General features: G+C 40.5%; 1 protein-coding gene across 1 annotated transcript; it reads left to right on the top strand.

The window, feature by feature from the left end:
- The first annotated feature begins 47,297 nt into the window (after positions 1 to 47,297).
- Positions 47,298 to 48,787, top strand: LOC138873383 (uncharacterized). The gene is made up of 2 exons (XM_070151852.1): positions 47,298 to 47,505; positions 48,033 to 48,787. The coding sequence occupies exons 1-2, from the start codon at positions 47,298 to 47,300 to the stop codon at positions 48,785 to 48,787; spliced, it is 963 nt and encodes a 320-aa protein (XP_070007953.1).
- Positions 48,788 to 72,089: the final 23,302 nt, after the last annotated feature.

The raw sequence follows: 72,089 nt of genomic DNA, 5'->3' as shown, positions 1-72,089 counted from the left end.
AGACTCGAGCTGTAATCGACCCTAAAATCTCATTGAGTTTTCGGCCAGCGATGGTGGCTTTTTTGTCATTTGGTCATTGAGCCCTTTTATTATATGGCCCGTAGGCTTGCATAGTTAACTATTTTGGATCCGGTCTCCGAATCGGGTTATGATTCGAGATCGCTTTAATCCTCAAGCTGTCAATTTTTAAGTTGCCAACAATGGCTCTTACGCTGCATGGTCGTAGAGTCCTTTTACGCTGTAGGGTCGTAGAGACCTTTTAATATGAGGCCTGTAGGCTTGCTTAGCTGGCGACAACGGCTCTTACATTGGTTTTGTCCGGGGGCTTTTTGTAGGATTTGTTTCTTCTCGTTAAGGTCTTTTTGTGTATTTTTGCTTGACCCGTCGTCGGTTCTGAAAGAACCGCGATTTCAAGTCTTAGTCGGCGATGTTTTGAGCACCTCGCAAGGTTCATAGCTCATAGGTCGACTAGATCGATGCTCTTGCAATTTTGGAACCGACGTGGTCGGGACTCGTCTTTTACCTGTTGAGGGAAGCCTGTTTTTTTAACCGATTCTTTCCAAAGTATATTCGGAGGATTTTTTAGTGATAGTCGGGTGTCCCTGAGTTGCATTATTTGGCCTGTATCAGCCATTTTGACCGTAGTCATATGTGTTTGGCCGTGGCCATTTTTGATCCCGAGCGGTAGTTTTAGGCATCTATACCGAGAGTATGCCCTTTAGGGATTCTTACAAATGCGACATATAGCCTAAACTTCGGGATTTTTCATGCTTGTTGAGATCTTACAATTTCCCATGCCTATTGAGGTCTTATAGTTTATGGAGAATAGATCTAGTTATACCGAGGCTGCCTACTAGGGTCTTACAATTTCGGATTTTCTAGTACGTAGAGATTGGCGGTAGTCTCTGAGTCATCAAGTTGTTTAAGCCTGAAGACCAGTTCTCATGAGCTCGAAGTTGCCTCATAAGGGCTTGATGAGTCCGGCGTCCCGACCCTGGGGTAATCCGGGCACCAAATTTTTTAAGTCTCCGAGTATCTCGAGATACATCTGGCGGAGAGGTTTTGCTGTGAATACGCCGAAATAGTCTTCTTCGAAGCGTGGAATTCCTAAAAAATATTCTATACTGCTTGGCGAAGATATATGCTGTAAATACATGTCGTCCCATTGTTGTAAGTTCGGCCCACATGGGTATGACTTCTCCGATTATCCGATGTGCTTATGTGATTTCGCATTGGAACTTAGAAGAGAGGATTGCGATCTCGTCAGATCCCCCTTCTTGGGGGTATGCAGCTCCGCTAATAATCTTGTTGGCGGAACCTTCTTCATGTTAAAAATCCGGTTGAGAAAGAATGCTCGGCGGGTCCCGTTAGGGCCACAGATCTCCGAGTGAGGTTCAGAGCTACCGAATGCCTCAGCTTATTGCCTGCATATAGGTTAGCGAAAAGAAAAGAAAGGAAATGACAAAAGGGGCGGAGTAGTTCTTCCTTTATGCGAAGTGCAAAGGCGGCATTTTGGGGAGCGAGTCCTGCCGCAACCCTCTGCCACGTTCGACCAGGCCTGACCGAAGATGTGGTTATGCTTACCCTTTGACCCCTTCGAGGGCAATGCCGACGATGGGTCATATGGTAAGGGATCTCTTCTCGTCGCTTGTAGCTAAATACATTAGCCCTGCATTTGTCGTGGGGTTTCACCCCTTTGGTGGAGTGGGGTCGGAGTCGCCTCTGGGAAACATATCCACTATTGTCTTTATAAAGCGTCTGCACCCTGTGCACTCGATGTATCAGCCCGAGCTCGGGCGGGTTGCACAGAGGGAGTGATCTGGTTGTTGTGGCGATTGCCATCAGGAACCTATCAGAGATTCAGCGCGAGAGCGATGTCGGTTCGGATTGTCCTATCGGCTTTGGCCTGACATTGTCGGTATAGTTGGCCGAACCACCTGTACTCGTAAACACATGCTTTATTTGAAATAAGCCGAATGAAAGATGTGATTACCAATACGTTAATGCGATGCCGAGGTGGAATCTCGGCGTCCCTTCCCTCGAGCGCGAGGGTGTCCTTTGGGAGCATTTTCCAGGACCATCCCTTTTCGGTAATGGGCACTTGCGCTCTACACTCTACGGTCTTTATGGGGTGCCTCCGTCTTTTTACAGCCGTGGCTCGCCGGCTCCATTTTTCCCGATCTCCTTCCTCTCGTGGAGCTGTATCTAGGTCTTCCCGCTCGATGATACTTTGTGGTGACCTTTGTTGAATGGCATAGTTGTTGCTCTTTTGGGCCTGTGACCCCGAGCGCCTCGTGGTTCCCATGGCGGGCCATGGTTTCTCTGGAGGGTTTCCGGTTGAATAGGTCCAAGTCGCCTGGCGTTCCTGGCTTTGCTTATGGCGATTACAATGCTTCGTATTGTAATGTTGAAGTTGTACTCCATCGGGCGAGGTTTCCTTGCCAGCTGTGTCCTGTTGAATCTGGTACCATTAGAGGTTCCTCGAGGGTGTTGTCCTCGGGCTATTGCCTTGTTATTGCGAGGCATGTTGTACCTAAAGTCATCTCTTCCATTCGCGGCACACGGATGATGCCTCCATTCGCTCGGTGTCAGCTTCTTTGCCGGGAATCTGCCTGGATATGCCGAACCCGAGAAGGTTCCCGGATGGTTGTCTATGGCCCTAATTCGGGACTGGTGTCGGTTGCGGGCATCCAACGAAGCCTTGGCCAGATATCTGACTAGGCTTTGCTTGAAATGCCCTGGAGTAGCCGGGTATGCTTCGTTTAGGGTTTGGATGAAGGCCTGTGCCGCCCAACTACTCGAAACCGGGAGCGGTCTTGTTCGTCCTATCGAGAAGCGAGGTGCGGCTTCCTGCGACACTTTATTTCTTCTTCGTTCGGCCTCAGGTGCATTGGGCCCTCTTGGTATTGCTTTGATGGCGCCGGCTTCCACAGACCGCGCTGGTACAGTGAGCTGGTCTATGAGGTCAGGTGCCGGGCAATGGCGTTGTGTCACGGTTTCTTTTGGGTGATTTTCTTCGAATCTCCTTATCGGGACGGGCTCGAGTTCATTATTTTGTAGATTGTTGTTCCTGGACGAGCATGCATAAGTGGTGATGTGTTCGTAAGGATTCGAGGTCCTGTCACACCTAGGGAGATTTGTCGTTTCTGATTTTTGTGAAATGAGTTCCGGGATCGTATCTTCGGGAGACGGTTGCTGTAGGAGTTTCTGCGAGCATGATTCGATCCTTTCGATGAGGTATTCTAACATCCTTACTACGACGAGGTAGGTTGCTGGTCCGTCGTTGCCTAATTTCTCGAGTAACGGCTCGACATAAGGAGATGTTTCTGGTGCTTCCGCGTTGGGAGTCTCTGGGCGACTCTGCAGCTGAGCGATAGCCAAATGTCGTTCCTGCAACATTTCAAAAATAATATGAAGATTAATTTCCTGTTCTACCCGGGTGGGATTTTTGGGGCTTCCTGTTGGTCAACGTGTTGTATGCCGTCATTGGTGTGCGAGACTTTGTTGCCCCATTGCGCGGCGTGCAGGCCCGCATCCGCTCGAACCGATCTAGATGCATTATCGGGGTCCGGTGGTGTCACACCAGCCGTTGGAACGACCATATTGTTGTCTTTGTGATTTTTGGGGTTATCGTTCTCGATTTCCCTTATCGAGCTGGACAATAACCTGAAATCGAAAGATCTTGGGCAAGATAAAGTGAGAAAGGTATCATGCGTTCGAGTGATGAAACTAACAAGAAAATAATCACTATTATTTTTAGCCTCATGGTGGGCGCCAAACTATTTACCGTGAAAATGGTAACAACAATTAAATTTGTAAATGAGATTCTAAAAATACGTGATCTATTCCCGAGCTAGTTTGTAAAAGTATTTAGTGCTAAAGCGTGAGGTAAAATGATAAAAAAGCGAGTTAGGCAAGGCAGTAATCGAACCAGTAGGGGGTTGTTGCCCTGGCATAAGATCAGCCAGCACACACCTCAGGGCCGAGGTTCGAGCCTATTTCGGGATATCGAGGGTAGTCGGGAAGGGGATAATAGGTAAAATATAGCTAAACAAGGCTCTATAATATCAATATTGAGCAAAGTAGCGAAGAACAAACGACAAAACGATAAAGTGCTAAGGCGACCTCGAGGTCGATGAAGATAGACAATTTAGAAGAAAGAGAGAGAGAGAGAGAGATATTATTACATTTGTGGATAAGTGGAGCAACATCAGTCCCTTACAAGGTAGGGTAAGTCCCCCTTATATAGGTGAGGGGACTCGGTATAGTACAGGGCGCATTAAATGTAAAGATATGGGGATGGGATGTCTGGACAATACACTAGAACCTATTGATTCTGGCTATCTCCTCGGGAGTTTCTCGTCTTCGTGACTTCTGCTAAGTCGTGGACAGATCCTCTGACACTCGAGCCACTGCAGATCTGTGGATGATACTCGAGATAAGGAGATCGATCATGATCCTATGGCCTCGATATGTTGTTAGGGTACTTCAAACATACCTCAATGGCGGGAAATGGATTTCCCCAGTTTGATATATTGTGGGGGGGGGGATAGGTTTGCACGTTGCAACAGTATTATATACTCTCTCCATTTCAATTTATGTGAACTTACTTTCTTTTTAGTCCTTGCCAAACAGAATAATCTCTTTTCATATTTGGAAACAATTTACCTTTATGGAATTATATATAGCCACACAAAATATGTGTGCCTTATTTTCCAGCACAAGTTTAGAAGTCTTATCTTTTTTCTTAAATTTCGTGCACAATCAAATATGTTCATATAAATTAAAATTAGGGGGGGTATATAGGTGGATCAAGTTGCATGTCACACCGATATTGATATTGATATGTAGATCGGGTATTGCTCAGCAACAAAGAGGATATATTGTAGTTATTCTTAGTTGTTAGATTCCACTACTGTGTTGTGTTGAAGGATTGTGAAGTGATGCCATTATAGGGCCTTTTGTCATTTAATTTCTTGTTCCGTTAATTATGTAGTTAGTCTCTTCTCTATCTCATTGTTGTTTCTCTGCCGATTACTCGTACATGTTCTAGTAGGTGTCTTGTCATAGCCTTGTCACTACTTCGTCGATGTTAGGCTCAGCACTTTCGGAGTACATGAGGTTGTTTATACTCATACTATGCTTCTGCACTTCTTGGGTAGATCCCGGTGTTGGTCCCAACGGCGTACAATGGTGAGGTATTGTTGCACGACGTTCGCAAACCCCCTTCCTATCTTTATTGTTGTTTACTTTGTATCAGACAATTTTGTATTTCGTTTCAGACTTTATTTGTAGTATTTTAGTAGCTCATGTACTTGTGACACCAGTCTCTGAGAATAGTCATAGACCATTGTTTATGGAGTTATTATATATTTCAGTATATTTCAATCTTAATTTCTCATTATTATGTTATTAAATTGTTAAACTGCTTGATTGTTTAGCTAATGTTGGCTTGTCTAGCAAGCAGATACTAGGCGTCATCATGGTCCCGTGGTTGGAATTTCGGGTCATGACACCTTTCAACAAAAATATTACACATTAATCTCAAATAAGCTAGGGTTAATATATTAATCCTTATTGATAATATTACTTCTAGAGTTTAAGCTTAATAAGCTACACTACTTAACACATATAGGTCAAAACACAAAGACCTCGTTCCAAATCAATTGCAATCAATTATATTACTTAATAATTTAAATAATATTTGGTTGAACTTTAAAAAGGGTATTTGAAAGTTCAGCTATATTTTAGGTCGGGTGCCAGTTCTTTTCTAGCCAAGCATCCAAACTACTAGTGGGCATATCTCGGGCCAAACATGAACAGAACTATACTATTGTAAGTAAAATATGTAGTGACAATATCTTCAAGGGATGAGCTTGTGTCGAGGGAAGACTACAGGGCTATTACTGAGTTGTACTCAGAACATAAATAAAAGACTACACAAATATGTTACCTAAAAAACGTATGCGTTTGCAGTAACATCCGCTGATACAAATATGTATAAGATGGTAGAAATTAGAATTACTATCAAAGACATTATATATAGAATTATCTTTCAACTGGTCCAAAAGAATACCAAAAGAATCAATTTGTGCCTCAGATAAGCATTCGAAGGAATTCCAGAACCCTTGGCTTTTCCCGGGATTTCAATACACTTGCAAAGGCAATAGATTTATAAGGAGCTCCTCAAGACTTTCAGGTCGGACTTTAGCCGTTTCATTTTTACTCGAATGTAGAGAGCATTTCAAATAATTATCCTTCTAGATGTCCTAATTGTGGGGTCCATCCCCATAATGAAAAAAAAGGAATGCCAGATTCCATAACAGGTTTTACCAAAATCGATTTTGGATACAATTTGCATTCTTGCAAATTGGCAAATTGCAACAGGAACTTGCTAAAGCCAGTCAATTTGATTGGTTGAAGAGGTCGGCTATTTCTCCTATAAAAGGGAGCTATCTGCTTCTCATTTTACAACACACAGAAAGAGAGGCAACACAGTAGTTGCAGAGAGTATTTCTCAAGCATTGAAATAGATTGTGTAGAGGAAAAATAGAGTATTTTACTCAGGACTACAAGGTGTAAAATTTCTCATTATAGTGGATTACTTTGCTCCTCTCGGGCTCGTGATTTTTTTCCTAATTCAGAAGGATTTTCCACGTTAAAAATCATTGTGTCCTTGATGTTCTTTTTATTCATGTTGATTACCGTATCTCGGTAATTGTTCCATTGTTATTACAGGAAATATTATTTATGTTGGGGCTTTATTCCCAATAACTGGTATCAGAGCACATGTTTTGTTCGTTCACAGGAATACTATTCACTGTCAGTAGTACTATACTTGATGGAAAAAATATCCGGAGTAAAGTATGTGGTAGAAAAATTCAACGGAGATAGCGGTTTCTCAATATGGAAAAGAAGGATAAGGGATCTGCTAGTCCAACAAGGATTACACAAGGTACTAGATGTTGATCATGAAAGCTGAGGATTCAGCTGACTTGGATGAAAGGGCTGCTAGTGCAATCAGGTTGCACTTATCACATGATGCGGTAAATAACATAATTGATAAAGACACCGTATATGGCATTTGGACGAAGTTAGAAAGCCTATACATGTCCAAAAATGCTGACAAATAAATTATACCTGAAGAAACAGTTATGCGCCCTATACATAGGTGAAGGTACATATTTTTTATCATATTTAAAAGTGTTTAACAGACTTATCACACGGCTCGCCAACCTTGGAGTGAAAATCGAGGAAGAAGATAAATTCATCTTGTTATTGAACTTGTTTCCATCTTTGTACGATAATTTGGCAACAATCACCCTGCACGGCGAGACTCCATTGAGTTGAAAGACGTTACACAGACTCTTCTACTCAATGAGAAGGTGAGAAAGAAGCTTGAAAATCAGGGATAAGCCCTCATCACAAAATGTAGAGGCAGGAGTTACCAAAAGAGTCAAGCAATTATTGTAGATCTGAATGTCATGGGAAGTCCAAGAACCGATCCAAATAAAAATACAGAAATTGCTACAATTGCGATCAACTAGCTCACTTCAGAAGAGATTGCCCAAATCCAAGGAAGGGCAAAGGTGAAACTAGTGGTCATAAGAATGATGATAACACAACTGCCATAGTGCAAAATAATGATAATGTTGTTCTTTTCATAAATGAGGAAGAGGAATGCATGCACCTGGCAGGTTCAGAGTCGGAATAGATGGTTGACACAGTAGAATCTTAACACGCCACACCGGTAAGAATTTTTTTGTAGATATATAGTAGGTAATTTTGGCACTGTGAGAATGGGTAACACAAGTTACTCAAATATTGCGGGGATTGATGACATTTGTATCAAGACAAATGTCGGATGCACATTGGTTCTAAAGGACGTGTGCATGTACATGATTCGCGGATGAACTTAATCTTGGGAATTGCTTTAGACCGAGATAGATACGAGAACTATTTTGCAAATCAAAAGTGGAGATTCACCAAGAGATCAATGGTGATTGGAAAGGGAGTTGCTCGTGGCACATTCTATAGGACAAATGCAGAAATATGCTGAGGTGAATTGAACGCGACACAAGATGATATTTATGCAGATTTGTGACACAAAAGAATTGGTCGTATGAGCAAGAAGGGATTGCACAATCTTGTCACAACCCCAGTTCGCCCTCCGTGAACTATCGTGACGGCACCTAGTCTCTACGACTAGGTAAGCCTAACAATCGCGAAAAACAGGTAAAAACAATAGATAAAACAAATAAAAACTTGCGGAATAAACATAGTGAAGGCTTAAAGATGCCGCTCGGCATATACAATGTAACTCTCAAAACTAAACAAATTCCCAAAACCTGGAATCTCATGAAATCACAAGTTGTTGAATAACTACAAGTGTCTAACTCTGGAATGTCTAAATAAAAGTAAATACATAAGGGCTAATACTATAAGAGAGAATGGAAAGGGACTCCTTGGTTTGTGGACGCGGTAGATATACCTCATAGTATCTGGAGAATCACCTCACCTCAAGGGTAGTAGGGTTAAGTCGAAGTACCTGGATCTGCACATGAAAAACATGCGCAGAAAGGGCATGAGTACACCATAACGGTACTCAGTAAGTGCCAAGCCTAACCTCAGTCGAGTAGTGATGAGTAAGGTCAGGGCCCTACTGATTATAGCTGACAAATGAGATAAAACAATATAGAATACAACAATATAATTAAATGCTAACAGTATGAAATAAAGTAGGATAATAAGAATAACAACAACTATTACAGAGACAGAAGTAATCATGGAAAGAATACAGCTCAGCATAGGGATACCAATCGGGGATCTCCTAGGATACCGTCATGTAGTCCTAAATATAAATATCCAGTGGATCTCCCAGGATACCGTCCCGTATTCCAACTCATAGTGCACGGGGATCTACTAGAATCCCAATCTGTAGTCCCAAACGTAAATACCCAGTACTGGGGGAATCTACCGGGTGCAGTCCTGTAGTTCCAATATAAAAGTGCAGGGGGGATCTCCCGGAATACAAATCCGTAGTCCCAAAGTAAACATACCGGGGGATCTCCTGGGATACTGTCCCGTTGTCCCAAGGTAAACACACAACAACAATACGAAAAATACTCAATTTAATTCAAATTTCACACAAAGGTAAAACATGTATTTCTAACCTAGTTGTTAGAGCAGTTGATGTTAGGAATATGAAATATAATGATGATGTACAATCTAAAACGGGGCAGTAATCAAACCAAGGGGCTTGCTACCCGATCTTCGGACTGATCGATGAAAGGCCTCGAGGTCGATACCCGGATCAAGCTCGAGCTATCGGGGGTAACCGGGAACGGGATAACAATTAGGATATAATTAAAGGAGTCTCTTAATGGCCAGTATCAAGAAATAAATGAAGAACAAGTATGTAAGCAATAAATGGAAAGAGTAGCCTCGAGCAAATAAGTTAGAGAGAAAAGAGAGAGAATTGTTATTGATCTTTTGAAGAATAGTTCGAGTGACAGCCGCCCTTTACAAAGTGGTGAGGATTCCCTTTATATTGGAGGGGAATCCTGTTATAGTACAATGTATACTAATTGTAAAAGCATAGAGATAGAACGGATAGACTCGACGCCTTGATACAGGCTCTAGTAGGCCGACTCTGTCAGACTTAGTCATGTGCCTTGGGAATTCCCCCTTTTGCTCTAGCCTTGATCTTTGTCTTCTTTGAGTCGGGCCTTGATGAGCCCCAAGAGAGGGAACTCGGTCGCAACTCCGTGTCCTCGGGGTCTCGAGACATTCTTCTGAAGTGACTTGATAGAAAGAAACTAGGCCCTCTGATTTAGCCACATACATATAGTCTCCATGTTTCTTAGAACGAAGCGATGGGAAATGACTCTAATACCCGACTCCTCAGGCCTCTCGTGATGACGTTATACCAATGATGCAACCTATGGCACGAGTTTTTGCAATAATCGGGACATCCCATGGACTTGTGTTTTCGATATCATTCAATGCACTGTCGATTCCCGTTCTCCGAGGTGAAAGTACCGCTATCGATTTGGTTCTTCAAGAACATAGTAATTGCATCCGCCGGTCAGTATTCCAAAGGCATTGATGGTTGTGTCATTATCCCCTATAAATGGGGCGTTTTGGCATCAATTTTCTATCCAGGTGTCTTTCTCCACTCACTCGCTTATCCCTTTCTTCTTGCCATCCTTCTCTATTGTCGATCATCCTGTTTGGAGTTCACGGCATTAAGGTCATTTGGCATTGTCCCGATAGGCCGTGTCACAGCCTTTTGCCTAAGCTCCTCTTTGTTGAGCTCGACTATGCTGTCTTGTCGCTGTTGTAGTTGTTGTTACGTCTGCTGCCGTTGTCCCTATCTGCTCGAGATGACGACAGGCGGGGAATCGATTCTCCCATTTTTTAGAAAATCATTCTGACTATGCCTCGCTGCTCACTCTCCTACCCTGGCCTGGTGTGGCACTTCATCCCTTGGGTTTTTCTTTTCCTGCAAGGTAAAATGGCACCACCGATCGTCGAGGCTGGGGCCCACCAAGTCTTCAACTTTTGGCTTCGGCGGGCTATGTCTCTTTTCTCTGCCTCCGCTGCATCCCCTCCTTTTCCTCTTCTTCATATTTTCTCTCGGTGAGGATTTCCCACAGGATTGATCTGGTAACCTAGAGAAGATGGCAGTCGAAGTAATTGCCTTCGAGGATGCGAGCTTGAGGGGGCGACGCTCGAGGATGCTGATACCAGAGATGGACCTTCGAGGATGGACTAGGTTCTTAGGTTTTCACCATAGGTGTGTACCCTTTTGTTTCTTTGTTTCTGCATACGGATCTTCTGTAGGCTTTTGTAATCATATGAAAGGGCCCATCGAGGGCCGTTGTACCTTCTTGATTTCATGAATGTAGAGATACCTTCTTGATTTCTATCTTTGATACTTGCCCTATTATTGTATGTTCTTGTGCACTTAGAGGCTTTTGAATGTTTTCCTTTGTTGTTGACTGTTGATATCTAACTCGGGTGTGAGCATTCTTTATGATCTTCTGCCAATTGACATGGCTCTTTTCCGAGCACATTGTCGTACCTCGGACCAAGCCTAAATTGGTTCGCTAGATTTGGGCCGTCGGGCCCTTCGAGTTTCATGGAGATAGTACGCCAAGTTTTGAAGTTTTTGAGAATGGTATCTTGAGTGGAGGTCGGCTTCGGGTACCTGGGGGTTTACTTTGAACTCGATATAGATAGTCTTTTAAGGCGTAGTGGATAGACTTCCATTGAGGGGTTGCCTATATTTGGGCGATGCCTCGAGCCCTCATAGGCAGAGCTCAAAGTGCTTCTTTTCTCTCTAGAGAGGAAAACTACGAGATCGGATATCACCTCGAGTTTTATAACGGCACTGAAGGCTTTCTGAAGCCTGACTTCTCGTTGATAGAGGTCCTCAAGGTCGGGTACCACCTCGGGGCCAGAGATGATGTTGTTGGCTTGTTGAAGCCTGTCTTCTTGTTGATGGAGGTCCTCGTGATCGGATACTACCTCGAGACCGGAGATGATGTTGTTGGCTTCTTGAAGCTTGTCTTCTTATTAATAGAAAAGGTATCAGGTACTACATCGGGACTGGAGATGCTGTTGTTAGCTCCTCGAAGCCTAACTTCTTGTTGATGGAGGTGTTCGATGTTGGATACTACCTCGGGATTGGCAGTTAAGTCATCAACCTCCTGGGGCCTAACTTGGGTAGATGGACCGTTGTCGTTTCCTCGCATATATACGGGGTTACTTCCTCTTCTTGGGAGATCCCATTATTCTAGATAGCCATCTTCCCGTTTCGGCATTACCTTAGCAACAGAGTTCTTGTATAGGTTCCTGCTTCAGTTTGTTAGTCTTGCCGTAGATATGACTGTGACTCCGGGGTCTGTCCAGTAGAGAGGGGAAAGTTCCACTCCTAGTGCTTAGAATCAGTGAGAGTTTATCTTGAAGGCTACGTCTTTGATAAGAGAGAATCATCTCGAGTCAGTGAGGAGAGATTGCAGATGGGAGAAGGAAATAGTGCTACATGTGCTTCCCCTGGATGAGGGTATCACAGACCAAGCTAAGGGATTCCTGAATGTGCTCATGTATCCCTTCACACTAGGCCCCCTTGATAGGGTCGTGCTTGACCTTTTCTTGCAATATCGGGTTACCTTAGCACAGATACACCCGTCGTTTTGGCAGATAATGTTGATGATGAGGTTTTTTGCAGAGAAAGCGGGGCTTGAATTCACGCTCAATCACCTAGTTAGGTTGTACCAGCCCTTTCATGAACAAGGTTTGCTAACCTTGTGGTGTTGTTCATCCACCCCTATTGTTGTTCATGATGAGGAAGATGGGGATCTAGAGTGGGTCAGTCTATTTGTCCAGGTCCGGACGACTGACATTATCCTCGTGGAGCTCATGCCATTTCCCAAGGGATGGAATTATGCGCGTGAGAGGAGTGTCTCGTGCTTTCTTAGATTCTCTTATAGCGAAAACCAGTTTAGTCATTGTGTTTCTTCCTTTCCTACAGCGATTTCATGGGCATCGAGCGACGTTCCTGACCTGCCTGATTGGGTTTGGAAGTTGGCGACCCACTCGACGTGCGATGAGCGTTGGTGGCGAGCCATATCCCGAGGCACATGGGAGGCGAAACTTCATGGAGCGTGCATATACTACTTCTTCCTTGTCCCTTAATAATTTGGAGAGACATTCTCTCCCTTTTCATGTTTCAATCTTGCTATCGTAGGTATCGAAGAGCCTCCAAAGGCGAGACCGTGCTCTTTCGAAAGGGGGAAGGTATTTCTATTTTCCGAGCTGAAAGATGACAATAATATGTGGGGTGCATACTCACAGGGCGATGGCGATCATGTCAAGGCAGAGCGGGGCCAAGCCCCTGAGGCGGAGATATAATCTGAGTCTACTGCACCCGAAGCTTCTAGTTCCAGAAAGATGGCCCCTCAGAATGATTGCGCTTCGACCGGGGTTGATCCTTCCATGGTTGAGGGGACTGGACCAACAGATGTGCGCTCGGCCTTCGAGGAAGTCTACCAACTTCATTTTGCGGTGAGCTTTGTTGTAGGTCTTTCGAAACCCGTGCTTTCTCTTTTTTATCGAATGTTTCGTGTATAGGCCTTTGGCAAGCTTAGGCCCGAGCTCTAAAAGCTCTGGATAATTGTAAATCGCTAAGGATCCTTTGCGAGGAGAAGGAAGTTGAGTTGGTATACCGGTAACATGAGGCGTACCAAAGCTCGAATTACGAGAGTTATTTGACGGAGAAGGTAACTTCCCATTCTAGTTCAGTATGTGCTTCGCCTTTTAACCTTTCGGGTTAACTTTTTCCTATCCTAGTTGCAGAAAAGGATGGAGGCCATGGAATGCCTAAAGGGTGAAGTTGAATGTATCAGGAATGATTGCACCGAGCTAAGAGCTCGGGCATAGGTTCAAGCTTCAGAAGAGAAACGTGCCTTGGCTAGAGTTCCTACCTTCGAGGTACAACTCCGCTTAGCTCATGACAACGCTTTAGTTCAAGGGGATATGATCACGAAGCTTGAGTCCACACTTTTGAAGGTCAAGTCTAAGATCATTGATGCTCGGGCTGAAGCAGCATTGGGTTAGACCAAGGCCGATCAGGAGATGTCGATATATTTGAGGGATGCGACCGGTGCCCAAGTAGAGTTAGAGAGGGTCCTTGATCGTTAGGAGAAGACCGAGGAGTATGTTTCTTGTAGATACCAAAGAAGGGTACTTGAGGAGATCGCCGCCAGGGGTTTCGTTCTTCCGAAAGAGCCTGCACGAGCGAGGGCAGACGAGCGTGGAGCTCGGTTACTTTTGTCCGACACCGAGGAAAGTGAAGATGAGGCCGATAGGCTGTAGCCCCTAGGGACGAGGCGTAGATTTTTCCATTTTGTATGTGATATCTTCATAGCGCATTTGTAGGCGGAGAATGCACCTTCTTTTGTATGTAAAAGGGGAAGCTTGAAGCTTTATTTTTAACGTACCTCTCTTTGCTTTGCTTTTGACCAGGCGTGCTGGTTTCGGAGTTGGCGAAAATCCTTTGATTCGGAATATGGCTCCGGGGCTCATCAGGCATGCCTAGGGGCTCTTACGCGTTTGGTCGACGCGACCTTTAGTGTAAGATGGCGTGGGAGCCTTACATTTTTGCTTGACTATCTTGGGTTCAGTCTCCGAGTCAAATGGCGACTCGAGCTCAATTGACCCTCAAGTTTCATATTTTCGTGGGCTGGCGACAACGGCTCTTACGCCTTGCCCTTGGGCATTTTTACTTCCACTATTTTGGGTTTAGTCTCCGAGTCGGGTTGCGACTCGAGGTCAATCAACCCTCAAGTTTTTATTTTCCTGGCTGGCAATAGTGGCTCTTATGCCTTGGGTCGAAACGACCTTTTATATATGTGCCCCTGAGGCTTGTGAAGCTGGCGACGATGGCTCTTACTCTATGCCCTTAGGCATGTATAGTTAACTATTTTGGATCTGGTCTCTGAATTGGGTGCTCATTTTAATCATTAGGTTTTCAAATTTTAAGCTGGCGACAGTGGCTCTTACACTTTTGGTCGTTGCGAACTTTTAATGTGTAGCCCTAAGGCTCTTTTGGCTGGCGACAATGGCTCTTACGCTTTTGCTCGTGGGCATATGTAGGCTTTGTTTTCCTCTCGTTAAGGACTTTTTGAAATGATTTTGTCTGACCCATCATCGGTTCGAGAAGAACCTCGATTTCAAGTTGTTAGCGCGATGTTCGAGCACCTCGGAAGGTTTAGCTTGCAAGCTAAGTAGCTCGAAGCCTTATGATATGGAGATGACATGGTCGAAGCTCGTTTTCCTGTTGAGGGTATCCTGTTTTAATCGGTTCTTTTCGAAGTAGATTTGGAGTAATGGCCTGTGATTTTGTTAGCGACGGTCGGGCGTCCCCGATTCACATTAATTTGGCTAGTGCAGCCATTTTGACCGTAGTCATATGTGTTTGGCCGGAGTCGTTTTGATCCCGAGTGTAATAGTTTAGGAATCTACATCGAGGGTATGCCCTTTAGGGAGTCTTTCAAATGCGACACATAGCCTAAACTTAGGGTTTGAGTTTTATGCCTGTAGTAAGGTCTTACAAAATTTTCATGGATGTTGAGGTACTACGGGTTTTCATGCCTGTTGAGGTCTTACAGTTTTTCATGCTTGTTGAGGTCTTATACTTTTTCATGCCTTTTGAGGTCTTATAGTTTTTTCATGCCTATTAAGGTCTTACAGTGTTTTATTGTTATGTAAAATAGATCTGGCTAGACCGAGTTTGCCCGCTCGAGATCTTACGGCCTCGGGTTTTTTAGTGAATGGCGATTGACGACAGTCTTTGAGTCATCGAGTTTTCTTAGGCTCGAATACCATTACTCGTGAGCTCGGAATTTCCTCGTTAGGGCCTTGTGAGCACGGATTTCTGACCCAGAGGTTGTATGGGTGCCAAATTGTTGTGCTAAGTCTCTGAGTATTTAACGTACCCTCGATGTTTGGAGATGATTAGAGATTTCCCCATTGCCTTACCTGAAGGTTTTATGATTTCAAAGTTTCGACCCGGAGGTCGTCTGAGTGTTGAATTGTCGACATTAGTCCCCGAGTGTTCGGGACATTTCCGGCGGAGGAACTGTTGCATTATCTTGTGAAGGTGTTTTTGACAAAGATATTCTTTGATTATTCAGTACAATAGTACATGTATTCGTCGATGGGAGCCTGTTTATATGGACACAGTTCGTTTGATCGTTTGGTACATTACTTTCCTATAGGGACCCCATTTGGCGTTTCATGACCTTTCCAAGCGGGTGGCTTCATGGAGGAATGCCCCCAGCGTTCAAAGTTGTCTGCAAAAGAAGTTTTGAGCATTTGTTGAGATTCTTTTAGGTAGCATGCAGACATTGCCTTGTTAAAAACCTTGCCAGTAAAACCCTTGTTTTGGGATAAAAACTCGATCGAAGGAAAAGAGTGCAACGGGTGATTTTAGAACCTTATGGTCTTCTGGCGGGGTTGGCGTTCTGACCGCTCCGTGTCTGCATAAGGGTTAGTCCTTAATTCGAAATAAAAAAGGGAGATAGTCGTACCTTGAAGTGAGATATGCTAGCGATGCCTCGGGGATTGATACGCTACAATCGTGAGGGCTAATTTGTTTCAATTGCCCGAGGTAAGGACACGATACGGTCCTTTACTTCATTTCATCAAGTTTGATCGAGGGTGAGGCCTGATTTTCCCTTTGGTTCATTCAGGGGCGGAGGTACGAGCGTTGGTGCCACATCGCATATTGCGAACATTTCCCTTGACGCATGTTGTTCCCCGTAGACGGTTTTAATTCTGTCCTTTGTTGGAAACTTTATCATTTGGTGAAGGGTGGACGGTACCGCTCTCATGCAGTGTATCCACGGCCGCCCGAATAAGGCATTATACCTCATGTCTCCTTCGATGACATGGAATTTGGCGTCTTGGGTCGTGCTAGCCACGGTGACCAGAAGGATGATTTCTCCTTTCGTTGTTTCACTTGCCATGTTGAATCTGTTGAGGACTCGAGTGGCGGGTACGATTTGGTTGAGCAATCTGAGCAGCTCTACTACCCTCGACCTGACAATATTGGCCGAGCTACCTGGATCCACGAGTACACATCTTATTTGAAAAGAATTTACAAGGAAGGAGATTACCAGTGCATCATTGTGATGTTGAGACATGGTCTCAGTGTCCTTTTTGCTGAATGTGAGGGCGTCCTCGACAATATATCCCCAAGTCTGCTTTTCTCTGGTGATGGATATTATCGTTCTTCTCATTATGGGTTTCTGCAGGGCATCTCCCCCCCTCCCATGATCATAAGGATGATGTGTTGCGGCTCGTTTTCCTTATGCTTCTTTGTTGCCTCCCTTTCTCAGAACTGATTTTTAGCTCGATCACTAAGGAATTCCCGGAGATGTCCTTTTGTTAAGCAGTCGAGCTACTCTTCTCGTAGTTGATGACAATCCTCGGTTCTGTGGCCGTGCGTGTTATGAAATTCGCTTACCAAGTTGTAATTCCTTTGCTAAGGATCTGATTGTATAGGTTTGGGCCATTTGTCATCTATGATTTTACTGATGGCTAACACTATATCTGATACATTGACGTTGAAGTTGTATTCTGACAAGTGGGGCGCACCCGTTATCACTACGTTGTGATCGAACCTGGCTCTGTTGATGAGCCCTCGAGGATCCTTTCCTCGATCCACTCTCCGATCATTACGAGGTAGGTTGCGCCTCGGGGTGTTGCTCCTATCTTTGAGGTATGTCTGATACTTTTCTTTGTTTAGTTTTGGTTCCTTTGCAAGGAGCCTGCTCGGTTATACTAATCCCTAAGGGGATCCCAGCTGGTCATCCTCGGCCTTGATCTTTGACTGGCACCGGTTATGGACGTCTGACCAGGTCACAGCCGGGTACTCGATCAGGTTCTATTTCAGCTATTTTGAAGCCACCGAGCTTCGTTTGTTCAGACCTTGAGTAAAGGACTGCACTGCCCATTCATTAGAGACTGGCGGTAGCTCTATCCATTCTATCTGAAAGCGAGACATGAATTCCCGTAACATCTCGTTCTCCCTTTGCTTGATTTTTAAAATGTCGGACTTTCTCTTCGCTACTTTGATGGCACCGGCATGTGCCTTTACGAAGAGGTCTGCTACCATGGCAAATGAATCTACGGAGTTAGGAGCCAAGTTGTGATACCACATCATGGACCTCTTCTAGAGTGTTTCCCCAAATGTTTTCAACAATACGGACTCGATCTCGTCATTCTTTTATCGTTGTCTTTTACCGCATTTGTGTAGGTTGTAACGTGCTCATTAGGGTCAGTGGTCCCGTTGTACTTAGGGAGTTCCGACATTCTAAACTTCTTTGGAATGGGTTTCGGGGCCGCCTCATCGGGGAAGGCCTTTGTATGAACTTCTTCGAATCCACTCCTTTGAGAATCAGAGGTGCACCCGAGATCTGGTCGACCCTAGAGTTGTAGGTCTCGACCTTCCTATAGTTGGCTGCTATCATTTTCTTGCCCGATTCGATCCTTTTGGTGAGATCCTCAAGCATTTTTTACTATGGCCGGGTCGGCTATCGATCCGTTATTACTCGATCTCTCGGGTACCTGTTCGGCCAGGGGAGCTGTTTCCAGTGTTGTTGTACTGGGAGTCTTCAGATGGCTTTGTAACTAAGCGATAGCCAACTGTTGTGCCTGCAACATTTCAAAAATAACATGAAGGATAACTTCCTATTCTTCCCGGGCCAGGGATTTTTGGGCTTCCTATTGGTCGTCATGACGTATGCTCCTGTCGGTGTGTGAGGTTTTGTTGACCTGCTGTGTGTCCTGTTAATCCGCATCCGTTAAAATCTATCCGGGCGCATTATCGAGATTCTGCGGTGGCGAGCCGACAACTGGAACAACCACACCGTTTTCCCCATGGTTTTCGAGGTTGTCGTTCTCGACTCTGTTTACTAAGCCAGACATTTTGTCCTGAAATCAAAAAATCTTGGACAAGAAAAAGTGTGAAAGATAACTTGCGTTTTTGTAATGAAACCAGCAAGAAAATAATCACTATTATTTTTAGTCCCACGGTGGGCGCCAAACTATTTACCGTGAAAATGGTAATAACAATTAAATTTGTAAATTGGACTTTAAAAATATATGATCTATTTTTTTGCTAGTTGTTAGAGCAGTTGATGCTAGGCGTATGAAATTTAATGACGAAGTACAAGCTAAAACGGGGAAGTAATCAAACCGAGAGGCTTGCTACCCGGGCTTCGGACTGATCGATGAAAGGCCTCGAGGTCGATACTCGACTCGATCTCGAGCTATCGGGGGTAATCGGGAAGGGGATAACAGTTAGGATACAATTAAAGGAGGCTCTTTATGGCCAATACAAGCAATAAATGAAGAACAAGTATGAAAGCAATAAATGGAAAGAGTAGCCTCGAGCAAATAAGTTAGAGAGAAAAGAGAGAGAATTGTTATTGATCTTTTGAAGAATAGTTCGAGTGACAGCCGCCCTTTACAAAGTGGTGAGGATTCCCTTTATATTGGAGGGGAATCCTGTTATAGTACAATGTATACTAATTGTAAAAGCATAGAGATGGAACGGATAGACTCGACGCCTTGATACAGGCTCTAGTAGGCCGACTCTGTCAGACTTAGTCATGTGCCTTGGGAATTCCCCCTTTTGCTCTAGCCTCGATCTTCGTCTTCTTTGAGTCGGTCCTCGACGAGCCCCGAGGGAGGGAACTCGGTCGCAACTGTGCATCTTCGGGGTCTCGAGACATTCTTCTGAAGTGATTTGATAGCAAGAAATTAGGCCTTCTGATTTCGCCGCATACAAAAATGCTCCCCAAAGCTTCTTCCCGTTTGAAAAGAGATGAAAAATAACTCAAATTCGCGAAGGCATATATTTATATGTTTTGCCCCGCGATACTGCATCTGCGGTCCAAATTTACGCTTCTGCGGTCAAGGGAACCACTTCTGTGGTTTTCACTAAAGCCTCTTTCTCCGCATCTGTGACCCAGATTCCGCATCTGCGGTCCCTCATGTGCGGTACACCTCCCGCTTCTGTGATTTCTACTGCCTTCACTTGTGGCCACATCTGTGGCTCCTTGTCCGCTTCTGCGAGTCTGCACCTGCGGTCCCCTAGCTGCATGTGTGGTTATGACAGCAATAGAAAAACTTCAGCTGCCAAACCCAACTCAAAATCTCGCGTTAACCATCCGAAACCACCTCGAGGCCCCCGGGACCTCAACCAAAAGCACGAACAAGTCATATATCACTATCCAACTTATACAAATCATCAAAACACCTCAAACAACATCAAATCAACCAATTAAGATCGGATTCAAGCCTAAGAACTTCAAAAACTCTTGAATTACGCTTTCGATCAAAAAGTTTATCAAACCTCATCCGAATGACCTGAAATTTTGCACACACGTGACATTCAACACTACAAAGCTACTCCAACTTCTGTAATTCCATTCCGACCCTGATATCAAAATCTCACTATCGAACCAAAAACTTCAAAAATTTAACTTTTGGTATTTGAAGCTTAATTAAGCTACGGACCTTCAAAACACAATCTGAACACGCCCCTAAGCCCGAAATCACCCAATGGAGCTAACGAAATTAACGGAATTCCATTCCAAGGCCATCTTCACACTACTCCGACTGCAGTCCAAATTCTAAGGCTTGAACTCTCATTTAGTGACTAAGTATCCCAAAACACTCCGAAACTCAAAATAAATCCTCCCGGCAACTCACTATAGCAGAAACAAACACGGGGAATGCAGTTAATAGGGGATCGGGGTGTTAATTCTTAAAACGACCGGTCGGGTCGTTACATCCTCCTACACTTAAATATTCGTTCATCCTCGAACGATCATAGTGACATACCTGAAGTAGTGAAAAGATGAGGGTAACGGCTGCGCATATCCTGCCCGATCTCCCAGGTCGCCTCCTCGACCGGCTGATCCCGCCACTGAACCTTCACTGATGCAATATTCTTTGTCCTCTGCTTTCGAACATGCCTATCCAATATTTCCACCAGCTCCTCAACATAAGATAGATCCTTGTCCAACTAGACTGAACTGATGTTACGTCTCACGTTTTCATATGTTAAAAGTTTCGTCTTCAGTTAATTGTTGTAGACTCGGGAATGAGCTATTTTGACGTTAACGTATTTACATTATTTATAAAAAGAAATAAATAAGTGTCCTAAAGGATAAATGGTACACGGATTAAAGAAACGAGTTTTGTTGAAAGTGGCCAACTTGGAATAAAATACGGGTTAAGCGATAATACTCGATAATTATGAACTAGTACCATGCAAGGTACCATATGACCATGGTAGTATAATATATAAAGTATATATGAAGTATTTTAAAAATAAATAGAATTTTAAGTATATATATATTTAAAAATAAATAGAATTTTAAGTAATTTGGGATAATTTTAAAATTATGCGAGTAATTGATTAATTACCGGGCAACGAGACATTACCCAATTAATTAATAATGAGTAAAGATTAATAATCTTCACCCACCCTTCCACGTGGCATAAAGCCACAAAGGCAAAAGCTCACTCTTGGTCACTTTGCCAGATGGCTACTATGTAATAACCAAAATCATGACTTACGTCTTGATAAGATTTATCCGTGACATTTAGTAGGAATGCCTTGTAATGACATTGAAGCAGAAACATTCCATTTCAAAACAAAGCTTTAATTGAAGCGATTTTGTCCAAACTTCAACAAATCAAAGCAGGATTTCGTTCCTCAATTTCAAAGGTCAGAAGCTTAATCTGATTTTTAGGTTCTAAGTTAAATCCACGAAGGTTTCCAATGGAATATTATATAGAGTTTTTTCTACTCCAAGTATGTTAAGGCTATCCCCTCTTTCTTTTGGCATGGTCCAAATTATACCAAAGAAATGAGAAAACGCACAGTTTCTATAAATTACTCTATTCATAGAAATATTAGGGGTGTCTATATTCTTGATTTCCCATGTAAATTATTACTATCTTATGTTTATCCGGAAGGAATATTGAGGTTATTACTATTTTGCATGCATTTTACCCATTTATACATGGGCATTGACCCACGACTATATAGAGTTATATACGCGTATATATGTAAATATATGTATATGAGATATGTAAAAAGGTTACGGCGTTATATACGCACCACCACCTGATCGGCTGGTATATGTGGATGATGTTGCCCACAGTGGCCGAGACGATATGATGGAATGCCCTAAGTGGCTTGATGATATAATGTACACACATACCTATGCATGACAAGACATTTATACGCACGTGAATGACATTATAAATGTTTTAGAATTTATAAAATTATTCAGATTTAAAGATGTGTTTCTATATTCCATGTTTTATCTATGTGTTTTATGTACTAATTTCCATGCCTTACATACTCAGTACATTTTTCGTACTGACGCCCTATTTCATAGGGGCATGCATTTTATGCCAGCAAATGCAGTTAGGCAAGCTGATGGTCCCCCTTCTTAGGATCCCTGATAAGCGAGAGTTGGCGTAATCCACTTTATTCAGAGCTGCTTTTGATTTTGGTACGATACATTTGTGTATATATATATATATATATATATATATATATATATATATATATATATATATATGGGTATGATGTGGTTCAGTCCCGTCTTTACACAATTATATTTCTATTAGAGGTCTGTAGATAGTATGTGTAGTTGGATAGTATGTGGCCTTGCCGGCTTCCAGTTTTGAGATGTATAGTTGTCTATAGCAACCTTGCCGGCTCACCCTACGTATGTTGTACGTATATGTATGCATGCCTTTTTTGGGAAGATTTCCTTCATGTACATTATTCTCGTAACTCAGCAGATATTATACAGGTTCATATCTTAGATGCATGCTTTGGGGTGTTTGACAGGTAGGACTCAGGCACCCATCGCGGCCCATCGGTTTGAGTCGTGACAAAAGTGGTATCAAAGCAGTTCAGTCCTAGGGTTGTCTACAGACCGTGTCTAGTAGAGTCTTGTTTATAGGTGTGTTGTGAACCACAGTTATAGACAATAGGCTATAGGACATATAGGATGTTGTCCTCTCTTCTTATCTTAGATCGTGTGATATAAGTATTTATGTTCCTAATGATGTTTTACGTTTTTAGTGATGCCTCCGAAGACTACAACCGCTAGCACGGGTCAGAAGGCTACGAAGGTGTTAGAAAGGGAGAAAAGTTATGCTATGGATTCAGACCCATCGGAGATCATGGGTTCTATTGAGGAGGATCCATATGAGTCATCCGTTCGAGCTATTTCGACCACTCCGATAGTAGATGGGGTGAGAGGAGTTCCGACCTCACCAAGGCCCTTAGTTTTAGAGCCCATTGATCAGGGTATGAGGGGAGTAGTGCATGGATTGGAACATCCGGTATTCCCTCAGGTTCAAAACTATGTCAAGGTGGACACCAGCTCTTATGAGGTTCCGGATAGTCCACAGTCTTGGGAGTCCGTCAATCAAAGTTCGTCGGTGTATGTTATGAGATATGTAGAGGAAGAAGATAGCAGTCGGGCAAAGAGGAGAAAGGTAACTGATAAGGACATGAAGATTCCGCTTCGAAGTGTGTCCGATCGAGGTTGTTATATAGGACGAGGCAATGACCCTCTACTATAGACTTCCTCCAAGTGTCAGTTTTTGGTTGGTGAGTTCCACCTTTTCTTGGAATATTACCAAATTAGGGTTCTAAATGTGTTAGGTTGTTTTATGAGGATGTAGGGAGCCCCGTCCCGACTTGTATTTATTATGGTTATGCATACTTAGAGGTTTTGCAGATAGTATCATGTATATAGTTTTGGGTATGATATATCTACGGCCTAGTCGACCCCTATGTATATAAACCTTTTTCTAAATTAGTTATGTGAGTTAAGTCTTAATATTGTTACTTATATATATGGATGTCGCCGTAATGGCCTGTGATAGATTTGATAATAAACAAGGATAAGGTATATGGTGTTCAGTTGGGTAGAACTTAATATTATAATAGGTATGGATTGGTTGGCTTTTTGCTATGCTAACATCAAGTATAGGTCAAGGATGGTTTAATTTCAGCCTCCAGAATAGCTTGTTTCAGAATGGGAAGGTAATATAGCATCACCAAGAGGTAAATTTATCTCCTATCTCAAGGCAAGGAAGATGATCATAAAAGACTATATTATCACTTAGTTTGGGTTTGGGATGTGGAATTAGAATTACCAACCATTCAGTCCTTCCCTGGGGTTAATGTTTCCTGATGTTTTTCCTAATGAACATTAGGGTCTCCCGCCAATGCGATAAATTGAGTTTGCTATTGACCTACTACTAGATGCTCACCCAATATCTATTCCTCCCTATAGAATGCCCCCCCCCCCCCACAAAGCTGAAAAGAGTTAAAAGAATAATTAAGGGACTTACTTAAAAAAGGCTTTATCAGGCCTAGTACGTCACCATGGGGAGCACCTGTGTTTTTTAAGAAAGATGATTCCTTACGAATGTGTATTGATTATAAACAATTGAACAATGTGACGATCAAGAATAAGTACCCACTCCTGAGAATTGATGATTTATTTGATCAGTTGCAAGGTGCCAAGTGTTTTTCAAGGATAGACCTAAGGTTCGGGTACATCAGGTAAGGGTTAAGGATAAAGATATTCCAAAAACAGCATTCAGGACTAGATATGGTCACTTTGAGTTTCGGGTTATGTTATTCAGCCAGGCCAATGCCCCAGCAGTATTCATGGACTTTTTTTTTGGCACTCCAGTAGGCAAGTGTCTAGGGCTAGTTTTATATATAAATGGAAAGTCAAAAATCAAATACATTGTTAGGAGGTCGTAGACGATGAAAGAAATAAACATTGTTGATTACATAGCTCCTATTACCAATATTGAGCAATGAACTCAACATTGATATTACATTATTTAATCTAATAAGAAAAAATAAATGAGATATAAAAAATAGCCATGATATGTTTTCCCACATAAATGCTTTAGAAAGTATCGCTTTGCCGCATCTTTAGTCTCCTTCCTAATGGTGTATTAATTGAGAGTGTAAAGTATCCTGTAGAAAACCTTTCACACCTGCTGCGGCATCCAAATTGAGTATCAACAGTCCTTGTTCTTTACTGACATGATAAAAAATTTCCTTCGCAGTATGTAATTTTCCTTGCTTTGTGCCGCATGCGACTTCAAATTCATCTTTCCATTTCCACGCCATTTGTGCTTCCTCTTGATCCATATGATCAAATAATTCAGTTATGCTATATATCCTTCTTGAACAGATGTCAAACTTCCTCAGTAGAAATGTGATCTCCAGATACAAGTATAAAAAATGGGCAGTCTTCGGTTGCACATGTTCTTTTCGATCTTTAAATTTTGGTATGAATTCACAGTTCTTTAATTCTTCAGAATTCCAACCATGGTTATCTGCTACAAGCAATGCCTAGTTCTTATTTGCTGTGATAGTTATACAACATTTTTCTTCCATAATTCCATGTGTTAACTGCTGCCGCGACATTGGTACTCTAGACATTGTGTGACATTGCACACTGACTTGAGTTCCTCTGCACTTTGTTGCCTCACCTCAGACGTGCTGTAGAAATGTCGACTATTCATGTTTGCTAGAACATGGTGATAATCGTGTTCATAATCTCGCAACATGTGGTGATTAATGTACAGTGTCATGCTTGTGCCTTCCACAACTTCACTCTCATTGGAATGAGTACTTAGTACTAATACCACCAAAAGAGAGAGTTTCGCACCTGGAAAGGCATGCCTTGGTTCCATGCTTGTACCTACGCTCGATTTCCTTTCTGCGGACTGAGTACAATGTACTAATACCACCACAAGAAATTTCCTGAAATGGTTGGGCATGGACACAGTAGCTTCTTCTTTCCTCTTGTGTTCATTGTATATCCTGCTATCTGAATGTGTTGATTTCCTTCCTCTAACCTGAAGTACCACCCCCCCTAAATCCAACTAAAAACAACTACATTTTCCATGTTTTGCACATTGTATGCTATTTATAATTGAATTTTCCAGCTGTTTCCACGTCTTCCTTGTGACTCAAATGACTCTTCAGTTGTATTCCTGTTGGCTGATTCCCTGTATGTGCAAATGGATTCCAATTAAAAATTGAAGTGATCCATCTGCAGACCTGATCATCAGCTTTGTGCTTGCTGTGATCATATTTGCTACTGTCCCTTTTGACACCAATGTCGTGTGTTGTCCCTTTATATGTTGTTGAAGTCTTATTTGATTCCTCATATGCTAAATTATGATGTAGCACTGAGTATTTATGACTAAAAGTCTGCATTTTTTCCAGAATTATCTACCAATTCAAGTTCTTTGTCATGCCAAAACTAATGTATTTCCAGCAATGTCTCCTCCTTCTTGTGCATGTCACTTTTCCTTCTTCAAGGGAATGAGCACATAGTGCTAATACCACCCATAGAAGTCATATTAGGTGACGATGCATGAGCTCAGTATCGTTTCCTGTAAAAAAGAACACAAGGTTAGTGAAAAAATAGATCAACATCATCTCCTCCACAATGATTTGAGTATATTGATCCTGATTTATTTCCATCTCCGTCACCAATTCCTTTGGCCTTTTCTTCACCTCTCCTTCTACTGTCTCGACACCTTGACTCTCAAATATGGGTATTGCAATTTATCCCCATTAACCAGTCTCCTGCCTTGTGTGTCAAGATGATGGAAAGAGTGGCATTCAATGAGCCCTTGATCGAGTGCATAGTTTGCCAACTGATCAGCTAACTTGATCCCCTCTCGATGTATATGTGATATTCTGCCATTGCACATGCCTAACATATACCTTATCTCATTTACTTCTTTTTCAATAACCCAAGGTGGCTTCCAAACTCCTTCAATCACATTCTTTAGCATCATTGAATCTGTTTGCACCCAGATATTGAATATATCATTGGCCATGCTATATTTCAAAGTCTCCAGAATGGCCATAGCTTATGTTTGTGTATTTTTCACCTCTTGAATTTCCTTTCCACACACATACAGCAGGTCACCCTGTTCATTTCTCAAACAATAGCCAATTGCACTTCTTCCTGGATTACCCCTCGAGGCTCCATCAGTGTTGATCTTTGTCCGCCTTTGCATTGGTAATTCCCATAACACTTTATTAAACTTTAGCTTAGGAGTGTGTTTTTCCATCATTTTAAGTATATCAGGCCATTTGAAAGGTACATGAACAATCCCAGGCTTCCTCAACTTAATGAGTGACTACACAGTTGTGCACACTTAGTAGACCACCCTGTTAACAGACACCGGTTCCCCATGTTTGTTGCTATTCCTCCTTTTCCATAGTTCCCAAACAATGATACAAGGTAGAGCTAGAAAATGGGCTTTAGTCTAGGCATCACCCTCAATGTCCAGCACTTCACTATAGCTTGCTGCAAGTTTAACTCCTCCAGTGATAGCCCAGCATATGAGAAAAAATATGACCAAACTCTTGTGGCTGTGTAAGATCGGATAAACACATGGCCTACTGTCTCTTCATTTGGCATTACACAGCACCAACATTTTGAAGGCATGAAGTACCCCATTCTTTTTAGTGCATCATCCAGTGGTAGTTTGCCTTTCCATAAATTCCACATAAAGAAAGATATTTTAAAAGGTAGCCCCTTAATCCACATATTAGAGTATGAAATAGCTGGATCTTTCCTCCTCCTTATGTAGTGCCAGGCAAACTTAACTGTGAATTGCCCTCTGGTTTCTAGGCTCCAAATAGGCTTGTCCAGTTCTTCTAAGATTGCTGGACATGGTATGCTTTCCAGAATGTGCAATGCTAAATCATCAGGCAAAGGTTCTCTGAGCTTCTCTGCATTCCACTATCCTTCGAACATCACCTCATTCACATTGTTAATTGATTCATCAACAATGAATTCCGGAGGCGTTACAAAGTAAAGAGCTCCGAAGCATGTCCAATTGTCGAACCAAAAAAGGGATGATCCCATTTTTAATTTCCAGAAAATCTGATGCTCCACAAAATCTCTACAGTCCAACATCTTCCTCCATATACGTGATCCATTCCTCCAAGGAACCACAATGGCATTCAACTTCTTGCAATAATTTTGGCTCATAAAAGAACTCCACAAGGATGGCTTAGTCCTAAAATTCCACCATAATTTGCAAAATAAGGCTTTGGACATATCATGTAGTGATCTAAATCCTACTCCTCCTTCATCATAAGGTAGGCATAAAGTGTCCCACAATGCCCAGTGTCTTGCTCTACCATCAATAGAATTACTCCGGTAAAACCTAGTATAACTTGTGCAGCTTGTTGATCACATAATTAGGTGGATTTACTGCTGAAAGCAAGTGAATAGGCATGCTCTGCAGTACACTATTTATTAGTACTGCCCTCCCTCCAATAGACAACAGTCTGCCTTTCCAAGCTTGTAGTTTATCAAGTACCTTTGTGATTAATCCTTCATAGTAGTCCATCCTTCTCCTTTTGTAGAAAATAGGACAACCAACATAGATGAATGGGAAGTCTTGCCTTTCAATTCCAGTAACTCTTTCTATTTTTTCTCACAACTTCCTCACTTGTTGAATGATGAACATATACTGCAGATTTGGATTTGTTAATTAGTTGCCCAGAAGCTGCTTCATAAGAGTTCAGAGTCTCCACAATCAGTCTCAGAGAAGTGGTATGTGCCGATGAAAATATAATTGTGTCATCTGCATATGCAAGGTGGTTGATCTTGGGACTCCATTTGGGCAATCCATAGCCACAGAAGTACATATTTTGATGCAATGCATTCAGCCCCCTTGAAAGTGCTTCTGCAGCGAAGATAAACAAAGCAGGTGACAAAGGATCACCTTGCTTTACCCCTCTAGTCGACTTAAAAAACCATATGGTTGTCCATTCACAAGTACTGAGTACCAGTTGTTAGATACAATACCAAAAATCAATCCAATAAACCTTTCTGAGAACCCCATCTTCCTCACAACTTTAGTGAGAAACAACCAAGACCGTCTATCATATGCCTTCATCATGTCGAGCTTAATAACTACATTAGGACCTGCTTTTGTTCTTAATCTGATATCAGTTATTATTTCCTGAGTAAGTAAAACATTTTCAACAATATTCCTTCCCTTCACAAAGCCTGGTTTCTCATCTGAGATAATATTAGGAAGTATATCCACTAACCTTTCATGAATGACCCTCGATATGATTTTATTTGTGAAATTGCTCAAGCTAATTGGCCTTAGATCTGAGAAAGTTTGCACATCTTTCTTCTTTGGTAACAAGACTAAATTTGTGTGAGTCACAAATTTAGGAAGTTCATGTCCATTGAGAAAAGCCTTCACCATCTGTACTATATCTTCCCCAATGATTTCCCAACAAGCATGGAAAAAATTGCCATTGAAGTCATCCGGTCCACCTGCATTGTCTCCATTCAATCCAAATACTGCCCTCTTCACTTCTTCTCGTGTAGGCTGCCTTGTGAGATCACTGTTCTGTTCCTCTGTCATCATTGAGGGTACATGATCCAGTATTGAAAAGTCAGTAGGAATACTGTCTTGCTATTGGAAAAGATGCACAACATCATTGGCTATACTTTCAGAATCTTCCAGCCAAATCCCATTCCTGTCTTGTATCCTTTTGAGCTGCAGTTTCCTTCTTTTACCATTCACATGAGCGTGAAAAAGCTTAGTATTTCTATCACCATCTTTAAACCAAGCCATACCTGCTTTTTGCTTCCAGAAATCTTCTTCTATAGCCCACACACGAATCAGATCAGCTTGAACTCTTTGGAGCCTTTCACGATTTTGAATTGTTGGATTCAGTTCGAATTGAGTTTCATGCACCTTAACTACTTCCTCCAAACTGGCTAGATTTTGAAATATATCACCAAAGGTTGCCTTACTCCATAAAGATAGAGCCTTCTTCATTTTTTTCAACTTGTGATTGAACATTATAAAAGGACTCGCCTGAAAGTCTGCATGCCAGCTCTCCTTAACAACATCTAGGAATGTGTCGTGTTTGATCCAGAAATTTAAAAATTTAAAAGCTTTCTTGATTGGACCAGCATTGGGGTTATAACTAAGGTGCATAGGGCTGTGATCTGAGCCTATATTAGATAAGTGATTAATCTCCAAACCTGGCCAGAATTGCTGCAGTTCCACATTTCCCAAACACCTATCTAATCTTTTAAAAATGCAGTCCTCCTCAGCTCTCCCATTCCACCAAGTGTAGATGTTTCCCTTGAATCCAAGATCAAACAAATTGCACGTATTAATACAATGCCTAAAGTCATCTATCTCATTGAAATGAACTGGAAGTCCTCCAAATTTTTCTTCTTCATCGCATATCATTAAAGTCTCCACCAACGAGCTATGGCAAAGTCATATCACTGGCTAAAGAGTACAAAGTATCCCAAAGCTCAATTCTTTCAATTGCATCGCATTTAACATAAACCATCGTAATGATAAATTCCTTATGATCATCAGTGTCAGTCATTTTCAAAGTGATCTGTTGCCCCACGTTGACAAGAATGTCAAAATCAAATTTTTGATCTTTCAAAACCCATATCTTGTTGGATACATTAACCACAACTTGCTCAAAACCAAGCCTTCTCCTATATTGATCCACGGTCCTGGTGTGTTGCTTAGGTTCCATCAGAGCAATAAAATCAAAATGGAATTGTCTATCTATTGTAATAACCCTTTCAAAGGCTTGCATAGTGTTAAATGACCTAATATTCCAAATCAGAGCATTCATCGTCAATTAATTGATTTGGATAAGGTTCTTCTTGTTTGAACTCCTGGAAATTGCACTGTAGTAGTATCCCTTGCTTGTTTTTTCTTCCCTCTACCAGCTGATTTCCCAATCTCCATCTGTCTAGGAGAGATGTCACCTTGTCTGGCTACATTTATAAACTTCTGAGTAGTAGATTCTGCATCCATATCTCTCCCTTTGGCCCCCTGCATTTGCTCCTCTTTTTCATTATTTTCCTGACTAATCAACTGATTCTTGGTAGGTTTAGGAAACAGACTCTTGAGACTATTCTTCTTCTTCATTGTTTCAGTTGGAACCTTTGGATTAGGACAACTTATAGTCTCCTACATCTGTGTGGAAGCTACTGATCCATCACCTTGTGCATCATGTCCTGTATTCTGCTGCATATCTAATTCCACACCCTTTTGAATTCCTTCATATTGTTGTTGTTGTACTGCTGCACTGTTATCACCTGGATCTCTTGTATCTCCTAGATCCTTGGGTTGAGCTATAGGGTCTTGCATCTCCACAGGGCTAGAGTCATGGTTAGGTATTGAGAGTGGATTTGGATTGTTATGGTGGTGATCAAGTTGAGGGGGTTGATCAGTTGCACCCTTATCATTGGTGCCATCATCTGCTCCTTTTACTTCACTTCTATCCCTCTTGCCATTAAAACTTTGTTCCTCCACATCTGGATCTTCTACCTGTACCTCTTCCACATCCTCATGTCCTTCAAGAAATTCTCCTTCATCTGATTCTTCTTCATATTGCTGACACCACAGCCTACCTCCAATAAGGTTGACACGATCCTTTAAATTTTCTTGTTCTGGTATAACACTTGTATCTAAAGATTGAGAGGGGATTTCTTGGCATGACTGATTTGTAATAACATTGGGGACTGGGAAGGTTCTATTCACCCATTGAGTTGTAGGTTCTTTGTTCATATTCCTTGAAGGATTAGAGCTAACTCCTTCTTTTGTAGCTCTCATTCCCGTTTTAGTAGGATCAAACACCGTTGCTGCTGCATTTAGTCTCCCAAAATTCCTAGGACTATTTCTAGGACTTCTCATCACTTGGTTATGGACTGTACCCTTACCTCCATGGTTCGACTTAGCTGTTGCTTGATTCAAGGATTTCCCACCCTTACTTGAAGTACCCTTATCTACTTGAATTATTTCCTGGACTTCTTCTACTATTGCAAGTTGATTGTTCTACATATCACCACTGTCATCACCCTCAAGGATTGCAAATTGATTCGAAGTTTGCACATGACCAGTATCCCTGACTGGAACTAATTCTTTATTAAACTGTAACTGACCAATACCACCATTAGCTGTTTGTACCTGTTTTGCAGCATCATTATCAACAAGAGCAATTTCTTTCCCATCTGCACAATTACCTTCAGCTTGTTTACCTTTATTTTGTCCCTTATTATCTCGAACGTCCTTCCATTGAGGGCCAACATTTTCAACCACCTTACCACTACTAAGGATCATCAATGGAGCAGCTTGTTTTGCAGATTCCATGTTGCCTTGACCCACAGTCCCTCTAATTTCTTGTTGCTGGACAGTGTTACTTTCCATTAACTCGGGATGAATTCTCCAACATTCCATCATATCATGCCCTTGCAACTTGCACTCTTTACAGTATTTTGGTAGGTAATCATATCTAATCGTAACCCACTCAGTTCTCACTTCCTCTGTTTCTGAATTAACAATATCCATACGCACCTTTTTAGGAAGCTCAGCTATTAAATCAACTAAAACCTTCACTCATGCACAACTTGGCCTTGTCTTGTTAATAGTAGCCAAGTCAAGATGCAGTGGCTTTCCTATAGTAGATGCCAATGAAAAGAGACATTTTTTCACAAAATATGTTGGTAGCAAATTTGGAAACGAAATCCACGCCATCATCTTAGGTGTTTCCTCCCCGGCTTTGAATTTAGCATCATATATCAAAGTTCGCAATTGGTATTCATGGCCAGCCTTATCTTTCACATAATACACATTCTTCGATGAGAAATCAATAAAATCTTGCCATAACGTCAATCGTATTAACACATTCCTATCACGAAGGTATCCAATATTACACTCGCATTTAATTCCACATTGAATCGGGACAATTCGACGTAGTTCATTAAGCTCAGGACATCCATACGAAAATTTGCACACTACTGCATATTGCAAACCTTCGAGCTCGTTCATTCGATCCACCTCAGATTCAGTGAACTTCACCATAGGCTGTCCTTGAAAGAACACTGGTCGATGAAATGAAATTGTATCGCCAGAACATTGTTTTGACGTGTTTCCTTTAACTGGTGCATTGATCGTGGCTGGTTTCAGAATGTTTGAATAATCTAAAGGCTTGGGTATTGTTGTGGTGTTGTTAGGGATGGAGGGGGATGCTTGGGGGGGCTGACCAGCCATTGGAGGAGGCTGGTCGCGGCCTTAGAGGCCAGGAACGACTTCTATGTAGTTGTTCGTGTTTCTTCTCCTAGAGCAGCCAAGATTCTTTTACACTACAGTGACCTTCGAACCCAACTGTGAATCAAGAGCTAAACTATGCATCCATGGATTTCTTCAACACTCCATAGAGAGAACAACTTCACACTACAAAATAGTAATGTTGAAGTTTGGTGAAGAAAAACTGGATGCTACAGTACTTCGGAAAATAAATTTAAGATCTGTTGCGTATGGCTATAGAATTTAGGATAAAACCAAAAGGAGATTATTCACAATGAGAATGAGGCTCTTTTGATACCAATCTTGTAATGTTACCTTGCCAGACGCCGGAGTTATGAGTCGTGAATAGTGATGGTGTTATTATTCACAACATAGCAACCGGAAATTAACTTCCCCTGTTATGTGTTCAGGCTTTTTTTAGATCTATTCGTAATTGTATTTATCGATGATATATTGGTGTATTCTCGTTCAGAGGCTGAGCATGCCGGTCACTTGTGTATTGTACCCAGAGTTCTACAAAAAGGGAAGTTGTATGCAGAATTCTCTAAATGTGAATTCTGGTTGAACTCTGTAGCTTTCCTTGGGCATATTATTTTGGGTGAAGATATCCGAGTTGATACACATGAGACTGAAGCAGTGAAGACTTTGACTAGACCCACAACACCGAAGAAGGTTCGTAGCTTCTCCATTTGGAAGGTTATTACAAAAAACTTGTAATGAAATTTTCTTCTTTTCTAAGCACCATTGACCAAAGTGGTATGTGGTATCTCGCTTGATGTACTGGAATAACATAAGGAAATCTATGGGGCAAGCAAGTTGAAGAAAGGTTGTGAATAAGTATAAATAGATATGTGTAGGTCGCAAGCTAAAGTATGGTAGAACGACAAGGTTTTAGGAAGAAGGAGGATGGATAAGAAAAGATGAGTGAAAAAGGTAACGAGAATGGATAAGTCCTTGGGAATAAGTTCATAAGAAAGCTGATGATTTCTCTAAGTTACAGAAGACTCAGTATAGCGTGAAAGAACTTAAAGGAGTCTAAGACTAGTAACATTTAGAATAGGTGAAATACTACCCTAATGGTGGGATAAGGGCGTAATTATGATGGATAAAGGATGAAGTTTGGGCCTTCGAAGAGGGGAATTTCCTGAATTATAAAAAAATTAGGATACCCATGTAAGTTAACCCAGAAGGGAACTAAGTTTCAATGGACCAATCCTTGCGAACGGAGTTTCCGGGCATTAAAGGACAGGTTAACTTTAGCACCGGTTCTACTGCTCCCAGAAAGGACCGATGGTTATGTTATTTGTTGTGATTCTTCAAGCGTTGGATTGGATCGCGTGCTGATGTAGCTTAGTAAGGTTATAACTTATGCTTCTGGACAACTAAGTAAGCATGAGAAGAACTACCTGACCTACGATTTAGAGTTAGCCTTAGTGATTCATGCACTAAAGATGTGGAGGCACTACTTGTATGGCAGTCATGTTGGTATCTATGCAGATCATAAGAGCCTTCAGTAAATCTTCAAGAAGAAGAAAAGAATTGAATGTACGTCAAAAAAGATGGTTGTAGTTACTTAAAGATTATGACGTTGATATTTCATGCCATCCGGGGAAAGCGAACGTAGTAGCTGACGCCCTCAACCGTAGATCTATGGGTAGCCTGTCATATTTATAGCTAGAAAAAGGGGGAGAATAGCCCATGAGGTTCACCAGCTAGCTAGTCTTAGAGTTCGGTTACAAGACTTAGGCGATATTAGAATTACTATTCAGGATACGACAACATCCTCCTTAGTAACTAAAGTAATGGAATGCCAGTACGAGGATCCTATGTTAGTTCATTATAGGGATACCACCCCTCATAAAGATAAGACACCGTTTGAGATTACAGAAGATGGAGTCCTTAGATATCAAGAACGAGTATGTGTCATAATGTTGCGGAGCTGCGTCAGCAGGTTATGTGAGAAACTCACTATTCTCATCATTCTATCCATCTAGGAGCGATAAAGATGTATCATGATATCAGGGGTGTTTATTGGTGGGATGGAATGAAAAAGGATATAGTGGAGTTCGTTGCTCAGCGTCCTACGTCAGCAGGATAAGATTGAGCATCAAAAACCCGGGGGATTATTGTAGGCTATGGAGATTCCGACTTGGAAATGGGAAGTAATCAATATGGATTTTATCTTAGGCTTACCTCGTACCCAGCGTAAGTTCGATTCGATATGGGTGATTGTTTATAGGCTTACAAAGTCAGTCCATTTTCTGCCCGTTAGGACTACATATTCCTCAGAGGATTATGCAAGGTTTTATATTAAGAAAATAGTACAACTGCATGGTGTCCCTGTATCTACTATCTCGGATAGAGGAGCTCAATTTACAACTAACTTCTGGAGGTCCTTCCAAAAAGGGATTGGGGACTCAAGTAAGTCTTAGTACAGCATTTCATCCTCAGACAGACGGACAGGCTTAGCGTACTATTCAAACACTGGAGGATATGTTACGAGCTTGTGTGATAGACTTCAAAGGTAGCTGGGATGATCAACTGCCGCCTAATAATACTTACCATTCTAGTATTCAGATGGCTCCATACGAAGCCCTTTACGGACGAAAGTGCAGGTCACCTATAGGGTGGTTCGATGTTGGGAAACTACGTTAGTAGGACCAGAATTGGTACAACAGGAAATCGAGAAAATTAAGCTTATACAGGAAAGTCTATTGGCAGCTGAAGACTGTCAGAAGACTTATGCGGATAATCGACGACAAGACTTGGAGTTTCAGGTGGACGATTGGGTATTCCAAAAAGGTATCACCGATGAAAGGTGTTATGAGGTTTGGAAAGAAAGGAAAACTTAGCCCTCGGTACATGGGACCATAAAAGAGCATACGCAAAGTAAGCCAGGTAGTATATGAATTAGACTTGCCTTTGGACTTGGAGTTTGTACATCTAGTCTTTCATGTGTCTATGCTCCGTAAATGTATCGGAGATCCTTCTAGAATTGTGTTAGTTGACGAAGTTCATGTCATACAGCAGCTATCATACGAAGAAACTCCCATTGCTATATTAGACGGACAAATTCGGATATCGAGAACTAAAGACGTAGCTTCGGTGAAAGTACTTTGAAGAAACAACAATGTGGAAGAAGTGACTTAGGAGGCCGAGGAAGACATGAAGTCTAGGTATTCCTATTTATTTCCTCCTCAATAGAAGGATCCGACTGAGACGTCATAACCTTAAGTTTCTATAGGAAGAATTAGTTGTAGTATTGTTACCAAGGGCGACTCTGCCAAGGTTATATAGATCCCAGAAGGTTAAACATCCGAGGACGAATATTTCTAAGGGGGGAAGGATGCTACATCTTGCGTCGGGTCTGTTTGCTCAAAATGTTGACCAAAGTCAAACTTAGCATTTTAAGAAAATCCTAAGGAATCAAATGAGCATATATCAACCCAAACTCTTCCAAATCCCGAACAAACCATCTCCACAGGTCATAAATTAGTTAAAGCAAGCGTGAGAAGTTTTATTTAAGGTGACAGGGTTCTAAAAAGCAAAACAACCAGACGGGTCGTTATAGAATGCTTCTCACCTTCTCAACAATAGTGCGGTTCATTCTCTCAGCTACACCATTGTGTTGTGGGGGTCCAGGAACTTTCTTTTCATGTCTGATCCCATGTATCAAACTGTACTCTTCAAATTCCCTTGAAGTGTTCTCACCTCCATTTTCCCTTCGGAGACGCTTTACCTTTTCTCTTGTCTCCCTTTCCACCAGAGCATGAAACTTCTGGAAAGCTTGAAACACATGATCTTTGGTTTTCAAAATATGAACACACAATTTTTGTGAAGCTTCATCAATAAAAATAACAAAATATGTGTTACCGCCCATCGACTCAATTTCCATTAGACCACAAATATCAAAATATACCGAATCAAATAAACATCAAAATATATTGAATCAAGTATATTCAATTTTCTTTTGGACGATGTCTAAAATGAGACTATATGTTGCATACCAAATAAACAGTAGTCACATGGCTTTACCGTTGTACCTTTGGCATAAGAATTTAGTGATTTCCTGGAAAGAATCTTGTCACAACCCCAGTTCGCTCTCCATGAACTATCGTGATAGCACCTAGTCTCTATGACTAGGTAAGCCTAACAATTGTGGAAAACAAGGAAAAACAACAGATAAAACAAATAAAAACTTGCGAAATAAACATAGTGAAGGTTTAAAGATGTCGCACGGCATATACAATATAACTCTCAAAACTAAAAAAAATCCCAAAATCCGGAATCTCAAGAAATCAGAAGTTGTTGAATAACTACAAGTGTCTAACTCCGGAATGTCTAAATAAAAGTAAATACAGAAGGGCAAATACTATAAGAGAGAATGGAAAGGCACTCCTCGGTCTGCGGACGCAGCAGATATACGTCGAGGTCTCTGGAGAATCACCTCACCTCAAGGGTAGTAGGGCTGAGTCGAAGTACCTGGATCTACACATGAAAAACATGCACAGAAAGGGCATGAGTACACCACAACGGTACTCAGTAAGTGTCAAGCCTAACCTCGGTCGAGTTATGACGAGGAAGGTCAGAGCCCTACTGATTATAACTGACAGCTGAGATAAACCAGTATAGAATACGAAAATATAATTAAATGTTAACGGTATGAAATAATGCAGGATAATAAGAATAACAACTATTACATAGACAGAATTAATCATAGAAAGAATATAGCTCAGCATAGGGATACCAACCGGGGATCTCCCAAGATACCGTTTTGTAGTCCCAAATATAAATATCCAGTGGATCTACCGGGATACCATCCTGTAGTTAAACTCATAGTGCGCGGGGATCTACCGGAATCCCGATCTGTAGTCCCAAATATTAATACCCAGTACTGGGGGAATCTACCGGGTGCAGTGCCGTAGTTCCAATATAAAAGTATAGGGGGATCTCCTGGAATACAAATACGTAGTCTCAAAGTAAACATACAGGGGTATCTCCCGGGATACCGTACCGTAGTTCCAAAGTAAACACACAGCAGCAACAGGAAGAATACTCAATTCAATTCAAATTTCACACCAAGGTAAAACAGGTTTTCTAACCTAGCATGATGCGCATAATCCAAATAAGGCAGTTGAGAAAATAAGCAATTAAGTCAATTAGACATGCTTCCCTAAGCTAACAGCAGGCTTAAATTGCAAGTAGTATAAACAGGAAAGGAAACACAATTTTAGTTACTTAATGAAAACAGGATTTTCAACAATTATCACAAGTGCGTACTCGTCACCTCACGTACAAGACATTTCAAATATCAACAATACAAAATTCTATGGAGAGTTCCCCCACACAAGGTTAGGCAAGCCACTTACCTCGAACCGGCTCAAATCAACCTGAAACCACGCTCTTGCCACGAGTACTCAACTCCAAATGACCCAAATCTATTCAAATCAATTGAATAATGTAAATAAACTTCAAGTAACTGATTCCACTAATTAATTCTAATCTAATATGCAAAATTAGGAAAAATGACCAAAACGCCACCGGGCCCACGTCTCAGAATTGGGTAAAATTTAAAAATTCAAAATCCTCACACTCTCACGTGTTCATTCATACCAAAAGTACCAAAATCGAACTTCAGATGGTCCCTCAAATCACCACTTAAAGCTCTCCAATTAATCAAGCCCTAACCCCCAATTTACCACTGATTTTCCTTCAAATTTCATGCTTAGAATGATAAAATCACCATAATAACGAGCTTTGAATCCCTCTAAAATCATCCCTTGAAAATGCTCCCGAAAGCTTCTTCCCGTTTAAAAAGAGATGAAAAATAACTCAAATTCGTGAATGCATCTATTTATATGTTCTGGCCAGCGATACCGCATCTGCGGTCCAAATTTCCGCTTCTGCGCTACCGCTTCTGCAGTCAAGGGAACCATTTCTGCGGTTTTCACTAAAGCCTCCTTCTCCGCACCTGTGACCCCCTGGCCACAGGTGCGATTATAACAGCAATAGAAAAACTCCAACTGCCAAACCCAACTCAAAATTTCCCGTTAACCATCCGAAACCAACCCGAAGCCCCCGAGACCTCAACCAAAAGCACGAACAAGTCATATACCACTATCCAACTTATACAAATCTTTAAAACACCTCAAACAACATCGAATCAACTAATTAACATCGGATTCAAGCCTAAGAACTTCAAAAAATCTCGAATTACGCTTTCGATCAAAAAGTTTATCAAACCTCATCCGAATGACCTGAAATTTTGCACACACATCACATTCAACACTACGAAGCTAATCCAAATTCCGCAATTTCATTCCAACCCCGATATTAAAATCTCACTATCGAACCAAACACTTCAAATTTTAACTTTCAGCATTTCAAGCTTAATTAAACTATGGACCTCCAAAACATAATCCGAATATGCCCCTAAGCCCGAAATCACCCAACGGAGCTAACGGAACCAATGGAGTTCCATTCCGAGGCTGAATAAAACTCTTATCAAGCAATTCCTATAACTGATCCTTTAATTCCTTCAACTCAGGAGGAGCTATACTATACAGAGGAATATAATGGGTTGAGTGCCCCGCAATAGATCAATGTCTTTATCGAGCGGCATGCCCGGAAGATCACTTGGAAACACATCAGAGAAATCTCGTAGTACTGGGACTGAATCAACTGTAGGGGTGCTCCTGTCTTATTTGTGAAAAAAAAATATGGTTCTAAGCGTATATGCATTGATTATCGCCAGTTGAACAAAGTTACAGTGAAGAACCGTTATCCTTTGCCTCGTATTGATGATTTTTTTTACCAACTATAGGGTGCACAAGTGTTTTCTAAGATTGACTTGCGTTCAGGTTACCACCAGTTGAAGATTCGGGAGCAGATATCCCGAAGACTACTTTCAGGACTCGGTATGGTCATTACAAGTTCATTGTTATGTCATTAGGGCTAACCAATGCACAGTAGCCTTCATGCATTTGATATACAGTGTGTTCTGACCAAATCTTGACTCGTTCTTTGGTATACTCCCGGAGTTGGGAAGATCATGAGCAACACCTGAGGACAATGCTCCAGACTTTCAAAGAAAAGAAGTTATATGCAAAGTTCTCGAAATGTGAGTTTGGTTGGATTCCGTGGCATTCTTGGGTCACGTGGTATCTAGTGAGGAGATAAAGGTGGGTCCAAAGAAAGTGGAAGCAATTCAGAGTTGGTCCAAACCATTCTCAGCTATAGAGATCCGCAGTTTTCTTGGCTTGGCGGGTTACTACCGTCGATTTGTTGAGGGGTTTTCATCTATTGCAGCACCTATGACCAGACTGACCTAGAAGGGTGCTCCATTTTAGTGGACGGAAGAGTGTGAGATGAGCTTTTAGAAGCTCAAGACAACTTTGACTACAACACCAGTTTTGATATGGCCTACAGGTTCGGGGTCTTATATTGTCTATTGTGATGCCTTAAGGAATGGCCTTGGAGCGGTGTTGATGCAGGAAGGTAGGGCGATTGTCTACGCGTCCAGACAGTTGAAGGTACATGAGAAGAATTATCCTATCCATGATCTCGAGTTAGCTGCTATTGTTCGTGCCTTGAAGATCTGGTGCCATTATTTGTACGGTGTGACTTGTGAGATTTATAGTGATCACTGGAGTTTGCAGCATCTGTTCAAGCAGAAGGACCTTAATTTGTGTCAGAGGAGATGGTTAGAGCTACTGAAATACTATGATATCACTATTTTTTATCACCCGGGCAAAGCCAATATAGTGGTTGATGCTTTGAGCCGTCGGGCGGAGAGTTTGGGGAGCTTAGCTTATTTACCAGCAGCAGAGAGGTCCATGGCGATGGATGTTCAGGCCTTAGCTAGCCAGTTTGTGAGATTAAATCTTTTGGAGCCCAGTCGGGTTCTAGATTGTGTGGTCTCTCGATCTTCCTTGTTTGATCGTATCCGGGAGCATCAGTTTGATGACCCACAATTATTTGTCCTCAAGGACAAGGTTTTGCATGGTGATGCCAGTGATGTGACCATTGGTGATGATGGGGTATTGAGGATGCAGGGTTGAGTTTGTGTACCCAATGTTGATGGGCTTCGAGAGTTGATTCTAGAGGAGGCCCACAGTTTGCGGTATTCCATCCATTTGGGTGCCGCGAAGATGTACCAGGATTTGAGACAACACTATTGGTGGAGGCGGATGAAGAAAGATATAGTGGGGTTTGTAGCTCGGTGCCTCAATTGTCAGCAGGTGAAGTATGAGCACCAAAGACCGGGTGGGTTGCATCAGCAGATAGAGATTCCAGATTGGAAGTGGGAGATGATCACCATGGACTTTGTAGATGGACTCCCGCGGACTTTGAGGAAGTTCAATTCCATTTGGGTGATTGTGGATCGGCTGACCAAGTCCGCGCATTTAATTCCTAAGTGTACTGTCTATTCTTCGGAGCGACTGGCAGAGATTTATATTTGGGGGATTGTTCGTCTGTATGGTATTCCGGTTTCAATCATTTCAAATAGATGTACTCAGTTCACATCACGGTTCTGGAGGGACGTACAATATGAGTTGGGTACTCAGGTGGAGTTGAGTACAACATTTCACCCTCAGACAGACGGACAGTCCGAGCGCACTATTTAGAATCTTAAGGATATGCTTCGTGCGTGTGTGATTGAGTTTAGAGGGTCTTGGGATCAGTTCTTGCCATTGGAAGAGTTTTCCTACAACAATAGTTATCAGTCCAGCATTCAGATGGTACCGTATGAGGCTTTATATGGTAGGCGGTGTAGATCTCTAGTGGGTTGGTTTGAGCCGGGTGGGGCTAGATTATTGGCACAGACTTGGTTCAGTATGCTTTGGAGAAGGTTAAGGTGATTCAAGAAAGACTCCACACAGCCCATTCCAGATAGAAGAGTTATACGGATTGGAAGGTTCGTGATGTTTCCTACATGGTTGGAGAGCGGGTCTTGCTTCGGATTTCGTCTATGAAGGGCGTTATGAGATTTGGGAGGAAAGGGAAGTTGAGTCCGATTATTGGGACTTTTGAGATATTGAGGCGTGTTGGGGAGGTTGCTTATGAGCTCGCCTTACCTCCCAGCTTGGCATAACTTCATCTGGTATTTCATGTTTCGATGCTCCGGAGGTATCACGGTGATCTGTCGCACGTGTTGGATTTCAGTTGTCATGACCCAAATCGATGGGCCGTGATGGGTACTTGATTCCTACCTGTCAAACACTCCTAAGCATGTGTCTAAGATATAAACCTGTATAACATCTGATGAGTTACGAGAATAATGTACATGAAGGAAATCTGCCCAAAAAAGGCATGCATACATATAGGTACAACATACGTAGGGTGAGCCGACAAGGCTGCTATAGACAACTATACATCTCAAAACTGGAAGCCAAAAAGGCCACATACTATCCAACTAAACATACTGTCTACAGACCTCTAATAGAAACATAACTGTACAAAGACGGTACTGAGCCACGTAATACCCATATATATATATATATATATATACAAATGTATCGTACCAAAATAAAAAGCAGCTCTGAATCAAGTGGAGCACGCCAACTCTCGCTGATCAGGGATCCTAAGAAGGAGGACCGTCAGCTTGCCTACCTACACCTGCAGGCATGAAATGCAAGCTCCGTGAAATAGGGCGTCAGTACGAAAAATGTACTGAGTATGTAAGGCATGAAAATTAGTATGTAAAAGACATAGATGAAACATGGAATATAGAAACACATCTTTAAATCTGAATAACTTTATAAATTCTAAAACATTTATAATGTCATGCACGTGAGTATAAATGTTGTGCCATGCATAGGTATGGGTGTACATTATATCATCAAGTCACTGAGGGCATCCCATCATATCGTCTCAGCCACTGTGGGCAACATCATCAACATATGCCAGCTAATTAGGTGGTGGTGCGTATATAACGCCGTAACCTTTTCCCATATCCCATATACATATATTTACATATAAACACGTATATAACTCTATCTGGTCATGGGTATTGCTCATGTATAAATGGGTGAAATGCATGAAAAATACGTAATAATCTCAATATTCCTTCTGAATAAACAGAATATAGTAATAATTTACATGGGGAATCAAGAATATAGATACCCCTAATATTTCTATGAATAGAGTAATTTCTGGAAACTGTGCGTTTTCTCGTTTCTTCGGTATAATTTGGACCATGCCAAAAGAAAGAGCGGATAGCCTTACCATACCTGGACTAGGAAAAACTCCATATAATATTCCGTTGGAAACCTTCATGGATTGAACTTAGAACCTAAAAATCGGATTAAGCTTCTGCGCTTTGAAATTGAGGAACAAAATCCTGCTTTGATTTGTTGGAGTTTGGACGAAATTGCTTCAAATGAAGCTTTTGTTTTGAAATGGAATGTTTCTGCTTCAATGTCCTTGGCTTTTAAGACAAAGGCAGATTGTAGTTTTGAAGCCTTTACAAGGCATTCCTACTAAATGTCATAGATAAAACTTATCAAGACTTAAGTCATGATTTTGGTTATTACATAGTAGCCATCTGGCAAAGTGACCAAGACACATCTTTTGCCTTTGTGGCTTTATGCCATGTGGAAGGTTGGGGGAAGATTATTAATCTTTACCAACTTATTAGTTAACAGGGTAATGTCCCGTTTCCCGATAAATAATCGATTACCCGCATAATTTAAAAATTGCCCCAAATTACTTAAAATTCTATTTATTTTTAATATACTATATATACTTTATATATTATACTACTATGGTCATATGGTACCTTGCATGGTACTAGTTCATAATTATCGGGTATTATCGCTCGACCCTTATTTTATTCCAAATTGGCTACTTTCAACGAAACTTGTTTTCTTTAATTCGTGTACCCTTTATCCTTCAGGAGACTTATTTATCACTTGGTATAAATAACGTAAATATGTTAACGTCAAAATGAGCTCATTCCCGCTTCGATGTCAATTAACTGAAGACGAAACTTTTAACATATGAAAATTCGTGTTCTGACGGTCCCGGAGGGTCCGTAGGAAAGTATGGGACCTGGGCGTATGCCCGGAATCGAATTTCGAGGTCCCTAGCTCGAGTGATGAATTTTTATTAGAAATTGTTAATCTAAAATTTTAAGGATTTAAAAAAACTAAGTAATGAGTAGACAAGAGGGGTTGCTCGGATGGTAAGCAACCTCCACTTCCAATCAAGAGGTTGTGAGTTCGAGTCTCCCCAAGAGCAAGGTGAGAATTTCTTGGAGGGAAGGATGACTGTGGTCTATTTGGAAACAACCTCTCTACCACAAGGTAGGGGTAAGGTCTGCGTACACACTACCCTCCCCAGACCCCACTAAGTGGGATTATACTGGGTTGTTGTTGTTATTGTTGTTGTTAAAGAAACTACATAATGATCGATCACATGGGTATCGGGTTCGTATGTTGGTTCCAGAGCCCGGTACAGGTCTGATATGACATTTAAGACTTGCCCGCAAAATTTGGTATTAATTCGAGTAGTTTAAGTGCACTTCGGCTCGTTAGATGAACATTAAGAACTTGAAGTTCATAAGTTTGATCCATTTGGTTTTAGGGGGTGATTCTTAGATTTAGCGTTGTTTCAGGCATTCCGAAGGTTCGAGTAGGTCCCTTTCATGATTTCAGACTTGTCGGTATGTTCGGGCGGGGCCCGGGAGCCCCGAGCATCAAACGGACGATGCTCGAGTGAAGTTGGAAACATTAAGAAGTGCTGAAGCATCTGCTTCTGTCATAACCGCACCTGCGATTGTTTGACCGTATGCGTGAGACCGCAGAAGCGATCGTAGCCTCGCAGATGCGGCCAAGAGCTGGCCAAGCCAAACCCAGAAGCGGCTACGCAGATGCGGCTTCTAGACCGCAGAAGCGGTCCCAGCCATTTTATCCAATTCCACAGATACAGTTTCCTCTCGCAGATGCGGGACAACAGATACGGTCCCCTGACCGCAGAAGCGGAAATTACTGAAGTAGTGAGCTTCAATTAATACGGGTTCTAAGTCATTTTTGACACTTTTCACTCCTCCATTAGAGATTTTGGGAGCTTTTGAGAGAAGATTTCTACCTAGCAATTTGAAGTAAGCTTATCCCACCTATTCCTAGTTTAATACTTGTATTTTAGGTAGATTAAATACTAGAATTAAGGTAAAATCATGGGATTAGAGAAAAACCTAGGGTTTAACCATGAAATTTGTTATGGAATGAATTAGAAATCATATTTTATTTATCCTTAGGTTATAGAGAACAACTTCCTTTGAAAAATTTCGGAATCCGGGCACGTGGGCCCGGGGTTGGATTTTAGAAAACTTGTGGTAAGGGTTGGGAAATTGCTTAAATAGCTAGGATACAATCTTGTGAACTTATATTGATTAGTTCCTACCTCATTTATCTAGTTTTGGATCGTTCGGCTCCGAATTGAGGTTTGGGCTCTTTCTTGGTATTGGAAGTGCACTTTGGAGCGATGTGAGTCTCCTATCTAACCTTGTAAGAGGGAATTGTCCCCCTAGGCGTAATAATTGAATAAATTGCCACTAAATGTTGGGGCTACGTTTGCACTTGGTGACGAGAGTCTGTGCGTAGATACTATTATGCTTAAGTCCGGGTAGTATAGGACCCTAAAGCATGTTCTATGTGATGTCTTGTGACTCTATGATTAATTTGAGATTTGCCTAAATCATGTCTAGTAGGGTAAACGGATCTAATTATTCGAACACTACTTTCTTGCCCCTTTTAAAAAAAAGTTGATAATTTGTGAGTACTTGCTCTTCTGATGACTATTCTGTCTACCTATTGTTGTGTTTAAATACTTTTGACCATGTTGCATATATGATTCGCGAGCGAGGTAATAGATGCATCTATAGTTCGCCCTCCAGCAGTGCACACTTTATTTTTATGTTGGATCGGGCAGTACGACCTCGGCACTATTTGTGCATGCTTATTGATTGGCATTTACTGTGAATGGAACTTTGTTATATGCCCCGAAATGTAAATGGTTAACTGTGATAACATCTAGTAAAGGACGTGTTGCTTCATGCTATAAACTATTAATTATTGTGCTATCCATGCTTAGTACATAACTTATCATGTTATTTGACTCTAGTAAGTGTCATGTCGACCTCTCGTCTCTACTTCTTCGAGATTAGATAGGATACTTACTGGATACATATTGTTTATGTACTCATACTATGCTTCTGTACTTAATTGTACAGGATCTGAGGCAGGTAAATCTGGTTACCAGGCTGGTGCGTACCCTTGACCGACCGGGATTCCACGGTGAGTTGCTCCCTTCCTATGCCGTTCAGCAGCCCGATAGAGTCTTTTTCTTTACTTTTAGCTGTCTACTTTATTTCAGACAGTAGGATAGTATTATTCTTTTGTATATTCTACTAGCTGCCCATGTACTTGTGACAACAGGTCTTGGCACACACATTAGTAGACTATTATTTTAGGGTTGTATAAGTATTTTGGCACATTATTGATCATTCTGGTTTTTGACTTCAACTTAAGGAATTGCTGCACTTATTTTTGGTAAAAGTAAAATGAGAACTTAATTAAATTTCCGCGTTGGCTTGCCTAACAATGGTGTTGGGCGCCATCACGATCTGTATTTATGTTCGAGAAGCTATAGTGTGTTAGGAATACTACTCTTTATTCATTTCTATCGTGCAGTGGTTGGTATACCAAATTTCCCTCTTCTATTCTGTCACAGATGGTGAGGACATGCACGACTGATGTTCCAGAACTGGGTGGGGCTGCTCCCCCGTTGCGAGAGGCCGAGGTAGGTGCTGGGGGAGGGCACCGACCCAAGGTAGGTGACGAGGGCATCCTAAAACTATCCCAGTAGTACCACCATTAGATCCTGCGAGGGATCTTATCATCGAGGAGCAAGGCGAGATGCCCGCAACTGAGCCTACCCTGATGGACTTTATGACAGCACCGGGATTCCAAGAGGTCATGGGTCGTATGCTACGATTCATGGACACCATGACTCAGGCTGGTTTATTTCCAGCAGATCCAGCTACATCACAGGCAGGAGGGGGAGCACAGACCCCTACTACTTAGGCTCATGGTTATGCAGCTGCAGTGTATCAGACTCCGGGTGCACTACTCCTGGAGGGGGTTTAGCCAGTTGCTGTAGTGATACCTGAGCCCAAACCAGCTGCAGATGTTGACCCGCAGAAGCTATTGGATCGATGGACTAGACTTCACCCTCCTGTCTTCGGGGGTGAGCGTCATGAGAATGCTCAGGACTTTATTGATAGGTGCAGGGACAGACTGCATAACATGAGAATACTAGAGTCGTATGGGGTTGACTTCACTACTTTTCAGCTAGAGATTAGGGCCCGTAGATGGTGGCAGTCTTATGTTCTGGGCAGACCAACGGGTTCTCCTCCTATCACTTGGATCTAGTTCATGCAGTTATTTCTGGATAGGTATATTCCACCCTCTGAGAGGGAAGAGTTGCAGTATCAGTTTGAACAGCTTAAGTAGGGTCAGATGTCTGTGACCGATTATGAGGCAAGGATTTCTGAGTTGTCCCGCAATGTATTGATGATACTTCCTACTGACACAGAGAGGGTGCGGAGGATTGTTGTAGGGTTGCATTCAGGCATTAGGGCCAACATAGCCCGAGAGGTGGAGATGGGGACTTCTTATCAGCTAGTGTTGGAGATTACTCGGAGGATTGAGGGCTACCGTCTGAGAGGTAGAGAGCAGGCGCAACAGGACAAGATGGCCCGATTCTCCGGAGAGTTCGGAGGCGCCCGGCTAGGGGTAGAGGCCAGTTTGGGAGGGCTTAGCCCAGCAGGCCCCCACATCTAGCACTACCACCTACTCAGGGTGCTCCAGCGTGCCCCTATTTCAGCGTCATACCAGAGAGTTCTTATCGCCTGCCAGCTATTCAAGGTTCCACCAGTGGGCATTCAAGTCCCTAGGGTTCTTCTGGTTCCTATTCTAGTGCTACGCCGGAGAGTTCATGACGTCTTCCGGCCATTTCTAGTTCCTCCAGTGGGTATTCAGGCCATCAAGGCCAAGCTTTTGGATAGTAGGCTATAGTGCCTAGAGTTTGATACGAGTGTGGAGACCTAGGCCACATGAAGATCACCTGTCCCTAGCTTCGGGGCAAGGCAGTACAGCAGGGTCAACAGCCTATGATTTCAGCATCGGTTGCCCTACCACCTAGGGGTGGAGGGCAAACTAGTAGGGGCTATTCTAAAGGTGGAAGTTAGTCAGGGAGAGGTCAACCAGCTACTACTCAGTTAGGTGGAGGCCAGCCAGCCAGCGCTCTAGCCAGATTCTATGCTCTTCCAACTAGGCCAGATGTAGTAGCCTCAGATGTTGTCATCACAGGTATTATTTCCGTTTGCGGTAGAGATGCTTCGGCATTGTTTGATCTAGGGTTTACCTATTCGTATGTGTTATCTCTGTTTGCTCGTTTTTTGGTTATTATTCCTGAGCCCTTAGACACCCCTGTTCATGTGTCCACTCCAGTGGGCGATTCTATGGTTGTGGATTGGATCTACCGGTCCTGTGTGGTCACATTCTATGGTTTCGAGACTAGAGCAGATCTCATGTTGCTTGATATGATCAATTTTGAGGTTATCCTGGGCATGGATTGGTTATATCCGTATCAAGCCATCCTAGATTGCCATGCCAAGAGTGTTACTTTAGTGATGCCAGGGTTGGAGTGGAAGGGTTCCACAGTTGATACATCTAGTCAGGTTATCTCTTTCCTAAAGGCTCGACAAATGGTCGAGAAGGGGTGTTTGGCGTATTTGGCTTATGTTCGGGACACTACCGCAGAGACTCCGACGATTGATTCAGTTCCAGTAGTTCAGGAGTTCTCCTATGTGTTTCCTTCTGATCTTCCTGGCATGCCGCCGGATTGTGATATTGATTTCTTTATTGATTTGGCTCTAGGCACCCAGCCCATATCTATTCCACCGTACTGTATGGCTCCTAAAGAGCTGAAGGATTTGAAAGAGTAGCTTGAGGAGTTATTAGTGAAGGGGTTTGTTAGGCCTAGTGTATTACCTTGGGGTGCAACAGTGTTATTTGTGAAGAAGAAGGATGGGACTATGCGGATGTGCATTGACTACCGCCAGTTGAACAAGGCTACCATCAAGAATAAGTACCCGTTGTCGCATATTGATGATCTTTTTGACCAGTTACAGGGTGCTAGGGTGTTCTCTAAGATCAACTTGAGGTCGGGATACCATCAGTTAAGGATTCAGGACTCAGATGTTCCGAAGACCGCATTCCGGACGTGGTATGGCCATTATGAGTTTCTGGTGATGTCCTTTGGTTTGACTAATTCCCCAGCAACATTTATGGACTTGATGAACAGGGTGTTCGGGCCCTATATTTGATTCTTTTGTCATCATATTCATTGATGACATCTTGATATACTCCTGTAGCGTAGGTGAGCACGAGCAGCATTTAAGAGTAGTTCTTCAGACCCTGCGAGAGCAGAAGCTATATGCTAAGTTCTCTAAGTGTGAGTTATGGCTAGAGTTAGTGGCATTATTGGGGCATATTATGTCAGGAAAGGGTATTAAGGTGGATCCCAAGAAGAATAAGGTAGTGTAGAGTTGGCCACGCTCTACTTCAATGACCGAGATCAGGAGTTTCCTGGGGTTAGCAGGTTATTACAGATGATTCATGCAGAGCTTTTCATCTATTGTGTCACATTTGACTAGATTGACCCGAAGGGTGCTCCTTTCCGTTGGTCTGATGATTGTGAGGAGAGCTTTCAGAAGCTCAAGACAGCTTTGACTACGGCACCGGTTCGTGTATTGCCTTCCGGTTTAGGGATGTATATGGTATATTGCTATGTTTCACGCGTTGGATTGGGATGTGTATTGATGCAGGAGGGGAAAGTTATTGCATATGCTTTGCTTCAGCTGAAGATTCATGAGAAGAATTATCATGTGCACGATTTAGAGCTGGCCGCGATTGTTCATGCTCTTAAGATATGGAGGCATTATCTGTATGGAGTGTCATGTGAGGTTTATACTGATCATCACAGCCTAAATCATTTGTTCAAGCATAGGGATCTTAATTTGAGGCAGCGCAAGTGGCTTGAGTTACTGAAGGATTATGACATCACCATTCTTTACCATTCGGGCAAGGTGAATATGGTCGCGAATGCCTTAAGTAGGAAGGCAGAGAGCATGGGTAGCTTGGCATTCATTCCAGCGGAGGAGAGACCACTAGCTTTGGACATTCAGTCCTTGGCTAACAGACTTGTGAGGTTGGACATTTTAGAGCCCAGCAAAGTTCTTGCATGTGTGGTTGCTCAGTCTTTATTATTGGGGCAGATCAAGGCCTGACAGTTCGATGATCCCCACTTGGCGGTTCTTAGAGAGAGGGTGTTGTAGGGTAGTGCCAAGGAGGTTTCTAAGGGCGAGGATGGTGTTCTACGACTCCAGGGTCGCTTATGTGTTCCTAATGTTGATGGTCTAAGGGAGAGGATCCTGGAGGAGGCTCACCGTTTGCGGTATTCTCTTCATCTGGGTGCTACGAAGATGTACCGTGATTTGAGGCAGCATTTCTGGTGGTGGAGGATGAAGAAAGACATAGTGGAGTATGTGGCTAGGTATTTAAATTACCAGTATGTCAAGTATGAACATTAGAGGCCGAGTGGCCTACTTCAGCAGTTGTCTATACCAAAGTGGAATTGGGAGCGCATTACTATAGATTTCGTAGTTGGGTTTCCCCAGACCTTGCAGAAGTTTGATGCAGTGTGGGTCATTGTGGATAGGTTTACCAAGTCGGCACACTTTATACCGATTGTGACTACGTACACTTCAGAGAGGTTGGCTCAGATTTACATTCGATAGATAGTCCGGTTGCGCGGTGTGCTTGTTTCCATTATATCAGATACTCAGTTCACATCCCACTTTTGGAGAGCGATTCAGGGTGAGTTGGGGACCCGCATGGAGCTTAGCACAGCATTTCATCCACAGACCGATGGGCAGTCGGAGCAGACAGTTCAGATCTTGGAGGACATGCTCAGAGCATGTGTGATTCACTTTGGAGGACAGTGGGATCAGTTTTTGCCCTTGGCAGAGTTTGCTTACAACAACAGCTATCAATCTAGTATTGAGATGGCCCCATTTGAGGCTTATATGATCGGCATGTCGTTCTCCTATCAGGTAGTTTGAGCCGGGTGAGGCTAATTTATATGGTACAGATTTGGTATAACATGCCTTGGACAAGGTAAAGTTGATTCAGGAGAGGCTTCGCACAGCTTAGTCCAGGCAGAAGAGTTATGCAGATCAGAAGGCGCGTGATGTATCATTCATGGTTGGCAAGAAGGTTCTCTTGAAAGTCTCGCCAATGAAGGGTATTATGAGGTTCAGGAAGAAGGGCAAGTTGAGCCCAAGGTTTATTGGCCCATTTGAGGTGTTGAGACGAGTTGAGAAGGTTGCTTACAAGCTTGCTTTACCCCCCAACTTATCGGGAGTTCATCCGGTTTTTCATGCATCCATGCTCCGGAGGTATCATGCCGACTTGTGCCACGTGCTGGACTTTAGTACTATTTAGCTGGATGAGAGTTTGGGTTATGAGGAGAAGCCAGTTGCCATTGTTGATAGATAGGATCGCCAGTTGAAATCCAAGAGGATTTAAGCAGTGGAGGGGCCAACCAGTCAAGGAGGCGACCTGGGAGTCCGAGGAAGACATGCGGAGCAGATATCCACATTTATTCAGCAGCACGTGTACTTTTCTATGTTCGTTCGAGGACGAACGTTTGTTTAATAGGTGGAGAATGTAACGACCCATCTGGTCATTTTGCTTTTTAGAACTCCGTCCCCTTAAATAAAACTTCTCGCGCTTGTTTTAACTAATTTATGACCTACGGGGATGGTTGGAGTTTGGGTTGATATATGCTCGTTTGATTTCTTAGGATTTTCTTAAAAGGCTAAGTTTGACTTTGGTCAACATTTTTGAGAAAACGGACCCGGATTCGTGTTCTGATGGCCTCGGAGGGTCCGTAGGAAAATATGGGACCTGGGCGTATGCCCGGAATCAAATTCCGAGGTCCCTAGCCCGAGTAATGAATTTTTATTAGAAATTGTTAATCTAAAATTTTAAGGATTTAAAGAAACTAAGTAGTGATCGATCACATAGGTATCGGGCTTGTATGTTGGTTCCGAAGCACGATACAGGTCCGATATAACATTTAAGACTTGCCCGCAAAATTTGGTGTCAATCCGAGTAGTTTAAGCGTGTTTCGGCTCGTTAGATGAAAATTAAGAACTTGAAGTTCATAAGTTTGATCCATTTAGTTTTAGGGGGTGATTCTTAGATTTAGCGTTGTTTCGGACGTTCCGAAGGTTTGAGTAGGTCCATTTCATGATTTCAAACTTGTTAGTGTGTTCGGGCGGGCCTCGGGAGCCCCGAGCGTCAAACGGACGAGGCTCGAGTGAAGTTGGAAACATTGAGAAGTGTTGAAGCATCTACTTCTGTCATAACCGCACTTGCGGTTGTTTAACCGCAGGTGCAAGACCGCAGAAGCGGTCGTAGCCTCGCAGATGCGGCCCAGAGCTGGCCAGGAGAAACCTTAGAAGCGGCTATGCAGATGCGGATTCTAGACCGTAGAAGCGGTCCCAACCATTTTAGCCAATTCCGCAGATGCGGGACTGCAGAAGCGGAAATCGCTGAAGTAGTGAGCTTCATTTAATACGGGTTCTAAGTCATTTTTGACACTTTTCACTCCTCCATTGGCGATTTTGGGAGCTTTTGAGAGAGGATTTCTACCTAGCGATTTGAGGTAAGCTTATCCCACCTATTCCTAGTTTAATACTTGTATTTTAGGTAGATTAAACACTAGAATTAAGGTAAAATCATGGGGTTAGAACAAAACCTAGGGTTTTGACAAAAGTTAGATTTAACCACAAAATTTGTTATGGAATGAATTAGAAATCATATATTATTGATCCTTAGGTTATAGAGAACAACTTCCTTCGAAAAATTTCGGAATCCGGGCACGTGGGCCCGGGGTCGGATTTTAGGAAACTTGCGGTAAGGGTTGGGAAATTGCTTCAATAGCTAGAATACAATCTTGTGAACTTATATTGATTAGTTCCTACCTTATTTATCTAGTTTTGGATCGTTCGGTTCCGAATTGAGGGTTTGGGTTCGTTCTTGGTATTGGAAGTGCACTTTGGAGCGAGGTGAGTCTCCTATATAACCTTGTAAGAGGGAATTGTTCCTCTAGGCGTAATAATTGAATAAATTGCCACTAAATGCGGGGGCTAAGTTCGCACTTGGTGACGACAGTTCGTGCGTAGCTACTATTATGCTTAAGTCTGGGTAGTTTAGGACTCTAAAGCATGTTCTATGTAATGTCTTATGACTCTATGATTAATTTGAGATTTGCCTAAATCATGTCTAGTAGGGTAAACAGATCTAATAATTGGAACACTACTTCTTGCCCCTTTTAAAGAGAAGTTGATAATTTGTGAGTACTTGCTCTCCTGATGACTATTCTGTCTGCCTGTTGTTGTGTTTAAATACTTTTGACCGCGTCGCATGTATGATTCGCGGGCGGGGTAATATATGCATCTATGGTTCGCGTCATTCGACCCTCCGGCTGTGCACACTTTATTTTTATGTTGGATCAGGCCGTATGACCTCGACACTATTTGCGCATGCTTATTGATTGGCATTTGTTGTGAATGGAACTTTGTTATATGCCCCGAAATTTAAATGGTTAACTGTGATAGCATCTAGTAAAGGACTTGTTGCTTCATGCTATAAACTATTAATTATTGTGCTATCCATACTTAGTACATCACTTATCATGTTATTTAACCCTAGTAAATGTCATGTCGACCGCTCGCCTCTACTTCTTCGAGATTAGACGGGATACTTACTGGGTACATATTGTTTATGTACTCATACTACGCTTCTATACTTAATTGTACAGGATCTGAGGTAGGTACATCTGGTTACCAGGCTGGTGCGTACCCTTTACCGACCGGAATTCCACGGTGAGCTGATCCCTTCTTATGTCGTTCAGCAGCCCGATGGAGTCTTTTTCTTTACTTTTAGTTGTCTACTATATTTCAGATAGTAGGATAGTATTATTCTTTTGTATATTCTACTAGCTGCTCACGCACTTGTGACACCAAGTCTTGGCACACACATTAGTATACTATTATTTTGGGGTTGTATAAGTATTTTGGCACATTATTGATCATTTCTAGTTTTTGACTTTAACTTAAAATTGTTGCACTTATTTTTTGGTAAAAGTAAAATGAGAATTTAATTAGATTACCGTGTTGGCTTGCCTGACAATGGTGTTGGGCACCATCACGATCTATTACGGAAATGGGTCATGACACATTCCTAGAATGTCTAAGCTGCCTAAGTCATTCTGGGGTGAAGTAGTTTAGACAACCAGTTACCTGATCAATAGGAGTTCGTTAGTTCCATTGGAATTTGACTTCCTAGAGAGAGTTTGGACCGACAAGAAGGTGTCCTACTCACATATGAAGGTGTTCGGTTGTAGAGCTTTTGCACATGTACCAAATGAGTATAAAATAAAGTTGGATGATAAATTTGTTCCTTGTATATTCATCGGATATAGAGATGAAGAGTTTGGGTACAGATTGTGGGATCCTTTTAAAGAAGAAGGCCATTAGAAGCAGAGATATAGTCTTCTAAGAAAGTGAAGTTGGAACTGCAGATGACCATTCAGAGAAGGCAAGGAAGGGTATAATCCATAAGCTTGTTACCATTTCTTCTACTTATAATATTTTGTTGAAATGAAAAAAAAAATACTTTTTCTATATCGTGAAAAGAAAATACTCTTTTTGTTGAAATGAAAGAAAATACTTTTACTACATCTTAAATTATAAAGCAAACTTAATACTAGAAAAAAATTACTTGTCAATTTAAGTGGTCGTTTGGACATAAGAATTGTAAAATTCCAAAATATGGTGAAATTTTTTTTCAAGTGAAAAAATGGTATTTGAAATTTAGAGTTGTGTTCGGACATGAAATAATTTTGGGTTACTTTTATAGTTTTATGAGTGATTTGAGTGAAAATTTTGAAAAACAGTTTTTGGGAGTTTTTCAAATTGTTTAAAATTTCGAAAATGCATATTCAAGTGAAAATTGAAAATTTTATGACTAAACGCAGATTTCAAAAAAAAGTTAAAAAAAAATTGAAAAGAAGGAAAAATTTCTTATGTCCAAACGGGATCTAAGTGTTTTCTCGCACTGTCGTGGTAGTAATTTAATGTTTTTATTTTTCTTTTTTAGTTTTGTGTTTTCAAGTTTATCAACTGGAGGCCTAGGCAATATAATTTGAACAAAAAAAAAGGTTGGGGAGGGGTGGAGTGGGTAGGTGGGGGTGGGGGTAGGTTGGAGGTGTGAGGGTGGGTTGGTGGAGATGGGGAAGGTTAAAAAAGAGTTTTGGAAAATGTTTTACCTTCTGTTGATAGCAAAAATATTTTCTTTCAATTGGAGAAAAATGAGATCATGAGGAAACTATTTTTCAAAACATTTAAGTCAACCAATCATGAGAAAATAGGAAAATATTTTTCAGAAAATATTTTCATCCCTACCATACACACCCTATATGTTTTCAGTTCCACCATTATTACTCCAAGGTATGTAGCTATCTATTACTCATTAAAAGAATATAAGTGTAATTTAATCAAATAATGCTTGTGATAAATCCTAGTATCAGATTATTTTGTTAATGAGTGTGTTAAAACTTTAGTCTATAAATTAAAGAATCTTTAGAAAGTGTAAGCTAATCTATATATCTATATGTTATTAAAAGGAGAGGATAAAGTCTTTTCCTTAAGCCAAGTGGCAGCCTAAAAAAAACACATAGCATAATTAATTACTTAGTTAATAATTAGTTATTGGTTATTATTTATGAATTTAAATATATATAAAAACGAAAATAATAATAAAAAAGTAACTACCATCTATATATATATATATATAGGAATTTTTACCTCCTATAGCAAAGGTTGATACCTTATTTATTTTAATTAAATACCCTTTTAAAAGATTATATTCCATAGCTACCTTTTGATTTTTATAGCCAAATATCTATTTATGGTCAGTTCCTACCCTTAAGCCATAAAATACGATTTGTATTATTTTTCTTTCTCATTCTTTCAGATTTTTTCTCACTCTCTCTCTCAACGTCAATCTTTCTCCATGAATACAACCATGATTCTCTGTATTTTCTTATAATTGTTTCTTATATATAACTTGTCACACAACAAAAGATTGAAACCTAATTCGCCATGGAAGAAATCGAAGAAGCACCAAATAATTCATCGCTATTTCCCCTTTTCCCCCAATCTCAAATAGCTGCACCGCCCGATCCCTCCACCTCACACGACACCATTCCTTAATAATTTGGTCTCTTACCTACCAAGATTTGTGGACCCAATTTGAATCTAAGGGAGTCCGGAACCAAAATGTGTTTTTTTTTACTCAAAATACGCAAATAAGTGTTAAAAAAAAGTTACCAAACTATATATAACGCCACAAAAAGTGGCGTTATACAGTAACGGTAACTGCACCGTTACTGTATAGCGCCACTTTTTGTGGCATTATATATATAGTAAAACTGACACATCTTACATAGCGCCACTATTAGTGGCGCTATACCCCAAAATCCCATCTTGCATAGCGCCACTATTAATGGCGCTATACCCCTTATTAAAAATCCTTCCGTCTTCTTCTTCTTCGTTTCATCTCCATTATTTTACTCCCTTTTGGTCCCCCCCCCCCCCCCTCTGCCCCATTTTAAAAAAAAAATTGGGTCCTCCCGACACATAAAAGTTGAAGATTGGTGGTCCCACAGTCGAGTAGAGCTTCGTGTTATTGTGGATTCACTCTTCCGGAGTCAAAATTTCGATCTATTTACATTCCGAAAATTCTAAATCGAGGTATTTCGATTTATTTTAAGTTGAAACTTTTATAACAATGCATATTACTTGATTTGTATGTGTTCTATTTCGGTTTGTGTTTATTTTTTCCGAAACTAGCATGTTAAATTTTATCGGTATTTAATTTTAGTATTGTATAAAAATATGTAAATTAGTCTAAAAAATGTGTTTGTTAATATCCTCATGTATATTTATGTGTTTTTATGCCGTTTAGTTTAGATTATTTTTTAGCATAGTAAAATGTAGACCTTTTTAGCGTAGTAAAACGTAGACCCTTTTAGCGTAGTAAAATTTAGAGCCTTGTAGCGTAGTATTGTGTAGTATTTTAGCTTAGAATTTATTTTGTTTAATTATCTTATATTGTGCCACTGAGCCTCTAAATATCTAGCCCGGAACCAATAGGTATATATATAAAATTATATATATATAATTTTTACAATTAATTTATTAAAAAATATGAATAAAAATTATTTTAAAAAAAAACATAAAATTATTAATAATAGTTTGGTACCATTGGGCCTCAGAAAATCTAGCACAAAACCCATAATTATAAAAAATTTATATATATATAATTTTTACAATTAATTTATTAAAAGAAATGAATAAAAATTATAAAAAAAATATAAAATTATTAATGATAGTTTGGTACCACTGGGCCTCAGAAAATCTAGCACGAAACCCATAATTATAAAAATTATATATATATATATATATATATATATATATATATATAAATTTTACAATTAAGTTATTAAAAAATATGAATAAAAATTATTAAAAAAACATAAAATTATTAATGATAATTTGGTACCACTAGTCCTCAGAAAATCTAGCAGGAAACCCATAAGTATATATATAATTTTTACAATTAAGTTGTTAAAAATTATAAAAATTATATATATATATATATATATATAATTTTTACAATTAAGTTATTAAAAAATATGAATAAAAATTATTAAAAAAATATAAAATTATTAATGATAGTTTGGTACCACTAGGCCTCAGAAAATCTAGCACGAAACCCATAAGTATATATATAATTTTTACAATTAAGTTGTTAAAAATATGAATTTAAATTATAAAAAAACACATAATTATTAATGATAGTTATTAAAAATTATGAATTTACAGTTGACGACATGGATGCACCTATACATCCCGGCCCTCGGACGTTGGAGCTACTACCCCTACATCCCCAGCATAGATTCGAGCATATATGGGGGGGGGGAGTTGCTTACGCAGACTTTTCGGGGCAGGAGAGTGGATTTATTGTGGGAGTTTTTGACTCCTCCCCGCGTTCTACATCCCCGTGTGGTCCATCACCTAGAGGAGATGGGATTATATAGGATCATTAGCATTGGTCGGATACAGCTCGACTATGCTTTGATCACGGCCTTGATTGAGTGGTGGCGACCGGAGACGCACACTTTCCATCTGCCCATCGGCGAAGCCACCATCACACTCCAGGACGTCGAGATTTTATATGGCCTGTCCACTGATGGCTTGCCAGTTTTACTGCCTGGGAATATGAGATATTTTAATCGGGCTTCATATATGGATATGCTGCACAGGCTCACGGGCTTCAGGTCCGAGGACCCAGATGTAGCAATTGGGAGCAGTCGTATGCAGTTGGTCCCCATTAGAGACCACTTGGTGCAGATCCACGATACTATCACCGACGACTCAGCGGAGGTGGATGTGGAGCAATATACGAGGCTGTTGTTGCTCCTTCTATTTGGGGGGGTCTTGTTCCCGAACACTTCGGGGAACCTAGTGAGCCTCCGTTTTCTGCATCATATTGCGGACTTCGATGATACAGTCAGCTACAGCTGGGGTGGTGCTGTCCTATCATTTTTGTACAGGCAGATATGTCGGGCATCCATGGGCACACAGAGAGACGTTTCTGGATTTCTGCCACTTCTACAGGTGACAACTTATTCAAATAATATGTCCTTTAGTTACAATTCTACCTAGTTATAGTTAATCTTTACGTCAACTTTGTATGTTAGGTTTGGGTGTGGGAGCGATTTCTGCAGCTTCGGCCACCTCTACCACAGCTACCGGCTAATGTACATATTCCTGATCTCCCTCTAGCTTGTAGGTGGGTATTGCGTCGTAGACTTGCACGAGAGTATCATGGCCATCATAATCTCCCCTTCTATAGGGATGTGTTGGATTTTCTGGAGGACGCACAGGTGAATATCTAACTAAACTTACCAATTATTGTTTAACTAGGTGTTGCGCATACTAACTGTTTGTGTTATTATTTGATAGTTCATCTAGACGTCGTACAGCGAAGAGCTAATAGGTACCCTGCCAGCGTATTGCACGCACGGCCGCCATATTTGGAGGGCTTCCATCCCTCTCACGTGTCTCGATATTGTCGAGCATCATGCCTCAGAGCGAGTATTTCGTCAGTTTGGATTTCCGTAGCCTATACCGACTCGGCCTGCATGGGATCCTTTACATTATGAGAGGGATGATCGGATGAGGGTGGACGACACATTTATTGATTGGCTGACAGCGCAGTTGGGTAATTTTGACACTCCGATACCTGCATCTCACGACACTCTTTAACATTGTGCATTTTACAAGCCCTGCTTACGCGTGCTTTATCAGGAAAAAACATCCCCTTTGCAAGCACCGTTGGTCTAGACTCATCCTACATTGCTGTCCGGATTTCATCAAAATCCCTTGTGAGAGCTTCCACATCCAGCACGACTGGCAAGTTATCAATATAAGGAATCTCCCTTGAATGAAACGGCACTTCAGACTCGTACACTTTTCGTCTATGGGGGCTCTCTTCAAATCGGGTCCTTCCTCCTCGTCCTCTTCATCACCATCCTCACGAGCAAATGGTGTCTCATCTCCCGATTCATCGGTATTGTTATCGTAATCGCTGTTCTCTTCCTCACTTTGTGCATCTGCCAGATCCTGATGTAATACGTCGTTTTCGGGCAATTGAGTGAGTACGGGTAGTTCAACTTGCTCGTTTTCACTGCACATTTCAACAAAAATATAAGCTACTAAATTAATAAATGTTTTATATATGGCTATATCATTTCACTTACAAGTCGTAATGTGATGACATTCCATGATGGACGTTTTCAGTTAGGTGATGACTATCGGATGGGCCACTTGTAAAATTCATATCCGGCCGGTACCCCCTATTAAATAAATGAGCGTTAAAATTAATTCAATACGCCAAAAATATACATAATTAACACAAATGAAAATTGAAGTTTACCACTCTTCTTGTGAATTATGGAAAGTAGGGTATAAATTATTTTCTCGTTGCTCATTCGCCGACGGTGATAAATTTAAATCAAGAAAAAATCTTTCATCCGGAACATGTCCGGCAAAAACTGATCCAGAATAACCACCCGATGACTGGGGGTTATCTCTACTACGCACAACCTCATTTTTTGGAACGTCTTCGACCTTCACGTACATCTCCAACATTGTGATTACAAGAAATTCCCGGCATTCGTCCGGAGTCCTCAAGAAATCACTCAAAGTGTCATCATCGTCGATGTTAAACTCTGAGTAAAAAGCAACCCCTTGCGGCGTAACGGAATACGGATATCTTCCGGTTACTTTGAGTATCACTGAACGTTTTCTCACACTCATTTTTTTGCATAACAACGATATCAATGTTTCGTACTCCATTGAAAGTGGCAATTTAACATTACACTTAGCAGGTAAACTGTAGCCCACAGAGTTATTCTCCATCACAACCTCATCCCCCAATATAATGATACTCTTATTCTACCTTCTTCAGACATAATGAAAAAATGCTGGAGAATTTAACAACAATAGAAACCAACAAGAGTTAAAAAAAATTTTGAATGAAGTTGTGGCGATTCTACGATGTTTATATAGGAAATGGCTAGCCGAGGAGGGTTTTTTTTTGTATATAGCGCCACAAAAAGTGGTTTTATACGCTTTTGAATTATTGAACCCAGAAATTGTTGGTGGGGTCAGGTAATAAGGGGTATAACGCCATTAATAGTGGCGTTATGTAAGATGTGTCAGTTGTGGCGCTATATATAGTTTGGTAACTTTTTTTTAACACTTATTTGCGTATTTTGAATAAAAAAAACCACATTTTGATTCCGGACTCGAATATAAGGTTTGATCAAGTTTAATTGGATGTGACTGGCTTAGCAATTAAGTAGCCAGCTATTTCGACCCCACTAATGTAAAAAGTTTCAAATTTCCTGTCTGCCTTTATGCGTTTCCGTTATAAACAATATCGTTTCGACGAACTACGTTAATATCCAGTTCCACGAGAATCTGAAGACGAAGAAGGAGAAGATATAGAAAAGACGACAGAGTTTATTTTATGTATTTCAATATATTCATTATCTTTTTTTCATTGTATTTCAATGTAATCCATGTATTTCATTGTCTTTATATAACTATTTTATTGTATTCTCTGTCTTTTTTTCATTGTATTTCAATGTATCATGTTGTATTCTATGTATTTCATCGTATTAACTGTCTCGTTATATGCCATAAATGTATTCATAAGTTCTTTTAAATTAATATAATTTATGTATTCACATGTATTATATAATTTCTGTGAAGATTGCTATGTTTTTGGTATATTTTTTGGTTGAGAATCTTTTTTATAACTGAAAATACAAATTTTGTGTGTTATAATTGAGTTTGTTGAGTTATATTATGAGTCTATTATGTTAATTGATTCACTTTCCGTTTTAAAAACAGTGTAATCCCCTATTTCACGCCGTGAATACAGTCGAATACAATAATCTGTCCAACTGTAATCCCATGTTTTACTTCATGAATACAGTCGAATACTTTCGAATACAACAACTGATTAGCTGGACTTCCCTAATTCACGCCTATTTTTGTTATTGTATTCATGAATACAATAATTTAAATACATCAAATATATCTTATAACCACATAAAAAGTATCTATAATCCGTAATATAGCAAATGATATCTATAGATGACTAATTACTATTAAAAGATAGTGTTTTATGAAAATTTCTCATATATATACTAGTTAAAGTTGGTCCATGCTGAGCACGGGCCCAATAGCTATATTCGTGAGATATTGATATATGTAAGTAGTTATATTATGTATAGTCTTTTTTTTTAACTTGTGTTTTGTGTTTTACACCGCCAACCTCTCTATGACAATATCGTTTGTTTCAACGTATTTTTGCCTTCTAGAAATGATGGGCTTATTTTAATCGGATACATGTAAAGCTTTTGATGATTCTAAGCGCATTACTCAATTTGATTATGAGTCGTGGAAATAGCCTTTGGCAAATATGCAAGATAAAGCTACGTACAATAGACCCTTATGACCAGGCCCTTTCCCGAACCATGCACATAACGAGAGTTTAGTACATCGGGCTGCCTTTTCTCAACTAAGCTATTGGTTATGGCAATCTATAACCTTTTGTAGGGATTGAAATTAAGCTACATAAGGATAGTCGTAAAGAAACCAAGAGCGTTTTAGGCACTAATCCTTAACAACCACATTTTTAATCATATTCAACTAAAAAAATTCAAGAACGAAAATCTTCTAATAATTTTAAGATATTTCCTAAAAGATGTAAAAAAAATTAAAACGAACATCTAAATTCACAGCTCCTTTGCATGGTCAAGTTTCTAATTAAAAGCCTTGGAGTAAACATAATTAATAAAAAGTTCAAAAAATAAATACAACAATTAATTAAAAATCATTTGAAAGGATACTCATGTAGAAACGTCCAAATTGCAATAACAAAATTTGGGGGGAGGGTTCAATCTAAATCCTCTCTCTTAATTTCTTATGTAAATTTTCTCTAAATTTTGCCTTGCAATTTTATGGACTTGTTTTCATAATTTAAATGTCCTAAATGTTTTATAATCGTCTCTCATCTTCTATAGTATTAGGAAATTCATCTACCACAAATTAAAAAATTTATTCTAATACAAATGATGTAATCTGTTATTGTGAAGAAGAAAAAAACCAATATTGGTAAGAATATTGCATTAATGTAAAAGTAATTAATTTCTCATTTATTTTAAAAATTAATCAAATTGAATTTAAAATAAATTTTGATAATCAAATATCTAAAATTAATAAATTATTAAGCGAATCCTTGTCAGCACTGTCTTAGTCTTATTTTGCATGATTGAGATATTGGACAACCATAAATTAATATGCTTACGTCCAACAGAATTTTTTTCTAATTTATTCATAAAATATTTATGCAACTTGTAGGTATTTTGCAAAAGCCCGTTTTGGATTTTTTTTTTTTTAATGTGCATGGATTCCAAAAGCATTAGTCATATAATTCACATATAGTGGTAATTCAGTATATACTAATTACAAAAACAGAAGTTAAAAGAATAAAATAAGTGTGTGCAGCAGTTAACAGAGGGAAGTATTACATCACTACTTATTCTATTATACTATGACGACATGTCTGCTTGGGATTTAAAGGGTAATACCCCTTTTTAGCACGGTGAAAATTAAAAATGAAACTGTACTCCCATTTTCCAGGTTGAAGCAAAGAACACATAAAATCACCAATCTTTATCTGATTCAGAAAAAAAATAGACAACAACCCATATTCTAAATCATCAATCCAAATATTCTTACACCATTAATTCAATTTTTTTTAAAAGAAAAAAACCAAACAGCATGATCGTGAAACAAAAAGTTAATAACATAGAAAACACTCACCACAACAACCAAGAAAAAATCAACGGCAACACATTACATAGAGAAACAGTTTGGGTGGGGCTGGACTTGGGGTCCACGTGGGAAGTACAAAGTAAGGCAGCAAAAGTTGTTGTATGGGAATGTGTGTAGTGATGGATAATGATATAAGGAAAGGGATGGATAATGATATAAAGAAAGGGCAACTTAGTCAAAGGCATGCAAAATTTATCCACGAGCTACAGTAAAATTTTATTTTGACCAATCATTATGTTCCATTTTAACTGGAATTACCATATTACCCTTTAAATCCCAAGCAAACATGTCGTCCAGCTGCCTGCTAACTCCCTCTTATTAGATAGTACAACATATATATATATAGAGGTTACTTTATTTGAATTAATAAATATAGATATCTTATAATAACTATAATAAAAAATTAAAAAATATAAATATATATAAAAAATAAATATAACTATCCATTCAAATTGGGTGGGAGTAGTTTCAAGTTGGTGTTTTAAAATTATTTTATTTTAACCAAAAAAACAAGAAAATAAAATAAAATTAATTATAATAAAAAAAACAAAAAAAAAAGAGAAGAAAAATTACCCTTTCAAATCGGGGAGTAGTTTTAAGTTGGAGTTCTAAAATAATTTTAAAATAAAAAACAAAATAAAAAAAAAATTATCAATTCAAATTGGGAGTAGTTTCAAGTTGGAGTTTTAAAATTATTTTAAAATAAAAAAGCGAAAATAAATAAATAAAAAAACTTTTGATTCAAATTATGGAGTAGTTTCTTTCTAATATATGTGTGTGTGTAAATATATATATATATATATATATATATATATATATATATATATATATATATATATAGCTACGGAGTATAATTAGTTACTTAGTTAATAATTAGTTATTGGTTATTACTTATGAATTTAAATATATATAAAAACGAAAATAAAAAAAAATAACTACCATATATATATATATATATATATATATTTAAAGAGAAGTAAATAATTATATGATCTCAAGTGGTATAACCATAAGACAACAAGTGTATATTCTTAGGACAAAGCTCCAAAAAATTGGAACTTTAAAATTATTTTATAATAGAAATCGAAATAAGAAAATAAAAAATTGCTAATTCAAAACCATATATATATGTCACGATCCTAAACCGGACCCGATCGTGATGACACCTATCGTGAAACAAGGCCAGCTAACACAAACTCCCAATCCAGTTAAACAGTTATAATAATTCAATTCAAGTCATTAACAAGTGATAAATCCTAAAGTAAAGTGAAATAGATCAAACGCGAAAATAAACACAGCCCGACATCGGGGTGTCACCAGTCATGAGCATCTAAACAGCTGTCTAAGAGTATGAAAAAGACTGCATCGTCTAATACTGATCTAGTACAAAGGAAAGTAAGATAAGAGGGACAAAACACTGGGCTGCAAACGTCGAGCAGCTACCTAGTGAACTCCGAACAGCCTGCTGGAAGCAATCAACCCTCGCTAGCAGGACCCGAGACTCCTAAATCTGCATGCAGGGTGCAGGGAGTAATGTGAGTACGCCAACTCAGTAAGTAATAATAGTAAAGGCAACTGAACGATAAGAAAATACGTAAAACACAGCAAAATGCTACAAAGAGGCAGTATAAAGTCAATATAATGCAATAAAACAGTGAAAACTTATAAAAACACCTTAGTCCAGCAAAAACACCTCTTTAAAACATCTTTTAGCAGTTCCAATAAGTAAATGAAAACAAGGAGAAAAGATATATGCATAAATCAGCCCCTCGGGCAAGAACCTGGAAAAACATCAGCCTCTCGGGTTATATCACATATCACACCGGGTACCCGCGCTCACTGGGGGTGTACATACTATGGGAGGTTTCCCTTACGTCCCTACCGCAATATCAAGTCATCTCGTGGCATAATCAAATAGGCTCCTGACCTCATATCAAGCCACCTTGTGGCGTACAACTCAGGCCCTCGGATTCATAATCGTGAATCAGCACAATACCGCTGCGGCGGGTAGCCCAATCCCATAATAACCTCACAACACAGGCCGTCGGCCCTACTCAGTTAGAAATCTCTAAAATTCACTCGGGCACAGTAAAATATGATGCTCAGCTCAAAATATCATTTAAGATGTCAAAATAGAGTAAACATGGTTGAGTTATGAAAACAGTAGAATATAGCATGACTAAGTACAAATATAAAGTCAAAACAGTGAGGAATAGTAGTAAACGTTGTCACACCTCCTTTTTCCGCCCCCGAGCGGGGTGAAAGAGTTTTTCAATTAAAGGACAATCAAAACGGGATTTGTTTATTTATTTCAGAGTCGCCACTTGGGAGATTTAGGGTGTCCCAAGTCACCAATTTAATCCCGAATCGAGGAAAAGAATGACTCTGTATTACAGTCCGCGAATCAGAAATCTGGATAAGGAATTCTGTTAACCCGGGAGAAGGTGTTAGGCATTCCCGAGTTCCGTGGTTCTAGCACGGTCGCTCAACTGTCATATTCGGCTTGTTTATCTGATTTTACACAATTATGAGCTCATGTGCAAGTTTTAACTTTTAACCGCTTTTGTCATTATTATTATTTTTTTATCAAGAATTGCAACATCATGGAAATACATCTCGAACCACGTCACATCAATGCACCCGTGGTTGTTGGCACATTTCCACTCCGTTGAGATTTAGATTTGGGTCACATAAATGTGCACCCGAGTTTAAGAAAATTAAATTATTAAAGACGCGCCTAAAGCGACTAGTGTATCATTTAGTTTGGGTAGGGCCGTGAAATTTTGCTAAACGGTCCATCCCGAAGTCTAAGCAATTGTAAAGCAAATATTTATTGAGGGCCCCGCAATTTTGTATTTTTATTCGGCGAGGCTCATCTCATTCTTATTTTTTAAAGGAATTTGCAACGTCATGGACACGCATCTCGAACCACATCACAATCAATGTACCCGTGATTAGAGACACATTTCGACTCCGCTGAGATTTGAATTTGGGTCACATAAATGTGCACCTGAGTTTAAGAAAGTAAGATTAATTAAGACGCGTCCTAAAGAAACTAATGTATTGTTATTTTGTGTAAGGCCGTGGAGTTCGCTAAGCGGCCTATCCCGAGTTCTAAGTAATTAACACATACATTTTTGTGAGGGCCCTGCAATCTTGCGTTTTATTTGGCGAGGCTCGTCTCATTTTTATTTAAAAAGATAAACCTACAGTGACTACATTCTTTCTATTAAGTTCGTCTCTAAAATAAAAGAAAACCTCCCGATTAATTACATGCTAAAAAAAGACGTAACTTATTAGTCATTAGTTTACGGCTAATGCGAATGGAAAATTGCAACCGAGTTTGTACAAAGAAAGATTGCTTTCGCTCTATATTCTATTATATAATAATACTGGAACATGAGATTGACACACCATAATATCAAAACAAATTAACTAGTCTTTGATTAATTTAAACTAACATTATTAGATGAAGAAGTTATACATATGCAACCTCATTACTCATTAATCAGTCAACTACATTTTTATACAAAGAAAGGAAAACTCTATTCAAGCACAAATCTAAACAGGGGGAATTCAACAGGAACAAAGCCTGGTCAATACTTCATTTCGCCTCAAGACAAGAGTGTACAAATGTGTACCTGGAAATGGTAATACAATGAGAAAAGAAGAGAGAGTCAGCAGCAGTAGTAACACAGCAACGCAACAGCAACCCCACGGCAGCAATTCGAACCAGATTCAAGACCCAGAAAAATTTGAAGAAAATCAAGCAAGCTCGATAGAACAAACCCAAAAGTTTGTAAAAAACTTAAACAACAACAAACCACATCACCACAAACATACTCAACCCCACGTGTATTAAACCCGAAACTAAACTCGTCTCTCCCTTTGTTTTTGTTTTCTCTTTTTAAACTCTCTAACACTCTCTTAGGATTTTCAGAATGTTTTCCTCTCTCCAAAAATAATCCTCTCTAAAACTAACTTTGTAAAAATGTCTTCCTAAAATGTTCTCCTCAAAATCCTCCCTAAAAAAATGTTCTCTCCAACCCGTCCCCTTCTCTAAGTCCAAGTGACTCTTATTTATAGCAAGACTCTTGTCTTGAACCACTAACCCAAAATATTCTTCTAATTGCATGCCTTGCCCCCACTACTTAATGTTTTTCTTATTTAATTCATTTGTTCCTCATGCCTACATGTTTTGTCCCCCACTATATTAAACTAAAGAATTATTTCCAACCCAGTATGTCTCGTCCCCCATGCTTAACTTAAATAATTACATTATTCCCCCCACTACATTATGTCTTGTCCCCCACTATATTAAACAATTATATCATCTTCCCACTAATTTATGTCTTGTCCCCTACAATGTACTATTTTAATGTTGTTAATGCCTAGTGGACAGAGCACTTAGATTAAATAATTGTTCAAATGTTCAATTCCAAAAATACCCCTCCGACCTTACTGAAATTACCATTTTACTCCTGAACGTACTACAATTTACCAATCTACCCCCGTCAGCTATAACCAACTCACCTAATCAATCTCAACCAAAATACAGCAAATATAACCAATTTCTAAACAAATTCAAACAACAAATCCCATGAACACAGATTGAACAACATCAAATTAATGGGAATAAGTTAACCATATTGGGAACCAATCCTGGTTAACTTAGACACAAATGAACGAGCAAGGAGACAACAATATTAACAACAAAAGTAAACTGAAACAACATGAATCACAATTAACGGAAACGAAAATGCAAACTGAAATCATATGATGAACAACAAAAATCAGGAAACCAAACAATACACAAAACGAAACCATTTGAACCAATACAATAATAAACACTCATGGGAATAGCCACAGTTTAAACCAAACATTTGAACTTCCTAACTTGAAATATGCAACGATACAAAGAAGGAGAAAAATCAGAATAAACCAAACGTTTAATTTTACCTGGAACGAGAATTGAACAGAAGATGAACGAAAGCTAACAACAACACAAAAATAGGTCGGAATCCTACCATATTAAAAGGGATTGGGTTCGAATGACAACCTCGACGCACTGCAACTCGATGTCCTCGATTGTGTATGGACTGCTTCGACAAACCCGACCAAAGCTCGGACAAACGAGATGGTTGAGTCTCGTTTTTGGACTGGACTGAAAGCGACGAACACAAATGTGAAGCAGCAGCGATGGGGTTTGGTTTCGAACCAGATGCTCGACGAGGCTGGATGCAGCAAGAGTAGCAGCAGCAGCTTGGTTTTGGAGCAGCAGCGACGGGGTCTGTTTGGACGTAGCGAAGAAGAAGAAAGTGAAAGGTTCGCCATTGACGGGCTCGAGATGGATGAAGCAGCAGCAGCGACGGGACAGTAAGGTCATTTGGTTGAAGACGATGCAAAAGAAACAGTAGGTGACGGGGTGGAGAAGAAGACGCAGCAGCAGCCATGGGTGTCGAGCTCAAGCTCGACGACGAAGAAGACGAAGCAGTGGCAGCGGGGTCTGTTTGGATGTAGCAGAAGCAACAGTGGTGAATCAGTAGCTCGTTTGGACGTGGCAAAGAAGAAGAAGGAGCAGCAGCCATGGACGGGCTGCTGCGTGTGTGTGTGTGTTGTGTGTTGCGTGAGTGTGTGTGTGCGTGTGTGTGTGTGTGTTACTGTGTATTGCTCTGTGTGTGTATTGTCGATGGGGAGGAGGAGGTCATGTGAGGGAGAAGGGCAGCATCCATGGCTGCTTGCTTGGGGAAGGTGATGGAGAAGAAGAGGGAACGAGAGAGGGGGGCGGATGGTTTGTTTTTAGGGTTTGGGTTTTTTTTGTTTTTGTTTTGTTTTTGGGAAAAAATGAAAATTGAAGAGGGGTTAGGTCATTTGGGGTTATGGGGCGGACCGGGTCGACCCGTGTTGAGATGGACCGGGTCATGGGGAAGGTTGAGTATTTTTTGGGCCTGTGGTTTGAATTTGAAGAAGAGCCCAATTCCGATTTTCTTTATATTTTTGCTATCTTTTCTTCTTTTATTTTTCTTAAATTGAAACTAAATTCTAAAATCCTTAAATTATCATATAGAACTAAATTAATTTATAAAAGCGCAAATTAACTCCCAATAACAATTAACACACAATTAAGTAATAATTAAGCATAAAATTGCACAATTGGACGTTAAATGCTAAAAATGCAATCTATGCATATTTTTGTAATTTTCATTCTGGTAAAACAAACTTAATTACTCCTAATTGTAGAATTAAATTTTAAATGCAAATGCGACATATTTTTATATTTTTATCATTTTAACAAATAAACATGCAAAGACAAATACAAATAATTATCCAAAAATGTCACAAAAATTCTCAAAAATTGCACATAAAGAAAAATCATTTTATTTTGAATTTTCTGGGAGTAATTTTTTCATAGGGCAAAAATCACGTGCTTACAGCTGCCCCTCTTTGCCCGAAGACACGAAGGGTTTTCGTGCAAAGATAAAGTGAGCGATTTTTGCCCATCCGAGTATTCCGTGTGAAGCATTTTTTTTTAGAAAAAGATTTAACCGAACCTTTGCTTCAAAGGTTTCCTACATATCCCTAGCTAGAAGGGAATCAGGTTAATGTAGTTCGGGAAGTTTTGGTAGCTGGGACTACCATGGTACTGCAATGTTACTGTTGTTGCCTCGTTATACTGGTGGGCGCCTAGGACATGAAATGAAAAAACAGAAATGTATTCCCTCGTTATACTGGTGGGCGCCTAGGACATGAAATGAAAAAACAGAAATGTATTCCCTCGTTATACTGGTGGGCGCCTAGGACATGAAATGAAAAAACAGAAATGTATTCCCTCGTTATACTGGTGGGCGCCTAGGACATGAAATGAAAAAACAGAAATGTATTCCCTCGTTATACTGGTGGGCGCCTAGGACATGAAATGAAAAAACAGAAATGTATTCCCTCGTTATACTGGTGGGCGCCTAGGACATGAAATGAAAAAACAGAAATGTATTCCCTCGTTATACTGGTGGGCGCCTAGGACATGAAATGAAAAAACAGAAATGTATTCCCTCGTTATACTGGTGGGCGCCTAGGACATGAAATGAAAAAACAGAAATGTATTCCCTCGTTATACTGGTGGGCGCCTAGGACATGAAATGAAAAAACAGAAATGTATTCCCTCGTTATACTGGTGGGCGCCTAGGACATGAAATGTAAAGACTGGAAAGTATTCCTCTCGTTATACAGGTGGGCGCCTGACATGAAATGAAAAAACAGAAATGTATTCCCTCGTTATACTGGTGGGCGCCTAGGACATGAAATGTAAAGACTGGAAAGTATTCCTCTCGTTATACATGTGGGCGCCTAGGACATGAAATGTAAAGACTGGAAAGTATTCCTCTCGTTATATAGGTGGGCGCCTGACATGAAATGAAAAAACAGAAATGTATTCCCTCGTTATACTGGTGGGCGCCTAGGACATGAAATGTAAAGACTGGAAAGTATTCCTCTCGTTATACAGGTGGGCGCCCGACATGAAATGTAAAGACTGAAAAGTATTCCTCTCGTTATACAGGTAGGCGACTGACCTCAACAACAACTTTGAAAAATAAAACGCCTTTCCTCTCTTCAGGCGGGCTCCTGACTTCAACAATAACTTTGAAAATAAAATGTCATTCCTTTCTTTAGGTTGGCGAGATTTAAACAACTTTAAAAATAAAACGCCTTTCCTCTCTTCAGGCGGGCTCCTGACCTCAACAACAACTTTGAAAAATAAAACGTCTTTCCTCTCTTCAGGCGGGCTTCTGACTTCAACAACAACTTTGAAAAATAAAACGTCTTTCCTCTCTTCAGGCGGGCTCCTGACTTCAACAAACAACTTTGAAAATAAAATGTCATTCCTTTCTTTAGGCTGGCGAGATTTCAACAACTTTTAAAAATAAAACGCCTTTCCTCTCTTTAGGCGGGCTCCTGACTTCAACAACAATTTTGAAAAATAAAATGCCTTTCCTCTCTTCAGGTGGGCTGCTGACTTCAACAACAACTTTGAAAAATAAAATGCCATTCCTTTCTTTAGGCTGGCGAGATTTCAAAAACTTTTAAAAACAAAACGCCTTTCCTCTCTTCAGGCGGGCTCCTGACTTCAACAACAACTTTGAAAATAAAATGTCATTACTTTCTTTAGGTTGGTGAGATTTCAACAACTTTAAAAATAAAACGCCTTTCCTCTTCAGGCGGGCTCCTGACCTCAATAACAACTTTGAAAATAAATCGCCTTTCCTCTCTTCAGGCGGGCTCCTGACCTCAACAACAACTTTGAAAATAAAATGTCATTCCTTTCTTTAGGCTGGCGAGATTTCAACAACTTTTAAAAATAAAACGCCTTTCCTCTCTTCAGGCGGGCTCCTGACTTCAACAACAACTTTGAAAATAAAATGTCATTCCTTTCTTTAGGCTGGCGAGATTTCAACAACTTTTAAAAATAAAACGTCTTTCCTCTCTTCAGGCGGGCTCCTGACTTCAACAACAACTTTGAAAATAAAATGTCATTCCTTTCTTTAGGCTGGCGAGATTTCAACAACTTTTAAAAATAAAATGCCTTTTCTCTCTTCAGGCGGTCTCCTGACCTCAACAACAACTTTGAAAATTAAAACGC

The sequence above is a fragment of the Nicotiana sylvestris genome, chromosome 1 (assembly GCF_000393655.2).
Source record: "Nicotiana sylvestris chromosome 1, ASM39365v2, whole genome shotgun sequence".
Classification (NCBI taxonomy): Eukaryota; Viridiplantae; Streptophyta; class Magnoliopsida; order Solanales; family Solanaceae; genus Nicotiana; species Nicotiana sylvestris.
This window is presented reverse-complemented; position numbering and strand designations above follow the sequence as displayed.

Excerpts from the sequence above, each read along its gene's own strand:
- LOC138873383 (XM_070151852.1), top strand. The coding sequence starts at position 47,298 with ATGTCTGTGACCGATTATGAGGCAAGGATTTCTGAGTTGTCCCGCAAT. Across the intron at positions 47,506-48,032 it reads TGAGGGCTACCGTCTGAGAG|GGAGAGGTCAACCAGCTACT; the intron begins GTAGAGAGCAGG and ends GAAGTTAGTCAG.